This window comes from Letharia columbiana (assembly GCF_014066305.1).
Source record: "Letharia columbiana isolate WasteWater2 chromosome Unknown Sc0000015_s1, whole genome shotgun sequence".
Lineage (NCBI taxonomy): Eukaryota > Fungi > Ascomycota > Lecanoromycetes > Lecanorales > Parmeliaceae > Letharia > Letharia columbiana.
In genome coordinates this window covers 331,479-387,179 of record NW_023501055.1, presented here as the reverse complement: position 1 = coordinate 387,179, position 55,701 = coordinate 331,479, and the positions used below count along the sequence as shown (strand labels likewise).

At 38.7% G+C, this 55,701-nt stretch overlaps 15 protein-coding genes across 15 annotated transcripts; 5 read left to right on the top strand and 10 right to left on the bottom strand.

The window, feature by feature from the left end:
• Window positions 1-725: 725 nt before the first annotated feature.
• On the bottom strand, window positions 726-2,158 carry HO173_005576 (uncharacterized protein; the record flags this gene model as incomplete). Its single annotated transcript, XM_037307491.1, has 3 exons — window positions 726-1,321; window positions 1,379-1,772; window positions 1,853-2,158. 3 exons carry the CDS (start codon window positions 2,156-2,158, stop codon window positions 726-728), a joined length of 1,296 nt encoding a protein of 431 aa, XP_037165673.1.
• Window positions 2,159-4,636: 2,478 nt separating this feature from the next.
• On the bottom strand, window positions 4,637-5,950 carry HO173_005575 (uncharacterized protein; the record flags this gene model as incomplete). The annotated part of the gene is made up of 2 exons (XM_037307490.1): window positions 4,637-5,392; window positions 5,453-5,950. 2 exons carry the CDS (start codon window positions 5,948-5,950, stop codon window positions 4,637-4,639), a joined length of 1,254 nt encoding a protein of 417 aa, XP_037165672.1.
• Window positions 5,951-13,586: 7,636 nt separating this feature from the next.
• Window positions 13,587-13,745, bottom strand: HO173_005574 (uncharacterized protein; the record flags this gene model as incomplete). The annotated part of the gene is made up of 1 exon (XM_037307489.1): window positions 13,587-13,745. One exon carries the CDS (start codon window positions 13,743-13,745, stop codon window positions 13,587-13,589), a length of 159 nt encoding a protein of 52 aa, XP_037165671.1.
• A 23-nt stretch (window positions 13,746-13,768) lies between these two features.
• On the bottom strand, window positions 13,769-14,101 carry HO173_005573 (uncharacterized protein; the record flags this gene model as incomplete). The annotated part of the gene is made up of 1 exon (XM_037307488.1): window positions 13,769-14,101. The coding sequence occupies one exon, from the start codon at window positions 14,099-14,101 to the stop codon at window positions 13,769-13,771; it is 333 nt and encodes a 110-aa protein (XP_037165670.1).
• A 53-nt stretch (window positions 14,102-14,154) lies between these two features.
• On the bottom strand, window positions 14,155-15,840 carry HO173_005572 (uncharacterized protein; the record flags this gene model as incomplete). Its single annotated transcript, XM_037307487.1, has 4 exons — window positions 14,155-14,560; window positions 14,650-15,083; window positions 15,223-15,506; window positions 15,660-15,840. The coding sequence occupies 4 exons, from the start codon at window positions 15,838-15,840 to the stop codon at window positions 14,155-14,157; spliced, it is 1,305 nt and encodes a 434-aa protein (XP_037165669.1).
• Window positions 15,841-16,077: 237 nt separating this feature from the next.
• Window positions 16,078-17,121, bottom strand: HO173_005571 (uncharacterized protein; the record flags this gene model as incomplete). The annotated part of the gene is made up of 3 exons (XM_037307486.1): window positions 16,078-16,433; window positions 16,487-16,520; window positions 16,882-17,121. 3 exons carry the CDS (start codon window positions 17,119-17,121, stop codon window positions 16,078-16,080), a joined length of 630 nt encoding a protein of 209 aa, XP_037165668.1.
• A 1,649-nt stretch (window positions 17,122-18,770) lies between these two features.
• Window positions 18,771-20,729, bottom strand: HO173_005570 (uncharacterized protein; the record flags this gene model as incomplete). Its single annotated transcript, XM_037307485.1, has 4 exons — window positions 18,771-18,897; window positions 18,974-19,531; window positions 19,626-20,147; window positions 20,278-20,729. The coding sequence occupies 4 exons, from the start codon at window positions 20,727-20,729 to the stop codon at window positions 18,771-18,773; spliced, it is 1,659 nt and encodes a 552-aa protein (XP_037165667.1).
• Window positions 20,730-23,622: 2,893 nt separating this feature from the next.
• Window positions 23,623-23,847, top strand: HO173_005569 (uncharacterized protein; the record flags this gene model as incomplete). The annotated part of the gene is made up of 1 exon (XM_037307484.1): window positions 23,623-23,847. The coding sequence occupies one exon, from the start codon at window positions 23,623-23,625 to the stop codon at window positions 23,845-23,847; it is 225 nt and encodes a 74-aa protein (XP_037165666.1).
• Window positions 23,848-23,894: 47 nt separating this feature from the next.
• On the top strand, window positions 23,895-24,374 carry HO173_005568 (uncharacterized protein; the record flags this gene model as incomplete). Its single annotated transcript, XM_037307483.1, has 1 exon — window positions 23,895-24,374. The coding sequence occupies one exon, from the start codon at window positions 23,895-23,897 to the stop codon at window positions 24,372-24,374; it is 480 nt and encodes a 159-aa protein (XP_037165665.1).
• Window positions 24,375-25,128: 754 nt separating this feature from the next.
• HO173_005567 (uncharacterized protein) lies at window positions 25,129-27,923 on the bottom strand (the record flags this gene model as incomplete). Its single annotated transcript, XM_037307482.1, has 3 exons — window positions 25,129-26,703; window positions 26,754-27,743; window positions 27,915-27,923. The coding sequence occupies 3 exons, from the start codon at window positions 27,921-27,923 to the stop codon at window positions 25,129-25,131; spliced, it is 2,574 nt and encodes an 857-aa protein (XP_037165664.1).
• Window positions 27,924-28,732: 809 nt separating this feature from the next.
• Window positions 28,733-29,740, top strand: HO173_005566 (uncharacterized protein; the record flags this gene model as incomplete). Its single annotated transcript, XM_037307481.1, has 2 exons — window positions 28,733-29,293; window positions 29,375-29,740. 2 exons carry the CDS (start codon window positions 28,733-28,735, stop codon window positions 29,738-29,740), a joined length of 927 nt encoding a protein of 308 aa, XP_037165663.1.
• A 277-nt stretch (window positions 29,741-30,017) lies between these two features.
• HO173_005565 (uncharacterized protein) lies at window positions 30,018-30,793 on the top strand (the record flags this gene model as incomplete). The annotated part of the gene is made up of 2 exons (XM_037307480.1): window positions 30,018-30,034; window positions 30,319-30,793. The coding sequence occupies 2 exons, from the start codon at window positions 30,018-30,020 to the stop codon at window positions 30,791-30,793; spliced, it is 492 nt and encodes a 163-aa protein (XP_037165662.1).
• A 2,378-nt stretch (window positions 30,794-33,171) lies between these two features.
• Window positions 33,172-34,770, top strand: HO173_005564 (uncharacterized protein; the record flags this gene model as incomplete). The annotated part of the gene is made up of 1 exon (XM_037307479.1): window positions 33,172-34,770. One exon carries the CDS (start codon window positions 33,172-33,174, stop codon window positions 34,768-34,770), a length of 1,599 nt encoding a protein of 532 aa, XP_037165661.1.
• Window positions 34,771-35,576: 806 nt separating this feature from the next.
• On the bottom strand, window positions 35,577-35,750 carry HO173_005563 (uncharacterized protein; the record flags this gene model as incomplete). The annotated part of the gene is made up of 1 exon (XM_037307478.1): window positions 35,577-35,750. The coding sequence occupies one exon, from the start codon at window positions 35,748-35,750 to the stop codon at window positions 35,577-35,579; it is 174 nt and encodes a 57-aa protein (XP_037165660.1).
• A 530-nt stretch (window positions 35,751-36,280) lies between these two features.
• Window positions 36,281-38,086, bottom strand: HO173_005562 (uncharacterized protein; the record flags this gene model as incomplete). The annotated part of the gene is made up of 10 exons (XM_037307477.1): window positions 36,281-36,329; window positions 36,393-36,454; window positions 36,569-36,689; window positions 36,815-36,860; window positions 36,916-36,958; window positions 37,088-37,225; window positions 37,337-37,424; window positions 37,500-37,701; window positions 37,821-37,954; window positions 38,031-38,086. 10 exons carry the CDS (start codon window positions 38,084-38,086, stop codon window positions 36,281-36,283), a joined length of 939 nt encoding a protein of 312 aa, XP_037165659.1.
• Window positions 38,087-55,701: the final 17,615 nt, after the last annotated feature.

Genomic DNA, 55,701 nt, shown 5'->3' with positions numbered 1-55,701 from the left:
AATGCAAGCCAGAGCGTCCACCCTTTTGCATACGTGCGTGGCCGGCCAAAGTCAACAATACATCCGCCCATGCCCCTGCACAATGAGATTTGGAATTGAATCTCCTTACGCCAACTTATCTGTTTCCTTTTCCTCCTCCACTCGCTCCTCTTCAACATCGGACGTACGTACGCAATTTCGGCCCCACGCATGCCACGCGAGCGCCAATTGCAGAAAATAGGAAATCGAGTCCCGCTGCTTGGCGCCCTCGTGCATCGCTACGTACCAGAGAGCTCTTTTTCGATGAGGATGATGATGATGATGATGATACGGAGCAGGGCTATCTAGTTCCTCTGCAGCTGGGCCAACTAAGGTAGTCTTCGGTCGGCTTCCTGCAGATCTTCGGGCTTGAGTCTGGGTTGGATATGCAAGAACTGGTGGATCAACGACTGTAGGGTGACTGTCATAACGAGCTGAAAAGGGGAGCAGCGAGGAAGTTGGAGGGGACTTCGACCAATTACCATTGTCGAACATATGAACCTCGAAATTAGCAGTGTAAGATTGGAGTCGCAGGGTTGGCGTCGAGTGGTAGGGTCTAGAGCCGGAAACCTTTCACAGAGCAGGTTGGATAACGAAGAGAGTGCGTAGGACTGAGCTTGGCTCCATGGACTGACACAACATCAACGAGGTCTATACCAAACATTGTTTCCCCTGCTACACCGTCAACCCGATAGACGTCAAGAAATTCACAAACTCTCCTCGAACAGCGCAATCGCCTCTCCGTTCTGCTTTTCCAGATCCCGATTCCAGATCCAGTGCATCCTCGTGTCCGCCTGCTCTGCGATCTTCTTCAGATCACTCCCCACCCCCTTCGCCATCATGCCGAACAGTTCCCCCGCCTCCCGTGACGTCTTCACGACCCTCTGGCTCCTCGGTCTCCGGACCTGATCATACGCCGCGAAAGCGTTGGGGATGTGCTTCGGATCGTGTACGCGTCCGAGAAGGGTCTCGAGCACGAGAGCGTCTTCGATCGCCTGTCCGGCGCCTTGGCCCTGGAAGGGAGTCGAGGCGTGAGCGGCATCGCCCATCATCGCTACGGGGCCGATGGCGTACGTGGAGGCGGGGAGGTCGTCACGCATGGCCCAAGCGGTCAGACTCGGACTATCGAGGAGCTCGATGAGACCGTGCGCCTTTTTGCCCCAGCCGCTCAAGAGGCGGTTAAGCTGTTCGGAGGTGGCTGGCATGATCCACTTGTCGCTGTCCCAGTCTGGTCGCTCAAAGTCTATCACTACCGCGTTCATAATCTTGCCGAGGTCGGTGGGGTAGCTGAGAATCGCTTTGCCTGCAAGGCCGTCAGTGCTATCGCGAGCGGATCAAGGGGATCGAAAAGTCGACGTACCGGGACCGCAAAGCATCATCGAGTTCTGCGCGTACTCAGCACCCAGTTTCTCCACCGCCTTGTCCATTGGAATAAGTCCTCTATAGGCGACCGAGCCCGCAAAGACGGAGTGAGCAGCCATGTCGCGCTCTCCGAGGAGATACTCGCGTATGGTGCTGTGGATGCCGTCCGCTCCAACGACGGCATCCGCCGTTGCAGTCGTGCCGTCCTTGAAGTGGAGAAACACGCCGCCGCCTTCTTTTTCCTCGGTGGATTGGAGGCGCTTGTTGAAGTGTGCACGTTCAGCAGGCACTCCTTTGACAAGCTCGTCGAGGAACTGAGCGCGGTGTACGCTTCGCATGCCGCCTTGGGTCTTCTGGGAAGCGAATGCTTCGCCTTCATGCTCGCCTGCGCCCTGATGGAGAAGGACCGCGTCAGTATCTTTCAGATGATACACAAAGCTCTGTTCCACGGGCTGCAAAACATTCCACTTACGACAATGTGTTCTGTGAAGACATCGGCGTAAGCTTCCCACATGTTCGATGTCGCATGCTTGTCGAAAGCGTCCCGTGCATGGGGTCCTATGAGTTTGAGAGCGCGCTGGCTGTTGGGTCCAATAGCGACACCAGCGCCTATTTCACCAAAAGCGGGTGCGGCTTCATAGATCTGGACGTCGATGTGCTCATACTTGAGGAGGCCAAGTGCCAGAGTCAGGCCACTGATGCCTCCGCCAGCAATGGCGATGCTGAAGGCCTTTGGCTTGGACGATTCAGTCGTAGGAGCGTTGGTGGTTGACGCCATTGTATAGAATCGGTGTCGTTAGTCTCGGAGGTCGAAGCTGTTGTAGTATCTGCTTTAGTGGTCCTGGAGGTGGAAGTCCTTTGCGTTTGCGTCAATGTGGAATGCTAAAAACGAGTTCGGCTGATCCGTGGTGTGTTGCTTGTGTTACTGTTCTCGAAGCTGTCTATCTGCACAAGAAAAGACAAGAAGCAGTTCCGTCTGTGTGTATATATACACGGATGCTGGCCCGGATACCCGCGGGCGGAGCCTTGCAGCAACTCCAAGCAAAAGAAAAACAAAGGCTAGCCTGTTTCTTCTTTCTTTTTTTATGTCTCACATCGTCGCCGTGCGCCATTTCCCCATCATCTCGGTCGGCGGCGAGAGTGCTTGAATGTCACAAACGGCTTCGGAACACTTGAGAGCACAGCATGCAAGAGACGATGAGTGAGTGAATTCTGAATAGATACTGCATCTTGACCGTTGACATTCTCCACAATCTCGAAAATACCTCACCTCGGTGCTTAGATAAACCGCGAAATCAATTACACGTGCGTAGTGCGGGGAAGAGGACTTACAGCTCGGCGGGGGTAGTAGGATTCTTGCATATTCCCGAGCGGATCCGAGTCCCCAATGAGGTCATTACATACTCTACGCTGGAGCGTTTTACTGAGCATGCAAATAGGAGGTTTCCGGGAATGGTTTCCTCAATGAGGTCATTACATACTCTACGCTGGAGCGTAGCCGTGTGTCGATCAAATCTGTTGTTTTTACTGAGCATCTGCTGAAATTTAGGGAGGTTAGAAGCAGCTTGGCGCAGTCGCCCCCCAGGAGGCCGCCGGACGGATGAGAGATTAGGCGCAGAGGGTTGGTGCCGTTAGTCTCCGGACACAACCGCAACACATCAACAAGAGCTTCTAACAAAATTCAGTTGGGATATGAAATCTTTATATTGAAGGTTGACTATAAGTTCATAGTATTAAGTTTCTTGATAAGTCTTTTCATTCGTGAGATATTGTCCTGCGTATCGAAGTGATATTTCGAGGTGTCCGGAGACTGATGGAACCAACGAGTACATCTATGTGAAGCAGCGTGGCAGGTCTCAGAGTACTCTAAATTCCAGTATTTACTTGATCTTAGTTCCAACCCTTGATGAGGTCGGTGCATAGGCGGAGCGTGTCCGTCTACTTCCGATAGACCGCATGTACTCAGGATATACCCACCCACTTCCACGAACCCTTTTCTACCCCTGCCGAGCTGTAAGCCGCGCGGGGAATTGGGCCAACAAGGCAGCTAGTCAAAGGAATCGAACCCTACCACAAAGGTTCCGACTTATCGAATTTAAGGAATTGCATGCAAGAAAATGCCTTTGTGTCGGCTTCGCCGACACGTTATTTTTGGGCCATTTGCGTGCCGAGAGGACGCTATACTTGATTAAGTACGGCCTCGGATAAAGCACATCGGTGCGTGATAACCACCGTCTCGGCTTCGCGACCATCGCCTGGCGGACGGGACGTTGATCTCATTCAGCGCATTACGTTGCAAATGGCGACAGTCGAAATAGAATATCTGTTCACCATTCCGACACCAGCAGCATCGACGAAGAAGATTACTCCGCCCTTCATCCCTGTTGAGTGTTGGTTCGAATTATGGACTGGTGCCTATGAGTGACGAATTGGATGATAAGAGACATCTTGTACTGGGCTGATGCTCGAGATCGACGTGAGAGTGTACATTGATTCAGCGTCTCAGACTGTTGTTGTTTCTGATAGCTGGCCTGAACGGCCGGAAAGTCCTAATGAGTCGTCAAGCGAAAAGTTCAGGAGCCGGCTAGTCCTGGCGAAGCAGGCGAAAGATCAAGGCATTGAGCCGAAAGTACTTGTCCTGCATGACAGATACTGTCTCAGAAAGGACCCCCAAAAACGTAGAAACGTCCTAGTTATTACTGCTGTGGTCAAAAGTTTAACAAAGACTGCCGTCACGTCTGTAACCTTGTATTGGCATGATGCCTTGGCACGTGTTGCGAACATTGGGAATACAGAAAGTCCCAAGGCTCCCGTCTTCATACGGGTTGCATCGATCGAATGTTGAAGTGTACCTTGAGAATGGAAGCATAGATGAGAAGAGAAGAGCCGGGCGCAGAAAGGAAGATCTTGGGACTTGGCATTGCAATACTGGTATAAAGATTCTAGCACTGGGAGGACACATATAGCTGCGATCGCACCTGCCCTAAACACTGCCCCTTGCACTGTGAGGTTGGTATTTCCCCCATGTTAATGAGCAGTCTTATCACTCGACGCGGAGCCGGTAAAGTGGAGAAAGTCGAGTGCTACTTCCCGTGTGCCGGGACTTTGTCCAATTTCTTCCCCAGTGAGTCGTGACCGTCGCCACAAAGCCTTTGCTGTCGTGTAAGGCCAGAGCCGAACATTTCCACCAACCAGACCCATATATTCTTCTATCTCGCTCATCCATCTCCTTGTGGCTCCTCTCTCTGAGATGACTTCACTCAGGCTGGTACTGCTCAAAAGCCTTGTACCATTTTGGAAATTCGTCGTCTCGATATGTCCAACTAGCCGGTTGATCGAAATCACCAAGGGCGCCATCGATGTTGCCAGGATATTCCAGCATCTGTTTGTAATTGGTGGGCCTCTGTGCAGGATCAAGTTTGTAGATTTCTGAGATAATGAAGGAATGGAGTCGAGGAAAGAAGAAGTCTATCATGTCGACGCCACCGTAAACATAAGTGTGCTTTAGGACCTTAGATTCTAGTACGTTGGCTTCGATAACATAATACCGGACACTCTGGTTACGATATTGAAATTCCTCGTTATCATAGTTCATGGACAGGTCCATCTCGAAGCAAGCATGCTCAAGGACGTAGTCGGGCGTTTTTGACCACTCTACTTTCCTCGTGTCAAAAGGAATCGTCCACGTATAACGGTCGCCAACGCGTCTTCGCTCCCGGATGGGATGATTACGGCGTTTCTCCTCGGGCCACATCACTCCCTGAACATCCCATCCTCTTTGGGAGTATTTTCGTGCCGATTGTCTAGCGGACTTGTCCAAGTCATGCAGCAAATAGGACTTGTGCTGAATGAATGTCGGCAGCGGGAATACAGAGTAGGCTTTGTTCCAGCTTAGAATATTGACAACTGCAGTAGAACTGCTGATTTCAAGTATGTACTGAGCAGGTAGGCATGTTGTTGAATGCAAACGGATCTCAAACTTTCTGTCGGCATCTTTCTTGAAGGTACGGGTCTGCGATCGTAAATCTTTTAGCAAAGAGCCCAATATAATGGTCATCGCAGAAATTCCTACCTCCATTGCAGGACGGTCCGGGCCATATTCTTTGAGCTTCTCTTCCGAATAACCTGCTATGGTTGAGAGGTATTTGCTGAACAGCTGAGATCCACGGCCTTGCAAAATATACACGACTAGACGCTTACAGCTCCAAATGTTTCTCTCAAAGTACTGAACTGCGAAGTTTCCAGATATAAGCGCGTCGTATCTAGCCATCTGAGATCTGAAGCCTTGGGGATCTTCAACATAGCGGCGAAGTGCTTGATCCACATCCCACTGAGATGAAAGGAGATACTGATACAAGCCAGAGAACTTCTTGCATGTCTGAGTCAACGCGACGATCTCAGCGATTGTGAGGCAATCACAGAGATTGTGGAAGATTGGGTAGCGCGATGCGCGATCAAAAGTGCTGAGGAAAGTTGGTTGCGAGGCGGAGGATGGGGACACAGTACTGAGGAGATCGCCTCTCGTGGTGTGGAAGCCTCCACTGGTTCGGCGTCTCTTGTTTCCCGCCATTTTCCTAAGCCTTACTCTCAGCAACTCAAGACCTTAGAGAGTCGCTGTTGCTTGTTTCGACAAAGAGGCTTTATATCGCTGGACTGTTTTTTTTGGTTTTTTTTTTTTTTTTTTTTTTTTTTTTTTTTTTTTTTTTTTTTTAATTTTTTTTTTTTGGCTGGTTTTTGTTTTTTTTTTTTTTTTTTTTTTTTTTTTTTTTATTTTTTTTTTTTTTTTAAATTAATTTATTTTATTTTATTTTTTTTTTTTATTTTTTATTTTTTTTTTTTTTATTAAAAAATTTATTTTTTTTTTATTTTTTAACTTTTTTTTTTTTTTTTTTTTTTTTTTTTTTTTTTTTTTTTTTAATTTTTTTTTTTTTTTTTTTTTTAAATTTTTTTTTTTTTTTAAAAATTTTTTTTTTTTTTAAAAAGTTCCCTTTTATAGGGGCGTAACGTGGTTTTATTAGTATATCCTTATAAGTAATAACTCTCTCTCTTTACCTTCCTTCTTTCTTCGATTTATTATATTCCTCGCTTTTTACTAAATAGTCTATATTCGTAAAGAATATACCGAGCCGTCTACTTCGCTCTATACTCGTATTCTTTATCCTCTATATTCGATATTTATCGATTATAAAGAAAAACCTTAAGACCTATTTTCTTAATTCTTATTTATATTATTAGCGATATCTTAGCGCGCTTAACTCTTAAATATAAAAGTTATATTTATTTCGATAGTATTAATTAAATTCTTTTAAGAATACCGCCTCGCTTCTTATTAGCCTATTTAATAGTCTATTATTTTATCGCGTAGTCTCTAATAGCTATCTTAATCGTCGATATTATTCTTATTTATATAATTAATAATTAGACTATTTTATTAGTATTTATCTTTACTCTTTTATTATAAATTACTCGCTCTCGCTAGCTAGTAATCTTCTTCGCCTCTCTATCTATCTATTTATTATCGTTAATATTAATATATATCGAAATCTAATATAATTCTATTATTATTTCGAGATATCTTAGCGAATTAATAATCTATACTATTTATATTATATAAATCTATTTTAAATATTTACTTAAGTCTTCGATAATTTAAATCGATATTTAATTATCTATATTTACTATAACTCTACTAAATTATAATTTTATTTAATATATAACTACTATAGTTAGAGCTTAAAGAATATTATATAACTTCGCTAAGTATATTATATATTAATCGCTTAAGCTTAAATAGATATTAAAAGTAGAATTAATATCTAACGATATAGCTAAAGCTCTTATCTTTTTATTAATTCTATTATCGTCTATATATATTATTATATAACTTTTATTAATCGATCTTTTAGCTAGTTCTTTAACAGCTTTTTTAATCTTATAAATTATTATTTTAAAAGACTCTTAGTCGAAGGCGACGCTAAAAAAGCGTAGTTTCTTAATCTTATTAATATCGTTATATTATTCTTTAAATCTATTAATATATCGCTTTAATAGACTTAGTTTCCTATTCTTCTTAAGTTTTCTTTTAAACTTCTATCGCTCGAATTATAACTTAATAATCTCGCTATATATTAGACTAATAGTAATTTATAAGATAACTTTTAAGATAATCTTATTTAGCTATTATTTAATTAATAGAAGATATACTTCTATATTAAGTACTAAAATAGATATAATCTTAAATACTCTAGTTATCTTTCTTTTTATCTAAGATTAAATTCTTTATAGTAATAAGAGATAAGTTTTATTATAGCTGATAGTATCTTTAAACTAGTATTATGTCAAGACCAGCATAGGTGCGATACCAGTATGGGTGAGGTAGAACGAGGATAATAAGGCTACCGAACTATGTATGTGGGAAGGAGGCATGATATGGTAGGGGATGCCTCCGCCAAGGCCCGCTAGCCATAGGGCTGAGTGGTGTGTCAAGGGTACGCTCGTAACACTACCCCCCCTCTCAATAGCCATGGCCCCCATGGCTGGTAGACCGGAGATGCACGCCCATCGATTGCCCTGTGTCTCCAAACATCCATAGTCCGTGTAGGCCTCGACCGGAGACGATTTGCAGAGGTGTAGTGGTATTGTCCTGCAGAGATCCTGGAGATATTGGCCATATCTTGCCTGCGTGCCAGCAAGATTCCCCAAGTTCTTCTCCAGTCCAGCCTTGTTGCCATAGTCCTTCGGTAGAATTGAAGAAAATGAGCCTTATTATAATGTCAGGACCAGCATAGGTGCGATACCAGTATGGGTGAGGTAGATCAAGGATAATAAGGCTACCGAACTATGTAGGTGGGAAGGAGGCATGATATAGTAGGAGATGCCTCCGCCAAGCCACTAGGCCATAGGGCTGAGTGGTGTGTCAAGGGTACGCTCGTAACATATTATACTAAGTAATAATATATTATTTATAAGATAATTACCGTCTAATAGAGCTATCTTATATTTTTATAATTATTACTCTATATTAATTCGATAATTCTCGCTAATATATTAATACTTTTAGTAGTCTTAGATTAAATTTTCTTATTATAATAGCTTTATAGAAGTTTAAAGTTAATTTCGACTTCTAGATAGCGGATAAAGCGTCTCGTCTTAATATATTATCTCTTATTAAATTATAGAGAATAGTCTAAGTTAAATCTCTATTTTCTATTAAGATATAGTAGTTAATATTTATTAAAATCAAACTTCGATTTATATCGTAACGCCTACTTTATATAAACTTCGTTATAGATTTTATAAAGAGCGTTATAGTTTTTCTTAATAAAGTCTTCTACTATTAAAAGGTTTATATTATCTATAAAGTCGATAGCTATTATTTCTAAATCGACGTAATTATTATATTTATCGATAAGATCTAAATTATAGAAGAGATAAAGTATAGGCGATAGCGATAATTCTTAAGAAATTTCGGTTATTATAGAAGTCTTTAGTATAGAGTATTCGCTTATTTTTAATACTATTATTCTATTAAATAAGAATAATTCTATTTAATTAACTACTCTTATATCGATTTTTTATTTTTAAAGATTATAGAGTAGTCGAGGATAAGAGATTTTATTATATATATCTGAAACGTCTAGTAGTAATATTATAACTATTTTATTAGAGTTCTAAGCTTAATATATTCTTTCTAGAAGATAATAAATATCGTATTTATATAATTGTAATCTATGGCTTTTTATATATATAGCCGATAGAAGTTTATATATCTTTATAAGATATACTATTCTTCTAATAAGAATAAACTTTATTATCTTTTCTATAATATTAAGTAGAGCTATTAGTTAGTATTCTTTAGAAATTAAATAATCCTTACCCGACTTCGAAAGGATAATTATTATTAATATTCTAAAGTGCTTTAGATAGTAGTTATTCGTTATATATATATTAAATATTCTATATAGATAAGAGAGTAATAACTTTAGAATCTTTTTAAGAATTAGATTAAGAATCGTATCTTCTCTTAAGGCTCTCTTTAACGATACTTATATTATAGTCTTTTTTATCTTATTTACGATAATTATATCTATTAGATAGACTTATAAATATATCGTATTAACGTTAATATTATCTAACTTCGTCTATATTAATAATAGAAAGAACGTTCTTATAAGAAGATCTACCTTTAAGCCTAATTTATTATATTCTTATTTATCTTTATTAAATAGCGAAGGGAGATATATCTATATTATAAGTTATTTTCTAATCTACTTAATCTTTTTTTATATTATTTATAACGACTTATACGCTTTTACTATAAACTCTCTAAATATCTTTTTAATAATTCTCTTAATTAGATTATTTTTAAAGTTCTTAGCGACTTTATACTTATTCTATACTTTCTTTAAGAGCGTTATTCTTTAACTTCTTTTTAGCGATTTATAACGCCTTTATACTTTCTTATATTTTAGTATAAATCTCGATTTAGATCGTAATAATAATTTAATAATTAAAGTAAACTCCTCTATAGCCGCTTAAATAGAGTTAATAATAGTCGCTACTTAATAATCGATATTATTATTAATAAGATTTTTATTATTTCTCGAGGAATTAACTAGATACTCTTTCGATACTATAACTCTAGCGAGTATTTCTCTTAGAACCTCGACGTTTAGTTTATTAAAGTTTCGATATATTATTAATACTAACTCTATTACGGCTAGCTTAAACTTTATAAAAATTAGAAGATAGTTAAATTCGCTTTTAAAATTATTTTCGATATTATAATTAATAATATTTATTATTAATACTAAAGTAACGAATAGTAGATCTATTATTATTTAATAGTTTTTTTTATATATTATTATTTCTACTAATAATACTTATTTTATAGTAAATTCTTTCGCTATAAGTATTAGTTCTTTTACTCTCTTATCGATACGAGTATTTAATTTTCTTTATATTATATAGTAAAGGTTAAAGTCGCCTAATATAATCTATTCGTTATTCTTAGACTTTATAAGCGTCTTATATAGTTCGTTAAGTTTATCTATTTATTAATCGCCGAGATTATAAATATTATATATACGTATAATTCTATTATTTTCGAACTTGATATTAAGAGTATAGAGGTTTAATAAATAATATAATAGATATTATTACTTTAATAATATTCTCTTATTAATATAGAAATATATTTATATATTATTATAATAGGAGTAGATTAAGTTAAATCTATTCTTTAGAAGATAATATAATATATTTATATTAATATTTCTTTAAGGCTCTTAAATTACTACTATATTAATATTATAAATCTTTTTATTATCGAAGAGTTCTATTATAACTATTCTAGATTTTCTTATATTATATTATAGTATTAATAGCTAATTAGAGTATACTATTATTTCTTAATATTATTATTAATATTATTTACTCGCTTTACCTAGTTTATAAAGTCTATATTCTCTTTCTAAGTATTCTTCTTTTCTTAATTATCGATAAATCGAATATATCTCTTTTTATTTCTATTAATAAGGATTGTAATTCTCTTATTATTACTCTTTTAACTTAGAGGCTATTTATCGTTCTCGGAATTATTAATTTCCCTTATCGCTATATTATTCTTATATCGTTTAACTTCGTCTACTACTTTAAAGAGCGATCTATTTCTAGATAAGGCCATTATTAGTAATATAGAAATATATCTTCTTTTACTCGATTAGAGATTTAATATAATAATTCTTTCGAGGTCTAGCTCTCTAATTTCTCCTCTACTAATTATTCTATCTTTATCTACTAGTCTATCGCGCGTAGATATTAGTCTTAAAAAAAATTTCTTATTTCGCTTATAATTAGATATATTCTAAAAGTAGTTATTTAATTAATCGCTTATTTAATAGCTAGTCGATATCTTCTTCGTTATTATAAATCGTAAAAAAGTCTATTATCTCGTTATTCTCATTCTCGCTATCTCCCTCTTCTTTATTATATATATCTTATTTTAAATCTTATATAGTTCCTCGCAAATCGAGTATTTACGAGTATCGACCGTATATTCTTTATAATAATACTTCTCTAAGTATTTCTCATGATATATTAAGTAATTCTTTTTAGGATATATAGTCGATAGGTAATTGTATTTCTAGTATACGAAGTATTACTTTAATTTATACTGCTTATTATAGACGTAATAACTATATAATTTTAAATCGATAACTAGACCTTCTTTTAGTACTCTATTTTCTTTCTCTAGAGATATTAATTCGATAATTAATAAACTCTTATTATAATCCTCTTTATTCGCGTTAAATTAGCTTAGTTATACTATATCGAGACTTAGCGTATTAATATTCTCGTTCTAAACCCTTTTAATTATTATAACTATATCTTTAATATTAAATATATTAATTCTTACTCTATAAAGTAGAAGGCTATACATTTTAGTAATTACTCTTACACTATTATTTATCTTTAAAATCTAATCCTTACTTTTTCTCAGTCTATTCGCCTTCTCCTTATTTGCAATTATAATATATATATCGTTACTCGCTAGCCTCCTAGTCGTTTTAATAGATTTTCTTATAATATCTATACTCTTTATATATTTATTAACTATCGTAATTATCTCGCTCGATATCTTTTCCTTTAATACTTTACTTACTATCTTATTTTATAACTTTATAATAATCTCGTTTAGCTTATTATATAATACTTAATCTTATTTCGATATTATTAATAATATAATAGAGATTTCTTTAATAGTAGAGAAGAATATTAAGAATCGACTTAGTACGCTAATATAGCTAGTTATTAATATATTACTTTTTAAACTAGCTATCTAATACTTAATATATATAATCTTTTTCTTTATATTACTATCTTAGTTACTTAAATTAATAACTAGTTTATATACTTCGTCTAAGACTATCTAAATTTTAGATTTATTATTTATTCTTTCTATAAATACTATCGCCGCTCTAAGAGTAATAATTACTTTATCTATTAGTAGTTTCTAATTTTCGTCTATTATTTTTAATATAATATTTATCGATAACTTTAATATAAATGCGTACTTCTTAAAATTATAGCTATTATAATCTTATTAAGACTAGCTAGCCTTATTCGATATAGTTATAAAAATATAAATATTCTCTAAAGCTAATTAAAGAGGTACTAGCCTTACTAAGTACTTTAAATATATATATCTACTTTCTATAGCTCAATAATATAGCATGAGCGTTGTGCGAAAGTTTTTGAATGTGTTGAGTCGTTGACGAAGTCGCGACGACTTTCTGCAGCTAGTCTAAACTTGGACTAACGTCTACACGTGACGCGTCAATTCCCTTGGCATTGAAGTTGACTGTAGATTGTGAGGGAAACGAAAGCTGAGAAACCATAACATACAAGAAGTATCTGATGAAATCCTAGATCGCGCCAGGAGCTTTGTTGCTCCTCCTTTAATGTGGTCGCTGCAGTCACAGGCAGCTTATCACTCGCTGTGCTCACCTTCGACGAGTTCCACCCCGCGACATCGGCCCAATCTCGTGCTGCCAAGGGTTTCATGGTCAGCTCGGCCTTAACAAGCGTCGTCTCGATCATCCTGGCGACGATGTTTCTTTTCCGGTTCGAAGGACACGAGGAAGCCACTCGAATAGATCTTACGTTGGCGTAGGTACCGTTGGTCTTGCTTGATTGGTCACTTATCGCCTTTTCAATCGGCCTGCTGCTCTGGTATGGGGAGAAGAATGATACGTGGAGAGCCGTGGTCGTGGGCTCGCAGATCGGCGTCTCGTTGTTATTCACTTGCTGGGCTGCTGTTTGGATGTGGAGCACAATGAGGAAGAGGGGTGGACTGGGACGAGAAGAGATAGCTGAGAACACAAAGACCTTAGATGGAGAGAAGTGTTAGATGGAGAGAAAAACCAAAACGCCGTAGAAATCGTTAGGCCTTTGAAGTTTGAGATGCCGCGGTTATGGCTTTATTTACTCCGCTACCCATAAAGAGGATCCTAGGGAATGCAAAATTTTGAGCTTAGAGAAGCATATAGAAAATAGGGAAAGACTCAATGACTATGGGTGGCCTGCCATGCTGGTCTCCACTCATAATGATGCGCTCCTTTACTCTTCTTTCCCGGGTCTTCGCCCTCTACGACCCATCGATCGAATGAGTGCGCGCCGAAGAAGTCCATCTGAACTTCCATGAACTACGTCGCTAGCTTCGTCCCACCGCAATACTTGAGATACTCCAGGCTAGCTGACACGGAAGGAATATACGCATCCCATTTCATCCCCTTGAGCACTACTTCCTTCAGCGGCTGGAAATTCTTCTGCAAATCGGCGGATACTTCGTCAATGAGCTGCATGTCATAATCGTGGCGTCAGTGGATCAGATCGGTTCGAGAAAATCGGCAAGGTAATCTGAGCGTATGATGCAACCGGCACGCCAGATCTTGATGCACGTCCCCAAGCTGATGTTCCAACTTTCATCCGTTGATGCGCGAGCGATGAGTTCGAGGCCTCGGCAAAAAGCACAGAGAACAGAAGCATAGACTGCTTTCCGGAGGGTCTCTTTGAAAGCGTCCTTGTCATGAACAGTGCCTTTGCTGGGGCTTGGGACTTTGAGCTTTTCAGCGACTCGGACTCGCTGGTCACGGTCACAGACTCCAGAAGCAGGTGCCTTCGCTGTTGTTGGCGTCTTAAAAAACTTCATCGAGGACATTGACAATCGCGCCGTACGAGATGTATCTCTGCATCATTCCAAGCAGACCAAATCTAGCTGCAACGTGAAGCGGGTCCAAAGGGTTGGCTCCGCCACAAGGATAACCTCCTCGACCAATCTCTGTAAACACGTGATCCAGGGGACAGAATTATCTCGATGATGGTGTAAAGCTTTTCCCAACGTTCTTGCAGGTCGGTATCGCGTTCAGCTGGAGGCCAGGCTTCCTCTGCAGCTCGCAAGTGCCTTGGCCATTGTGCAAGCTCATATCTGGGCGGTTCTTCCTCGTCAGAATCGAAGTCCGGCAGGTCCGATGTAGGATTGTCCTTTTCGGCTTCCGCCGCAATGTGTGTGGCTAGCTCTGTCGTTTCTGTGCCCAGGCTCACAGTTCCTTTTGGGGCTAGATTTTCAATGCCAATGTCAGGTCCGTGTTGCAATGCAACACTTTCACTTGTCAAACTACTACAGAGGAGTGTGTCAGATCGTTGACAGATGAGGGTGCGGATGCGGCGTCAGGCCTGTCTATCTCGAAGCCTTTGATCGTGACAAACTTGTCTTGGAACGATCGGGACATGAGCTTTCGAAAAAAGTTTTTCGCCACGATGAGATGCCCATGTTTTGGGGAAGCCTGGTAGGTTGAGACTTGATTCATACGCTCTGCGCAATCTGGGCAAATCCTGGGATCCTGAGCCAGCGATTTCTCCTCACTGCTGATGAAGTCTCGGACAGATCTGTGTTGGATGTCGACGACTGCCGAAGAAAACTTCAAAAAATCTCGGCATACCGTTTTGAGCCTTTTTACCGATTCTCGATCCTTGTAGTCGATATCCTCTTCCTGGGGCTCCATACCTGTTGATACTCCGATGACTGCTGAGCTGTTGTCAGATTTTTCCTTCTCCTCAATTTTATCGTCGTCTTCATCGGTGCCCAAGTCCTCATAGCAACGCTCTATGTCGTCTGCCACCAGAGCAACTTCCAATGTTGCCTTCGCTGCACATCAGCCATCGCAGTGCTGTAAGCAGCATTTCACGGTCGTCTTCCTGTAGCCTTTCCAAGTTCTGCTTGTAGAAATCGCTCATCCCATCTGGAAGGCGTTTCATTAATAGTTGCACGTTAGTCCTCACAGCCTTTGACTGCTTTAGATTTTCGATGACCATGTTCGCATCTACCGAGTGATGAGTGAGAGGGCTTGAAGACGCAATTGGAGATGGCTTGCATTTGATCATCCCATCGGACTTCCTAGCGATCCTGGGACCTGCGTTCAGCTGTCGGAAGCGTGGCATGCTCTTCAGAGAGTCCTCAATATACGCAAGGATATCGGGATGGTTTTTTTTCTTGCTGACCTCAATTTTCTTACATGGCAACTCCCTTAAGTCGTTTACAATGTGGTCCTCGGGACGGCTTGAGACTAGAACTCGTATGTCAATGCCCGACTCGGGTAGCGCATCCAAAGTGTCCAAAATCCGGCAGTCCAATCAGAGCACTCATCAAGTGCATCCACAACATCGAAAGTCCATGTGCTGATGACCTCTGCGATATCAAGAAACATTGGCTGAAGTACAGAGTTGATTTGCAGAAGAGACGAGTCCCTCTTTCCTTCTGGACTCTTCATCTTTGTCTCTTGCGTTCTTGAGGAGGTCGAGGAGAGTTTGATACTTCACGCCCTCTCCTGGCAAACTGTCATTTCCATTATTAGCTTCGTCCCCGCAGGCGGTGAACAACTGCGCCACTGGGTGTAACATTATTGTTAGGCAACACTGGGTAGCGTTGTCCCTACTCTTGCAAAGGAGATAGGCCAATTGAGATTTAGACCTAATCTGTTGGGAAATATGACGCTTCAAATCTTTGACGATACTTGATACCAGGTACGATTTCCTGTAGCCGCCTTCCCCAAACAGATGTCGAAGGCTCGGATGTTTTTGGTCACGCCAAGTCTCATATTCGCGTGCCCCAACTATCCATCTGCATGTTCCGAGATGTCAATGTTTGAGATGCGCGAGGTACTGCGCCTCAGGCGCCTGGGTTTTAGCGGAAGTGCCGGCCAGTAGCCAGTCTTTTAGCTCTCGAAAAGCTTTCTCCAAGTCCTTCTTCTCTTTGTGCTCTCTCTTTTTGGAAAGCTCAGCTTGGATGACCTTGAGATCTGGAATCGTGATGGCATTGATGACTTCATGGACATCCTCGAGAACTTCGGAGTCACCTTCCAATATACCAATAGCGGCTGTTTTCAAAGCAACATATGCCGTCCCTTTCAATGCATCTCGCTTTCCTCTAGCATCGTCCACGATCTTCTTGAACTCCTCAAACTCGCCACCAAATACTCCGATCAATGTCCGACCTAATTGTCAGGTACGGTGAGTCATCCTCAAGAAGTGAGCAACACTGACTTACCGAATTCTCCGTGATCAAATACAAGCTTCCGAGTCTGATAGGAAATTTAGTACGATGGCGTACAGTGGCGGTATCTGCTTCAAAACCCGGTCTCCAGCAACTTTGGAGTCATCCATTGCTACTCTCTCCTTGGAATACTGTTTGACATACACCTGACGTACAAAGTTTATGTCTGAAAAGGGGCCCACGGAATCGAACAAAGAAGCGCAAACTTTGGAATCTTTGAGAAACCCCCCAAAAATGAATCTGGTTTGCCAATATGCGGTGGGTGCGCCACGAGGATAAACAGACAGTGAAAATCACTCGAAATGCTGACCACATCAAGGACACCGTCTGAGGTCCGAATTGCATAGAGCGTCCCCGACCTAGTGCATAAGCTCTAGCCTTCTCATAACACCGCCAACTTTGATATCGATATCTTTGCTTGCAACACGCAAAGTGTGGGTCCCATCCTCGTTTGAAACCTTGCTCTGAGTAAGCTGCAAACTTTTAATAGTATCTTCAAGGTGAATGGTATCATCGAGTTTTGCCCTTTTGGCTTTACCAAGGCCTTGGTAGAAGATGTCACTGGCCTCTTCCCAGAAACGATCTGGCGCTGTACCTCCATCCTTTCTGCCTACGACGATAGAGTCCATCGAAGTTTGAGATGAAATTGCCTGAATGCGGCAACAGGAGCGCTGAGACGTGCTGACAGATCCGGCAGATACCCCGCGCATCAGACCTCTCGAGATCGATAGTCGTGGTAGTTGCAACCGCCACTTATTCTATCCGGCTTTCCTGGTAGCTGCAGATGGTTTGGTGGTGAAAGACTTTGTAGAAATGATAGGTATGAGAACCGTGAATTTAATCAGGACTCGTCGTGGGCTAGGAATTCTGCACTCGTCAGAAGAGGCTGAGAAAACCCCTCCAGGCGCATAGGGTGGTCAATCCTGCAAAACAAGCTCATCGTGCAGCTGTGCCGCAGCATACCGGTATGTACGAGGCTCTGTCCGACAGATCTTCTCCTAACACGGCAGCTGGCTGAGTAGGCGACAGCGTGCTCAAACGTGATTGGTCAAGGAGAGAACAATTATTGCAGCTCCTTTGTGCATGCCAATGCTTCGGGGGTCCCAATTGTTTGTCGGTGGCCTGCTTTGCTTCTCCCATCACCGGCGTTTAGAAGGCAGTTTTTCGAACACGCTCCACCGAAACTCCCCACAACCAGTGCGGCAATACCTCCGCATCCCCCTCCCCCCCAAAAAATAACCCCTTTCGAACACCATCCACCAAAATCCAGTTTCGCACATCCTCCCCCCCTCCCTCTCCCTCGCACAACACTCACAGTAACAATCCGATCAAAACTCTCCAAGCCTATGCCCAATGCCTAGCAGATACCTTCACCGACACGGAAGCGTTGTACGTACTCTACCCGAGTCCCATCATCAGACAACGTGAGTAAGCGCCTCAGTGACAAAGTGGGAGGCGCAGCATCTGCACTTTTATAATAGAAGGGGCCAGCTGAATAAGCAGTTGAAAAAGGCACCGAGTGTTGAGGGTCTGGATGGGGGGGGAAGGGATTGAAGGACGGATGCAGTGAATTGGATTGGATGAGACTTAGGATTGAGCATCAGGGACGAAGGACGATGGGCGAATGATGGAATAGGGTAGATGATGAGTAAAGCGATCAAGGACATGAGACAAGGGTAGTTCAGGGCATCGCTAGATGCTGATCATGAGGTTCACGAGCGTGTGATTCGTCCTCGAGTGTCACGATAGTAGTACAGTAGAGAGCGCGAAGCCTCTGTTCGACAGGCAGCGTTCAGTGACAAGCATGGTATCATAGTAGGCGTTGCTACAAGTTTCTACAAACCGTTTTAAAAAAAATTCCTTTTTTTTTTTTTTTTTTTTTTTTTAAAAAATCTTTCCCCCGGCAAAACTAAAGCTTTCCGATCAGGCTTGCGACGATGCACTGGAGGGCAGATGCTGCGGCATTATTCGAAGATTGGCAGGTGTGTGCACTTGTGCTAAGAGAGACTGCATGCGAACTAATCAATATAATTTTAAGCTAAGCTGAATAGATCTATTTGATGCTGCAACAGTGAGGCTGGTAGAGCAATACGCACGCTAAATCGCTAGAGCTGATGATATGATTGGAGGAAAACATCAAGGCTAAAGCAGATGGACGCGTGCAAGCTCGCTGGCTAAAGTTTGATACTGTTATGACATGCAACGTTGAGGTCAAAGCAAAGACATGACCAAGATCTACCAGAGCGAAAAGGAAACTCGTAAGATTGACCATGTTGGCCTACTCGCCCCAAGCCGCAGCGATGCCTTTGGCATCTCCTCGTTTCTTCTCGCGGCCCATATGATCGACAGGCGGATAGCGTGCACGGAGCTCTAGTTCGTCGAGATGAATATTGGAGCGGATATATCTACGATCGTATGTGTTAGCAGAGCCATCTTATTTCCCCAGGTTTACCCCGGATTTCGATTTTGCGATGCACTTACTGTGACCCTGCATTTTCATGCGGCTGGTAGTCCCAACTATGGAAGCGACCTTGCTTGAGTGCATCCCAGCACAGACGCCTCATACGTTGACTTTTGAGCACCTCTGCGTGGATGCGATCAAAATCCCAACGCGCGTGAGCCTCTTTAGCGAAAGCGTGGAACACTTCCTGCACCCCTGGATCAATGCTAGTTGCGAGATTATGAAGCTCCTTGGGGTCTTCGAGGAGATTGAACAACTGGGGTGGATCCACCGGGCAGGTGATAAATTTCCAGGGCCCACGGCGGATCATCATGAGCGGGGCGATCGTGCCCTCACCCGCATACTCTCCATAGACGGTATCATTGCCATCCTTCCCATTGAAACCGTGAAGGTATGGGACAAGGGAACTGCCGTCAATAGGGAGACGCTTGTCCAAAGACCCGTTGACCAGATCCACGAGTGTGGGAAGGATGTCCAAAGCGGAAACATTACGTGTGATGGTCTGTGGCTCAAAGTGCTTTGGGTACGAGATCAGAAGAGGTACGCGAGCAGAGGCTTCGAACCAAGACATCTTGTACCTAGACGATCGTTAGCTTTCACGTCGTCGACCTCGTGAATGGGAACATGGCACGAATAGACCCTGCTGTTGTCGATCAGTAGATCACCACGTACCATAGTCCTCGTTCGCCCAACATATCCCCGTGATCAGAAGAGAAGACCACAATCGTGTCTTCATCCATGCCACATTCTTTCAACACCTCCAGAAGCTTTCCCACATTGTCATCCACGTAGCTCACCGCGCCGAAGTAGGCTCGTCGAGCACGAGCGATAGCTTCATCTGGGAGCTTTGCATCCTTCAACCCACATACATTCAACAAGCGCTGGCTGTGAGGGTCCTGCTCTTCCTCAGGTATTGTCACGGAAGGAGGCGGAATGTCCTCACCCTCGTACCGATCCCAATATTCCCTGTGAATGGTATAAGGATCATGTGGGTGTGTGAGCGAGACAGTCAGGCAGAATGGACGCGAGTCAGATGGACGGCGAGCGGTGGAGTACAGGTACCTCGTGGCCTTGAACATGACTTCTTCATCGAAATCGAGCTGGTTAGAGCGGATACAGGAGCCAGCTTGGAGTATAGAGGATTCATTGTGATACCACTCAAGACGACGATCGGGGTCATCCCAATTGACGGCCCTACAACGGTTAGCAAATGTCATGAAGGGAAAGCTGAACATTTGTACTGGTGTCGATGCTCAAATCTCGAGCTCGATTAAACCACCAGCCTGCCTCCATCCTTTCCCCCGTCTATGTGCATTGAACGTACCATCCGAAGTCTCCCGGGTATATATCGCTTGTCAGACGCTCTTCGTAGCCGTGTAGTTGTTCACCGATGAAGTGCATCTTTCCAGCCAGGACCGTCTCGTACCCCTCCCTTCGCAGGTAGTGGGCGTATGTTGGAGCGTCGCAGCCCAGTGGGGATGCATTGTCCCAGGCACCGATCTGAGAAGGCAGTTGCCCGGTGACTAGAGAGGAGCGCGAGGGAGCACATAGTGGCGAGGCGCAGTAGGCGGAAGAAAAGACGGCTGATTTGGCTGCTAAGGCGTCAATGTTTGGAGTCTTTATGGGAGACTTGTCATTGTGGATACGGAGGAGCGGAGCGGAGACCTGATCGGCGAGAATGAAAAGAATGTTGGGCTTCCTCCGCTCAGCGCATTCTGGTGGTGGTGAGGAAGTGGAAGAAGCAGCGGATAAGGGTGGACTATGAAGGTTGTACATGAGGATTAGTCCAGAGTAGAGAAATGGCTTCAAGGTACCTTGTCAGAGTAACTGAGGAGGGAGGTAAATGAGAATATTATTGAGGTCGAAGACAGCTCATGAAGAAAGGTGAGATTATTGGAGGGCAAAGTAAGGGAGGATGAGGAAATATATACAGAGAATCACGCAAGAGTGGGAAATGCGCGAAAAGAAGAAGTGGACGACCGTAGAGTACGGGTAGCGTATGTGGGGCAATAGAACTTACGTCTAGCTCAGTCATGCGACAAGCAAAAATCAGCCTTACTCAACGCCTCCTAAACGTTCGCTCTTGCTTTCCTATCATGGACAATGAGTCCTGCTGATTGATGAAGGATAGAAAATAGAAAAAAACTACAAATTTCCTGCCCATCCATCACCATAAGCTTCATGAACCAGTTGCTTCGAGGCATCTCCCCTACCCAACTTGAGTCATCCGTGGGCATGCAGTACTTCTACCTTATCACGTGGCTGCACCATTAGCTATATTTTCTATTATGGCGCATTCATGTTCCGCACACGTCCGCCTCACCAAAATTGGCACTCTTGCCCTTCCAGAATGCTTGCACCAAAATGTTGATCCTGCTTTAGCTTCATGCTCCCCGGAACAATTTATTCTCAGGGATCCCATCAAGCGGTTTTCGAACATTCGATACGCCTCTTGCCAACCGTCAGAGATAGTACCCGAGATGTTTTCAACTTCCATGAGCCTTCTTGTTCACACATAGAATGGACAAGACCCAAAATTGGCAGTCTGCCACGATTCCTTGCAGCAAAGACCTTCTTACTTAAGGTTCATCCTGTTCAGAAGAATCGAGTCTCTTGGATTATATTAAGTGGTCTCCGAACAGTCTATACGCCTCTGACCAACAATCAGAAACATTTTCAGCCTCAGAAATAATACTCTTCACCCATAGAACCCACAAGACTCAAATTTGGGAGTCTGCCACGGTTTATTGCAGCCTTGATAAGCGGTGCGCATCTTTCCCGAGTCACACGACCCTTCCCTTGCATGTATGAGATCGGGTGCTTTCATGCATGCCTCGTCAGCAGCGTTAATCATTCACCCAATTGGTCTTATAGTATACCGTAATGCTTTCCGCATCCTCAGGGAGGCCCTGCTTGCCCGATGTTGGAACCATGACCCTGATAGATTGTCGTCCATGATGACTAGCGCAGCGCAACGCCATGCCAACGTTACATTTTCATGTCTATCAGCCGTTAGCTCCGAGTCGCGGACATGCTCGTGATTCAATACGCGATGCAGGGGCCCTTTCTGTCTTCCCATCTTCAATCCCATACCTTCCAGCGGTCCTTTTCTTGTGTTTGACGAGTGTCCCCATTCCCTTCGCCGGTCTTCGGACCTGGTCTACGCTTCCTCCATGCACTTACTCTGATTTAAGACAGCTAGGATTCAACACGCTGAGGATTCCCCTGCCAAAGTACGAAACGGTAGAACCTCCTATGCCATTGCCAGCGCCAGCAGCAGACAAACAGAATATGATGCAATGGAGACCGCCGTTGTCTTCGTGGCGGGTTGTCACAGCGCCAACGAGCATCGGCCAAGTCAGTTTCGGTGGGCATGTAAAGCCATCGCGCAATTGCATGCAGTCCAAAAGTTCTTTGCTGTGATCACACGATCATGCCTGAAGCACCTGTAACCGTTTCCTCATCATGTTATCTTACATAATCCTCCTGCATCCCACGAAAAGCTGGACTTCCGCTGGGATAGCGATTTGCCAGATCTTAGAATGAACGATGATAACGTATTCGTTCCTAGATTTGTCAGCTTAACCTCCGATTCAGGAGCTCTGGAGCAGACCTAAACGGGGAATATAAGTAATCCACAGTGTACGAGCTATTCATGCCTAAACGCCAAGGCGATAAGGGGTTTATCGCTTCCTCGTTAATATGTAAGGCTTTCAATTGGGCAGTGGTGGACCAGATGCTCGACACACGTTGCCGAATAGCGTTGGGTCGTCCTTGAAACGCCCTTATCGAATTTGCAGCGGAGACTTTGCAGGGCTTGAAGCTGAAAAGCTGAGACCATGGGGTGAAGGCCACGACGCATCATGAGCATGGCGAGCGTTGCGCTGCTCTTCGAATGACGACGGTCAACCCCAGACATTAAAAGCTCAGGTAGGGACCATTGCTCCGCTCTAGAAAACCAATGTCCCGCATTCCGGTGAGGACTACAAGTCCTCTGCGAACTGAGTCGCCAGGAAAGGGACACACTCGCCATCCAACATCGGCGTCCGGTCAGATAAAACAGCGCAAACATTTCCAAGACCCTCTCTTCTATATTGTAGATCGCTCGTGGATTAACTCAATAGCTCCAACGTCAAATTGATAAGTGGTTCGGGCATCAACGCAGACAGAGCCTAGAGCTGAGATTCCAGCTCCTGCCATACCACCTTTACATACGCCTCCCGTGCCTGACATTCCTCAAATGCTCTCCCCCGCGGCAAACTCCCACGGTCAAAGCTCGGTCGTGTTATCGCAAGCAATCTCGTGCTGGAAGTGTCACAAGGGGCGCTAACCGCAGCCTTTCCATCTATGGATATTGGCCCGACAGTTGTGACTGCGTAAGAGCAATCCGCCGTCTTGCATCAGGCTGGGATACAGTACCATACCCGGTCGATCGGGGCACTGACTGGTCGGCACGGCTTACCATTGCAGCTTCGGTCAGGTTGGTATCCTCGGTCCGGTCTCAGACTAATTGTTGACCCAATCTATCGCGGAAAGATGCATGATTCAGGTCGAGATGGGCGGCCTGAGCTAGGCTCGAAAGATTGATATCGCTTGCAATGAGGTCCGCATTATGAAAGAAAGGCGGTAGAACGTCTTTACTCTTAAACAATTCTACGCTGGACGGGTCATGCTTAGGAAATGGGAAACAGAGCAACATGGAGTCCTTGAGGAAGGCCCAGACTACTGGTCATCACAAGCCAACAAACACTGGCAAGGGAAGATGTGGATACTTGTGAAAGAATTGGGCAAAAGGAAGAAGCAGGAGTTGGAGGGAGAAGCAGAGGAAGGTAAATGCCCTAGCAATGCTTTCGAGCCCACTGCAATCGCTGTCTCCACCACCCTCGAACGGTAGCGTTCCGGGCGTCGCACAAAATCCGAAGACAAACACTGCCATTAGTGATGAGTCGCCTGAGATCAGTACACGTCCGTCGGATGTCCAGGCAGGACCATCGCAAAGGCCGTTACAACCCACACCTGAACACGAATCCGACTACCTTTCCACCCTTACAAAGGGCCAGAAGCGTACACGTACCGAAGTTGAAGGCCACGAGGAGGAGGGTTTGGATCAAACCAGCCGTACAACAAGGCAGCGGAGATGAATTTAGCAACACTCCAACCGAAGCAGGAGCCTGCACCTACCACCAAGAGCACAAAAGCCCCAGAAAGGAAATTGTCAAAGATTTCCAGAACCAAGGCAATGGAGGGACCGAAACGAAATGTCCTGTCACCAAAGGCTCCGTTGGCTCAGCACACGTTGCCGTGGAAGTTACGATCAAGAAGTTTAACATCATATCGCGAGACCGACACGACGGTAACTACCGAGAACAGACGTTGCCAAGACAAGAAGAAACCCTTCCAAAGAAAGTCCCGACTTCGTAGAAAATGAGCGCACGGCCGAAGTGTATGATCCATGACAATGAACTCTAATGGACATCTACGAAAACATGATGGTATAGCATAGCGACGGATTTATGGCATGTAGAGAGCTTCATATATGTAAGTGGTCCGAGCAAATTCGGGACTGGCGAATACTGGCTGCATGGCAAGGACAAAGGATGATACCCAAGGGCACGGCTGTTACTCCTCCGTCATCTTCACTAGCTATGTAAGCATCATCAAGCACTGACAAAGTAGGTAAGTAGATCAACAGCACTACGAGCATCTTGATTGCGTCGTGTCATGGGAATAAATCCGCCAGCAAGGCGTGTCCATAACAAGCGCAAATAACAGGTGTGAATGTTTTCGCTCGCTGTTCCATCGCAACGGAATGTCTCGTTTCTCTGTTGCCTATCTCAGAATGCCATTCACCTCGCTGCCATGCATCTCCCTTTCATTCTCCATGTCCTTTTTTTGCCATCGTCAGCGCACTTGCGTACGTAAATCCATACACACCAAACTCAGCTAATACACCTGCCACAGTATTGGCTAGGAAGTTGTATAGGAAGAAGGAGGTTGCGTAGGTTGATGGTGGGGGAAACAGGATGGCGGCGGGGTTACAATGATGGCTTCACGGTGTAGGAGATGGAGCACTGATGGGCTAGACGCCATTGATATCTACCTAATCCTGCTCAAATTGCTATCCACTTCTCCTATCTGCAGCCCTTTACTCTACTACAAAGACACTCGCTGGCTCTCAACGCCTGCCATTTCCGCGCCACCTCAGGTTCCTCTCCAGCGGAGGGACGACTGCATCCCTGCGCGGCTTCTTTGTAACCCGCCCACGGCGCTCATCCGTCGCTGTTTCCTCGCCACTATCCTCTTCGATCACGGCCTCTCCCTGACCCTCTACTCGTCCAAATGTGCCCGTTGCCCAGTCACTCAGTGGGGATTTCCCCCGACCACTGCGAGGTTGGGAGCGCAAGGGGCCCGGCCCACCATGTTTGTTATGTTCGGCCGGGGATCTACGTCCACTATTGCGAGGCTGCGAGCGCAAGGAGCCTGGCATGCCTGACTCGTCTTCAGAGTCATATGGTATACGCGTGAGATGGGGCTCTCGAGCAAGCGGATTGGCAGTGAAGCGGCTGCTTTGTGATGCTGTTGATGCGTGTTCGCTTTGGATGGCTGGAGATCTGCCTCCGTTGCTGCGAGATTGCGAGCGCAAGGAGCGTTGTCCCACTGGCGCACTCTTATTGTCGTCAGATTCGGATGGTGTGGGCGCACGGGCCAATCGAGCGAGCGAGTTGGCAGTAAAGCGGCTGTTTCGTGATGTTGTGCTTCGATTCTCGCTTTCGAAGTCGTTGTAATCGTCTCCTGGGTAGGGACGCGACTCCAGTAAAGCTCGAATGGTCGGGTCGGTTGAACTCTGCCTGCTGAGATTGGTGGACGGTCCTTTGCCGGAAGGTCCCACGCTTGTATGGCGGGATCCTGGGACGTATTCCTCACAGTCGATAGGCTTCGAAGGATTGACGGAGCCTTGCCTATCAACGTTGTAGGATGGGCCCACGCTCCTGTAGTGGGATCCTGGTGCATATTCCCCGACAATTGAATGATTCGAAGGGCCGGCAGCGCTTTGTCTATTGAAAGAATTAGACGGTCCCGCACTTGTGTGACGCAATCCTTGGGGAGTGGCGAGCCGCGTTACTCGTGATTGAAGGGCTTGGTAGTGCCTTGTCTTCTGGATCCATGGATCTTTGAGCAGGTCTTTTGCTGTTGGCCGGTCCTTGATTCTAGCCTTCATTACCGTCTTGAGGAAGCGTAGCCCATCATTAAGGAGCTGTTGCCGGCTCCGAGCTGTGATGTAGATCACCAACTGCTGAACATATTGTGCACGGCTAGACAAAGTGTAGGTGGCGCGCTCTGGGAGTCTGCCGTGGACAAGGTGTAGTCCCACAACGCCAGCGGACCAGATATCACTGGGATATTGGTCGAACTCTGCTGAAATTCTTTGAGAAGCATAGAGGTCATGGTACCCTTCCGGTTTTCCAAGGTTCGCCATTGCGGAGAGGGCAGTATCTGCCAGCTTGATGAGCAGGGGATATCTCGTCACTACCAATATACTGCGTGGATCGACGTTTCCGTGGACCCACCCCTGCTCATGCAAATAGTTCAGGCCATCAAGCATTTGCCCTATGATAAATCCAGACTCTTCCAAGCTCAGCGTAGCGGCATCTCGTAGTATTGAATCCAACGTGATATGAAGGAAATATTCGTTGACGACCAAGAATGCTGTCCCCTCTAAGATGATATCGAAGACTCTTAGGATGTTCAACTATGCATGTAAGTGTCGAGGAATTTTACTTGACGTGGATGGGAGCTTACGTGTTGTAGCCGATTCCATCTCTGTGCCTTCAACGGGGTTACGCTGCAGACGCCTTGCTTGTCTCGAAAGTGTTTCACTATACAAACTTGGCTCTTCGCGTTGTCGAGAAACGGTTCTATCGCAGTGTTGGACCCCTCAACATTGTTTTGTGACCGGGTCGTATTTGGTCGTATAGGGCGTCTTTCTGCTTGCTTCCCACTTGCTTGTGAGATGGGCTCCGGCTCTGGGCCGGAAATTCTCCCAATCTCGTCAGCCGCTGGCCTGATCTTGGCATGGTAAAGGAAGACCTTCTCGTCGTACTCAGCATCACCTGTTATCATTCTCTGGGTTGTGTAGTACTCTCCTCCGTTCAAGCCTATGCAACGGTGCAAGATGAATGGTGTCATGTCCGGTCGATCGAGAAACATATTGCTCACGTCAGGCACGGCATCTTTGTATTTTCGATAATAGTCCTGGAGGTTCTCATTATACACAGGTTGTAGTCTTCCTCTTTCTGGACAACATATGGTCAACTCGAAACGGTCGATGACTTCGACAAGGAGAGTGGCGCCCGACGGAACGGTCTCCCCGTCATCTCGGAACAGAGTGCGCACATATTTTCCAGTGCTCTCTTCCTTGAGCCTAATACCCCTCTCTGACAGACAGGAAAGCATTGGGCTGCCGGAATCCCAATCGATTTGAATCGAGAAATGATTACCGCTAATACCGCTGGCCCTTGATCTTTGTAAGAGAACATCGCAGGTATTTTCATCGGTGCCAAATATGAATCCCTTCAGCAAGTTCTTGGGTCTGAGGGTGAGATGCAAGTGTAGGTGGACAGCGGGTGTAGGCCATGCTGCTGCTGCTTTGCTAGCTCGTCTGGTGATCAGTAGTTCAGTATCTCTGTGGTCGGTGAGGACATGATCTGTCCAGCGGCGACTGGCGTTCTCTGGATAGCCGAAGGCTTCTTCGGCGCGTCTATCCTTGGGTGTGACGATAGCGATGAGTGACTCCAGGTTAGTGAGCGTCATTGTACAATGCTGATGGAGGAGAATGTCAAGATGTAGAAAATGGAGAAGTTAGAAGGGAGGAAGAAGGAAGAAGGGAGAAGGGAGAAGGGAGAAGGAGTAAGGGTGATATAACAACTTGTGACACAAGACAACACCAATAGGGTAACCGACCCTGCGCATATTTATACACTAGCCCCGAAGCGAAACTAATAAGATAGAATAAACGGGAAGAACGAGAACACATATTTGAACAAATGGGATCCGGGCATGATTGTTAGGTTGAGGATCATCGGGTAGGATAGAACCAATTACCATTGCGTCTGGGTACAGGCAAATGCCAGGCTCTCCTGTGATACCATTTCTTTGAGTGAATACTTGGTGGTCACCCAGTGGTCATTTGCGGTTCAATGTAGGCTCAATGGTATTTATATCGCTCTTCGCTTTCATTAAGGTACTCTGACATTACAGATCCAGGTCTTTGTTGGAAGTAGAAAGCGTTAAGGCGAATCGTCCTAGTAGCCAGACGTCGCCGACTCGTACTTTATTCACTAAAGTAGATTTGCAATCTTCAAAGTCTAATCCTTATAATTTATCACTCCACAACTATATTATTAAAAAGTAGAAAAAGGAATTAAGAGAGCGTAAAATATAATTTCTCAAAATTTATGAGTTATTACAATTAGGCTTAAGTCGATAAAGTTATATAATAGTGTATTAGAATACAGCCGTCGAGATTTATTACACTATCATGTAAATATTAACAGTGTTACCCCGATTATAAACAAAATCGCATTTTATGCTCTCTAAGGGTTTTTTTCGGGTTTTTAATTACAATGTTGTGGAACGATAAATTGTAAAGAACAAATCTCAAATCTTAGTGAATACGAGTAGTCATTACTCATATCCGAAGCCGAAGCAAACCGAGACTCAGCCCTATCTTGCAAGCATCTTCTAATCAATCAGCAACACATCGATCACCATGCTCCCAGATGTCCGACTCTGATTACGAACCTATATCTCAGCCCAACAGTACTATCAATGGTTTTCCTTCGTTCTGTCAGGTTCAACTGGTCACCAAGGGTCTTGAGAAGAACCCTTTTCCTCGGGAAGACTTCTATCGACAGTTCTCTGTGACCCCGGAAAGGCAAACACCAGAGAGTCAGCGAACCCCTCATTGGTCGATCCCTGATCCTGACGACTACAGAGAAGCAGCCGAGGGCGCTGAGGAGGCTGCAGAATCTTTGAAGCGTTTCTACGGCGGGCGCGTGCTTCTGAGGGAAGATCCAGATGGGTCCATGATCTGTGGACACGATTCCGCGCATTGGCGTTCCAAAGCAACAAGCTGGTTGGATGAGATACAAAAGTTACAGGAACTGTACGAGAAGCGGATTGAGCAGGAGCAAAGGGGAGAGGCAGAGAAAGGACACGCACAGGCTCTATTCTTAAGCCCAATCCAGTCGCCATCACCTCCGCAATCAGATGGTGTCTTGCTAGCTACTGCTGCCGGAATCAAGAAACGCAAGCCTACTGCCGCTAGATCCTTTCAACAGGTCGTCACAAAGAGTCCGTCGCACCACCCTAAGAAGCGATCTCAAGCTACCGCAGCTTGCCCCCGATGACAATCCCAATAGCATTTCCAAAGCTCCCAACAGGCGAAAGCATACATTAGCGGCGAAGGAACAAGAGGTGGAAGAGACAAGTTCGACTCAAGCGTCCTTTGGCACAAGACCACCAAGGCAAATGACCGATCCAATACCAAAGGACAGGCCGCATCTTGTCACCGAAAGCGCACTAGGGCCGCGAATCAATACTTCGAGGGTCTCGAAGACCACCACAAAGAAGACGAGAAGGCAAAAGAATATACACTTGAGAGGCCCTCAGGCTCCGCATGTCCTGCCTTGGACGCTACGATCAAGAGATGCAATATCATACCGCGAGACTGGTACAAGAGCAGCTTCGAAGAAGAAGCGTCGCCCAGGTTGAGGGAAAGCCTTTGAGGGGATGCATACTCTCCCAAGAGACTAGGCGTACGACGAAATACGACATCATGACCATGCATTACGGAACCTAAGGGCATTATTGTGGATTCAATGATATAGCATAGCGACGGAAAGGTAAGGATGGAATCTACATCGACTTGCGTAGTTTGGGACATCATTGCATGGCGAAGTGCATGGCTTCAGCATAGTACGATACCCCAAAGCGTTGATGAAATCTAACTATTGTATTCACTAGCCAAGGAGGAATAATCCAACTTAGGTCACAGCAACAACCATGGCGGATCCGGGTTCGTGAGCCTGACTTCGCTTGTATCGCATCGTGAATCAAATCCACTGCAATGCCAAAGGCCGCGTCTATACGAAATGCGTATGCTGTCCCACAGCAGAGGAATGTTGCATCTTCTTTTGCCCAAGATCTCAAAATGCCATCCACATCGCTGACATGCATTTCCGCATCCCTTTTCACTTCACTCTTATTTTCGCTATCGTCAGTGCATTTGCTTGTGCGAGCCCATACCCACCAAACCCAACCAACACACCCGCTACATTCAGACCCTCCCAATCTAACTCCGTAGTCATCCTCGTCCTCCCACAGCCCGCGCCCTCCTTCCGTCAGCCGCCAACACCTCCCGCTCCCCCACTGGTCAATACTCTTCACAAGCTACGGCGCCCTCTTCGCCATCCTACCCCCTCGCCCCAGCCTGCCGACTCTACTCCCAAGTCCGGGACAACGCCCTCAACACCTGGGCATCCCGGCCCGAGCTCGATCAAGTAGCCGTCGGAGCCGGGGACGTCAGGCTCGCGTTCGGCTGCAGCAAGGAGCCGATACCGTGGGACTTTGTCGCAGAGTTCGCCGCGAGGGAGACGGATGCGGTGGAGAGAGGGTTCGCGAGGAGGTGGGCGTGGCAGGGTTGGGAGAGGACGGGCGATCATGGTAGGATCTGTGATGTTGGGTTCAGGTTGGCGGGAGGCGAGTCGGTGATGCCTCCTAAGGGTGTGGTAGTGGGGAGGAAGATTGAGTCTAGAGAACCGCGATTGGTTCCTGGATAGGTAAAGGCCGATACGGCATGCGTTTGGTCGTTCCCAACTTGCTACATCTTACCCAAATCGTAGCATCTAGAGCCCATCCCTTTGATTCTAACACTCCGCCTTTTCCCACGAATCAGATCAACAGCGGCCTGACTGTCGCCTCACTTGCAAGCCAGTAAGAGTTGCATGCTGCGCTGCCCGATACATGGGCGACTATAACAGCGTTGGTGACGCATTGGCGGCGAAGTTTAAGATCAATGAAATATCGGGGCCATTTTAGATTGGCGTTGGTGTATTGGGACACTGTCGGTCGTAGGACTCGTCTACCACGGCTCAAAACCAGTCAAGTCGTTGAAGTCACAGCTCCTCATCTCGCTGCTCCAATGAGACCGCAAAGATCGCCTCGCTGCTGCTAAAGAGACCACTAATATTGATGCCGCGAAGGAGATGGCAAGATGGCCCTGGCACCTGCTCTAGAAAGGGGATACGAGAGGTCGGTCGAGATCCTGGTAGCCAGCGTTGCCTGTTTTGACCTGCGCCATGGACATGGCAGAGAGTTGATTGTCTGGTCACCGAACGAGACTGGAATGCTGCTGGCGAAAGCATTGCCGCGAAAGCTCGCATCACGGCGGCCGAATAGCGATCGCTAACACTGAGAACTCAAGTACCATTGCTGCTGAATACTGACGGTGGTGACGTAGATAAGGTTCGATTCATTGCAGGCAATCAAGGAGATGACATAAAATCCAGAAACCACAACTGCCTCTTGACCGTAAAGAAAAAGGATAACTTCTCCGCATGACAAAACATAGCACAGCGTCTCCTGAACCTCCCCATGAATTTCGATGCACGAGGCAATGCAGGGCAATGACCTCTCCCTCGAGTCACTCGGCGCAGGAGTGAGCTAATTGTCAGGTTTCTGCTCAGCTCAGAAGATGAAGAGGGAAACTGTAAGAATGGCGGCGTACGCACGCTCTGGAGTACCAACCTAAACTCAAAAGACAGTCAGACCTCGGCGATCTTGGGTGAAGCTGGTGCCAACCTCAGCAAACTGTTGAAATTGAAGGTGTGAGTGAGTTGTGTTCGGCGGCGAAAAGTGGTGAGTCGGGAATGGTCACGTTTATACTCAAAAGGGGCACAAATCCCACTATTGCTGAAACCCATTGAACGGAGCGGCCACGTACGAGTATATCGAATATATGGGACTTCTTGTAAAGACTGATGCGGATGTATTAGTGGTCGCTGACTAGAGTGTGACACTCCTCGATAGGGGACAAATGATATTTCTGTAAGCAAGAATACCAGCAAGTCAGACACCAGCCACCAAAGGGGAAGAGCATGTACAAGCAGGGAATAGGGTACCAGTCTAGATCACGATGGCAACAGCGACCACGCAACGAGTAGACCCTATAGTCTAAGGTCTTGAGCCTACTACGGACGATCGAAATCGTTGAGACTAGCCTATGACAGGGCTCTTCGTCGGTGATAATGAAACGTGAAATGGCGGTTGGCAAACAAGTCAAACCTGTCAACATTTCCCAATTTTCAGAGAACATCTATGCAGTATTCCATATCCTTGAAAACCCTACAAGGTCGATGAGTGTTAGTCACCATCCATCGCGCGCTACGACTGCGCTTTCTCAACAGAGAAGCACGTCCTCCACGAGATCTGCGGGTGAGGCCCGAAAACAATAGTCCGAGCTTCCGAGACGCCACCAGAATGCTCTACCTGGTTTGATGAGGGTGCGTCGAGACTGGACAGGTGGTTGGAAAGCCTGGCATGACCATGAAAATGCGAAAGTGTCTGTCATCCGCACAAGACCACTGGTCTAAGCATAATGATGAGAAATGTCGCTGGATAGCAGAGAGGGTCGCTGTGTTGTGGAGAAGCAAGATGGGATGATGCGACAACAAACCTGTCCTGTTATGAGGTGATGGAATTACAAATGCAAGAAACCTTCTGAAGAGTTTATATGGCGAAATTCAAGGTACTCGTACTCTAGTCGGAGACGGCCGCACTTCCGAGGCATGATGGATAAGTTGCGTTTTCATGGTGTATATATTGCAGACACACAAACTTGAGCTCGCTGTCCAGGATGACATTCCATCGTCACTCAGTTGAAATACATGTACATTACCTATTGTGGGGTAAATGTCAATAAGTGGAATTCTGTCGCATCTACAGAATAGGGCTGAGCTAGCGCGTCTGAGATCTGGGTACTCTAGCAGACGTCTGGTGATGTCATCATTCCTAGATCTGCATCATTTTCCATGCCAAACGCGCCCCTGCTTCGCGTTGCATCTTCGCTCATTCTACGCTCTCACCGATTTCCTTCCTACTTTATATAACCGACGAAGGATATACGATCAAATTGCTAGCATCCATCGATTGATCAAACATGGTCAAGCACGAAGCCGAAGAGCACCCAGAGCTGCAGCATCCCTCTACGAAACGCGCCAAGCAGATCGATGCGGATACACCCTTCAACGAGCTTCTCCGACATCTTGACTCCCAGGATTCAATTGACCATGTGGAGAATGTCATCCACTGGTTTAGGAGCAAAGATTTACGCATCCACGACAACAAAGCTCTCCACAATGCTTCCTTGCTGGCCAAGCAGAAATCGAAGCCCCTCGTCTGCGTTTACGTTTATTGCGCCGAGGAGTTCCAATGGCATGGAACAAGTCCTGCAAGGAGCGACCTCATCCTCCAGACACTTGGACTGATGCAAGCAGAGCTGAAAGAACTCCACATACCCCTCGTCTTCGCGACCGCCGAAGGGCGCAAAGAGATCGTACCTACCATTGTCAACTTCCTCAAAAAGAATGATGCCTCACATGTCTTTGCGAATTTTGAATACGAGGTGGATGAGCTTCGAAGAGACATCAAGGCGTTCAAGGACATAGGGAACAGTGTCCAGTTCTCGCTATATCACGACCAAACCGTTGTGGTACCGGGAGAAGTGAAGACGGGCAGTGGAGGGCCCATGAAGGTCTTCTCGCCCTATCATCGCATCTGGCTTGGATTGGTCAAAGAGTCTCCAGAGCTACTCGACACTGTACCCGGTCCCGAAAGGAACGCTTCGATGCCAGACGTCAAAGGTGCCTCGCATGATGTTCCACCAGTACCCGAGAATAAGCAATTCGACTCGGATGAGACAAAGAAAAGAATTCGAAAACTTTGGCCAGCCGGCCACGCCGCAGGCATTGACCGTCTAAACCACTTCATCCACAAGCAAATCGAAAATTATGCGAAAACTCGCAGCGACCCCTCCAAAGACTCCTCCTCTCGCATGTCCGCTTACTTCTCCTCTGGTACCGTCAGCGTCCGGGAAGCCCTTTCCGCCCTCCGCTCCTACAACAGCAATAGCGCCGACTTCAGCGAAAAGGGAGCCAGCCCAGGTGTCTATTCTTGGGTTCGCGAGATCGTCTTCCGAGAGCTATACAGACAGATGATGGTTGTGATACCGCACAATAGTATGAATCTGCCGCAGAATCTCAAATTCGACTTCGTACAATGGGAAGACGATGAAGATGGGTGGAAGAAATGGTATGAGGGCAAGACAGGCGTCCCCTTCATCGATGCTGGAATGCGCCAGCTCAACCACGAAGCCTACATGCACAACCGTCTCCGCATGAATGTCTCGTCCTACCTATACTGCAACCTCCTGATCAACTACCGCCGCGGTGAGCGCTACTTTGCCGAAACACTCGTGGATTGGGATCTGTGCAACAACACGCAAGGCTGGGAACCGAGCTATACGGTTTTCAACCCTGTCAGTCAGGCAGAGAAGAACGATCCCCATGGTGATTACATCAGAAGGTGGGTTCCCGAGTTGAGAGGCGTGGAGGGAAAGGCTGTCTTCTCTCCTCACGATAGACTACCTAAAGCAGAATTTGAGAAGTTAGGCTATCCCAGGCCGCATGTGGACTGGAAGGAGACGAAGCAGAGATGTATGGAGAGGTTCAAGAGCGATATGAGAGATGCTGAGCCATAGCCGGCGTGCTTTGTATATACTATGCAACCTATCAACACATCAAGTTCTTTGGCATTCTCTCGTCACATATCCATTACATAATCCTCCAGAGGCACAATTCACGCTCGACATTTCCCGAGTTTAGCGAGGAACGGGCGCTGCTCGTGGTCGAAGTTCAGCCAGCCGGTCGGAACCTCTGCGTAGCAGACCAATGTACCCAACGAGGACTTTCCCCACTATCCTACCTACATGCTCAGTCCTCAGTTCAGACTAGCCTATGCATGTGCACGATTAGTATACATCAGAGCTCCAATGGCGTCTCTGCACAATTTATATGCATTGGATGGCCATCTCTCAACCGATTAGGGCTCACATAAAGCAATCGAAAGAGCGTGCAGGCAGAGGAAAGTGATATACAGATACTTGTTACCTCCCACATTTCCGCGCATCCTTCTCAACACTCCGCCTCGTACAGCGCGACGATCAAAAATGCGGCGATCTACAAAAGCAGCGTCGGCCCCATTTCTTCGCTTCGTCGATGTTCTTCACTCTCGTGCAAACAAATTGGTGAGAAAAGAAAAGCGGTTATCTAACTTTGAACCAAGAGGATGCAGGCGAGCAACATTGTTCTTGTAGCCGCCGAGTCGTATTCGTGCGGTATCGTCTGCGAATGAGAAACCATGGACCGAGCATTAGCTCCACCTCGCAAGGAACGTCGTCATTGGCCGAAGAAGTCTTCTGAACACAAACACAAAGGACCTTCCCGTGGCGACACCGCGGTCGGTAGAAGCCCCAGTCCCGAAGCTCGTCTGCCGACCCAGTAACTTTTACCCATAGCCACAAGGCAAGCAGTCCCAGAACAACACGCCCATGATTCTCCCACCAACGTTGTCCCCATGCGACGCCGCGCTCACTTCCTCAGGAACTGGTGGCTCGAAATTGGCGCCCGTTTCGTTTTTGTCTTGGCCTGAATTGCAATCGTTGTCACCTTGCGACCGCATCAGGGCGGGCCACTGCCGCAATGGTCTTACAATATCTCGGTCAACTCTTTGAGGTCCATTTACGTGGTCGTCCTGAAAGCAACGGTCCTGCTTGCGACTGCGGAGAGTCTTGGTAAAGCCCGAAAAGGATTCGAAACGAAGTCTTTTGGGAATGCTGTGGTGTTAGATATGTTGGAGTCGTTGCGGAACGAGAAAGGCATTGCTTCCAACATGGAATTTTGTTCCACCCCTTATCGAATGCAATGCCCCAAAATCACATCAGGCTTTCTCTCAGGTTCGTGTTGGGGATTGATGCGGACTCCAAGATCTATATCGGTCAGCTCAAATGGCGGGGTTTCGAAACGACCGGTCTCTTCGTAAAACTATTACTATATTCTCCTTGCTACTGCCCGCTCTATAATTCTAAGAAGAACCGTAACAATAAGAAGTCCATTCTGTTACCCTCTAGCTCTTCTCTCCTACTCATTTGAAAGATCTCTTCATTTGATAGGCGCCTCCTGACTCCCAAGTACCTTGAGGATTGCCATAAGTCAATCCCCCAACGCTTCCATAGCCTGTTCAAGGGTTTGGCTGGTAAGCCTACGGTGCGGGATAGTAATTAGCATCGCGGGTAGATAGACCCAGATGAAATCCGTAACCTACCTTCTAAAAACCTCCCTATATGCATTTGTCGTCTCAGTAACAATGTGCTCGGGTAGCTCTACCTAGAGAAAAAAAATTGTCAGTATGTCTTGAGAGGAGCGGAGTGTACTGAACTTGATGGAGGTTCAAGATAGCCTTGTCCTGGGAGCTGCAGTAAACCCATGAGGGTGACTTACGCCGGGCTTTCCCACCAGGCCGTGGGCTTTTAAGTAATCACGAATGTGCTGCTTATCAAAGCTTGGTTGCTCTTCGCCCACACGGACCGGCGCTGGCCAAAAACGCGAGCTGTCAGGAGTCCTATCGCATTCAGACGTCAGCACTTCTCGTAGACGACCGGTCGGAATCATTTTCAGGAGCAGTTCGTCGGTCGCAGACTATATTCTATGCGCAGAGGAGAGGAGATATTGAGATGTGAGACCTACAACAGCTCGTCTACTACAACTATCTCGTCTTTCTTCTCGTCGAGGGCTATGTCATCTCATTAGCAAAATAACAATGCATATTGGGAAAGAGAAGAAGCCACCGATTTCCATCTTGGTATCGGCGATGATGATGCCCCTCTCCATCTGGACAACGGGAGTTAGGTCCGCCTATGAAGGAGAGCTCAAGAGCATGAATTCGAGTTCTGGGGAATGTGTTCTTTTGTCGATGCCCTAAGACATGGCCGGGAAGTTATGGCGCTCAAAGTTACTTACAGCGAATGAATGAGCGGTCTTGTAGATACTGAGGGCAAGATTTTCAATCTCCCCAGCCCACTTTTCGCCCACAATCCTTCTTGCCTCCTCGGGCGAAATATTCTCGTCGTGAAAACCTTGGGGCGCTTTCGTGGACGGCTGTTAAATGTTCGTCTCAGTCTTCCCGCATAGGAGTGCTCGAAAGTAAGATACGAAGGACCTGCTCTTGAGATACTCGCGGGAGTAAATGCGATCCAGAAGTAGACTTACTGTGTAGATCGGCCCCCCCGGGAACGCCTGACAGCGTTGCAGCCCCGCCGGCTGCGGAATACCGTGAACTGTTGAAGACTTTTTGTATCTATACAAACAATAACTAGGTTAGAAAATGGGAAGCTGCGACAGAAGCTTAATTAGAAGACGTGGCTAGACTGACTCATCCCATGCAGACCCTGTAAGGTAGCCCCGAACGATGACCTCGATAGGAAACACCTTTAGGGCCTGGATCTGCATACATCGACCTCGTAAGGTTGCTCTCTCCGAAAGAGACACGATTTGGCAGCCGGACGGTGGCTGAAGGCTCAGAACATGGTGTCTGAAATTCGGCATTTGGGCGCCGAGAAGAGTGAACCAATACGCTACAGGCATTTGGATTAGCGACTTCTGAAAGGTATTAATTAACAGTCCGACGGTGGCGGGGGACGCGGGGGGTAAATGGAGGGTGAAAAGGCATGGCTAGGAAGATTCTTGGGAGTACCTGACATCTGACACAAGATAGCTCCTTTATCGGGGATTCCACTAGAGAGGATCTCGTCATATGCAGATACTCTATCCGTGACGACCATGAGGAGAGTAGACTTGTCGATCTGGTATATCTCTCTTACTTTACCACTGTGTCCGGATATTAGACTTCTGAGAAACATCAAAGGGATACGCAATAATAATTTTGAAGCGCAGGGAAAGGTACCTCGCGACCAGCTTTAGGGACTTCAGGTCAATCGACATCACCGCTTGAGACGACATTTTGGCGGTCCTCTAACTACCTGGATCTTCTTTAGATGCCTCTGAGTACGATGAACCGCCGGAGAGTTTATTTTTTTTTTTTTTTTTATTATTTTTTTTTTTTTTATATTTTTTTTTTTTTTTTTTTTTTTTTTTTTTTTTTTTTTTTTTTTTTTTTTTTTTTTTGTTTTTTTTTTTTTTTTTTTTTTTTTTTTTTTTTTTTTTTTTTTTTTTTTTTTTTTTTTTTTTTTTTTTTTTTTTTTTTTTTTTTTTTTTTTTTTTTTTTTTTTTTTTTTTTTTTTTTTTTTTTTTTTTTTTTTTTTTTTTTTTTTTTTTTTTTTTTTTTTTTTTTTTTTTTTTTTTTTTTTTTTTTTTTTTTTTTTTTTTTTTTTTTTTTTTTTTTTTTTTTTTTTTTTTTTTTTTTTTTTTTTTTTTTTTTTTTTTTTTTTTTTTTTTTTTTTTTTTTTTTTTTTTTTTTTTTTTTTTTTTTTTTTTTATTTTTTTTTTTTTTTTTTTTTTTTTTTTTTTTTTTTTTTTTTTTTTTTTTTTTTTTTTTTTTTTTTTTTTTTTTTTTTTTTTTTTTTTTTTTTTTTTTTTTTTTTTTTTTTTTTTTTTTTTTTTTTTTTTTTTTTTTTTTTTTTTTTTTTTTTTTTTTTTTTTTTTTTTAAAAAAATTTTTTATTAAATAAAAAAATTTTTTTTTTTTTTTTTTTTTTTTTTTTTTTAAATATATTTTTTTTTTTATTTTTTTCTATCCTCTTATATAAATAATATTATTAATAGAATAATTAAGTGCCTTAGATAGTTAGCGGCTTATTAAGCTTATTATATATTTAAAAATTATTAATTAAAGGCTAATACGCGTTAAATTATTTAAATATTTATTTAATAATTATTTTTAACGTAAAAATAATCTTATAAGTCGTCGGAGTATTTATAAGTAACTTTAATATTATTAACGCGACCTTCGAGGGTATCATAGGCGCGAGTTTACTACGTTTAATCCCCTTTCGCGACTCTTTCTACTTATTAAGGCTAATAGAGGCTTTTTATTTAATAGAAGAATAATAGAAGATAGAAAGGGTATTAAATAGTAATAACTATTACGAGCGTATTCTTAATATATCTCTTAGCCCTATAACTAGCGGGTCTTAGCGAAGGTATTCTCTACTATATTATATCTTCTTCTTATCTATATAGTTCGATACCTTAATTATCTTATTTAATATATCTATATTAATATTATATTTATATTAATTCTAATACTATAACTAAGATTAACTTACTTATTCTATTCGTATTAATAGACGAATTTAAAGAAACGCGCTAATAGAGGCTTTGATAAGAAATTAAGTTAAGTTATCGTATTTTTAAATAAGTCTATTAGATAGATAAATCGATTTTAAAGAGCCTAAAAGAAATAGCGAAACGGTCTTGGCAAATAGTAGTCGAGGGATAAAGAAGGTATTGAATTATTCGTACGGCTAGCGAATCGAAAGAAATAGTTAATATTATTCTATATTTTTATATTTAAAATATATACTAGTAGTATTACTTATAACTTTATATATTATAATATCTAGAGTTTTAACGGGGCTCTAATTAGATAAGAAACGGCCGAGTTATAGCTAATTAAAGATACTATTCTTCGAAACTTCCTCGTATATAACTTCTCTACGAGATAAGAGACCCTCTAAGCGGAGTAAGTATACTCGAAAAACTATTATTTAAAGCACTTATAATTTTCTTAACGCTTTAAATAATTAAGAAATAAATATATTAAATCTTTATAAAGAAATAATCTTATCTTAAACTTTATAGTAAAATTCTTTATTTTTAATATCGAATAATTTCGACGCGTTTTTAAGAAATTTTATTACTCTTTAATATATCTGATGACTCTAATATCTATTCTTTCGAAGTATTTAAACTTCTTTTTACTTTCTTTTATAATAAAGTTTAATATTAAAAGAATAGATTAAATTAAGACTCTATTTAAGTAAATTAAGTTTTAACGAGTATTAGTTCTATTAGATAATATAGTTAACGAGTTCGACTTAGTAGAAATATCTTAAAATATTACTAATATTCTATAATTATAATATTAAATTAAGTACTAATCTAACGAATTTATAGTTATATTAAATGAGATTTATTAGAAGCGAGATAATTTTCGAAAGATTATTATTCGATATTATATCGTCGTAATAGAAAAGAATCTAACTATAAATGATTTATTTTAGATTTATAGAATAATCGAGAAGGTAAATGTTAGGCCTAATGCGTTATGGGCCTTAACGCTACTTACGTTAAGGCGTCGATATCGTATATACTACGTTAGAGTCCCTTTTAGAGTTTAGTTTTAATAATATATCTCATATATCTAGAGACTTAACGGATATAGGTTTACTTTATATATTTTAAAGTTTTAATATTTTTTAGAGATTAATTCTATTATTAAATATACTATTAAACTCTATAACGATATTACGTCTTTTATAGTCTATATTCGCTAATTAATCGCTAGTAAGTTACGCTTTTATAGTTTTAATCTCTCTATCTTTTAAAGAAAAAGGCCTATTATTATTATAATATCGAGTTTACTTCTAAATCGTATAATAAAAAATGAAGATAATATCGAGAGCCGCTATAGCGTCGATAATAAGTTCGAGAATTTCTTATTAATAAAAGATCTTACTATAAAATAATATCTTATAATTATTAGAATTAAAAATCGTCGCCTAGAATAAGAATAAGAATTAACTATATTAAAGATTTATAATCGCGAGCTTTATAACGCTAGCTTATCGTTTATAGCTAGCGGGGATTTATCTACGTCGGTTATTATCGCGTCTCTAGCGAATATATTAATTAAGACGAAAATATTTCGCTCTAAAAAAATATATTTTTATAAGAGTATTAGTAAGGGAGAGTATTTACGCTAGTTCCGCGAAATCGAAATTAAGTTTCTTATAAGTTTTAAGTATTTTATTATTAATTAATTAAGAATTATTTATTATATATAATTCTTAAAAGGCGATCTTAATACTTAATAATATAAATACTATTAAATCTATAGTCTAAAGAATATAACTTTCGAATTCTTTAAGTAGTTTTTACTTAATTTAGTGGCGGATTTAGTAAATCGCTATTTTTTTATTTATGAAAAGTAAGAGAAGGCTAAATAACGCTTTAATTAAAAGATATCTATTTTTAAGATCTATTTAAAGAAGCTAGAGGTCTATATAACTCTATTTTCTAAGAAGTATCGAGTTAATTTCTTTTTAGCTAAGCTTAAATTAGAGCTTAAGAATAAGATTCTAAGTATTAATAATATATCGAAATAACGAAAAGAAATTCTTATCTAGACTATTATATAGAAAAAGATTTTAAAACGCGTACGCTTTAACGGCGGTTTCTATTCGAAGTCTTTAAAGGGGTTCGCTAAGGATAAGTCTTTAGAGGATTAAATTTTGAAGTCTAAATTAACTTTAAACGGCGGCGCTTATATAGCGCGTATTTAAGACGATAATATAAAGCGTAAAGCTAAATTCTTTAACTCTAATTATAAGAAGAATAGTTATTTTTATTATAGAAAATAGGGTTATTAAATATCTAAGTATTTAAATCTCGATAAATCGTCTATAGCCTATATCGGCGTAGTATTAATAAAAAAAGATTTAATCTTATAATCGTCTTAGAAGCGAGGTAAGAATAATAATTAATAGAGATAATTCTTTCTATTCTTATAAAGAGGTGAATAAAGCTTTAAAGTAAATAGAGGTAACTCGTTACTCTACTCGATATTAGAATATATATTAATTTAATTTTATAAAAGTTTATAGTTTAATAAGATTTAAAATCTTATAACGTTATTTTATTATAATCGAAAGCGTTAAATAGTTAAAGTATATATTATTATAGCGTATATTAACTAAATTATTAATTAGTAAATAGTTAAGATTAGAGTAGAAAGTATAATATACTCTTCTATATCATTAATTAAAAAGGCTTTAATATCGTATTAAATATATTTAGACTAAGTTAATTATAAGTATTATTAGATTTAGCGACGAAGTAATAGTAATTTAAGATTAACGCTAATAAATTATAAATTAAAGAATTAATTAAGTTTACTTAAATTATTAAATAAGAGCTAAATATATTTATAATTGTATACGTCGCGGTAATATAAAGCGAATCGAAAAATGAATATAGCTTAAAACTTTTTTAGAAGTTACTAGAGTTTAATAACGTTTTTTTTAATAAAAAAGTAGAGATCTTACTTACGCTTAAATAGAGAAATTATATTATTAAGATCGAGAGCGATAAAAAGCCGCTATATAGCTCTTTATATAATCTATCTTAAATAAAATTAGCGAAGCTACGGCGCTATCTAAAGAACTTTTTTTAGAAAAACTAGATTCGTTATTCGACTTCTTTAGTTAAAGTATTAATTCTTTTTATTTCTAAAAAGAATAAGGAGCTTTATCTTTACGTTAATTATCGAGGCCTAAATACGATAACTATTAAAAATCGATATTCGCTATCTCTAATTACTAAGACTTTAAATCGCTTATATAACGTTAAAGTCTTTATAAAGCTGAATCTTAAGGATATCTATTATCGAATTCGAATTAAAGAAAGTAATAAGTGGAAAATAGCGTTTCGTAGTTATTATAACTACTTCGAATATTTAATTATATCTTTTAGACTCGCTAATATATCGATAATTTTTTAAGCGTATATTAATAAAGCTCTTATAAGTTTAATAGATATAATATATATAGTATATTTAAATAATATTCTAATTTATAATATTAATTTAGTAAAGTATTAACGATATATTAAGTAAGTATTTAAGCGTTTACGCTAGTTCTAACTATACGCTAGTCTAAAGAAGTATTAATTCTATATCGAGCGGATTAAGTTTCTAGAATTTATCGTATTTATCGAAGGTATCGCGATAGATTAGAAATGTATCGCTATTATTAAGAAGTGGCTAAAATTAAAAAATTATCGAAATATATAAGTCTTTTTAGACTTTATTAATTTCTATTAGCGATTTATTTATAACTATTTTAATATAGTAATACTACTTATTAACTTACTTAAAGAGAGTAAGAATAATAAGAAATCTAGGTCGTTAGAGTGAATAGATAACGCTGAGCAGGCGTTCTAGTAGCTTTAAAACACTTTTATAATCGCGCTATTTCTACGCTACTATAACTTAAATTTAAAGCTATATCTTAAAATCGACGCTTTTAACTTCGATATAAGAGCTATACTTTTATAATTAAATAAAAATAACTACTAGCGATTAATAGTATTTTAATCTAGAAAAATAATTTCTATAAAGTAAAACTATAAGATCTATAATTAAGAGTTACTCGCTATTATAGCGTCTATAAAGTAATAATATTACTATCTAGAAGATAGTATATTTTATATTAAGATTCTAACGAATTATAATAATCTTAAAGACTTTATAAAATAGAAGAAATTAAATTTTAGATAAGCCCGTTAAGCGCTAAAGTTAGCTATTTATAACTTTAAGATTTTTTATCGAGTAGATAAATTAAACTCTATCGACTCGCTATCGCGGCGCTTTAATTATAAGAGAATTTCGTTATTAAATATTAAACTTTTATTAATACTATAGAATAAACTTATATTTTAAATTAATAATAAGTAGTTATAAAGAAATAAAGAGCTTATAGCGGTTATAGCGCTTATATTTCGTATTATTAATATCTAGATAATTATTTCTAGAAGAAAGCCTAAAGCCGTATAAGAGATTACTTATAACGCACTTTAAAGGCTAATAAAAATATTAATTTAAGATTTATAAGCCTATAATAATTAAATAAGCTCTTTTCGAATTAATATTAATAAGTTAATAATTAAGCGTCGCGTACGTAGCTAAGTATAAATCTTAGACTTTAAGAAACTATTAAGATATAATAGTCGCCTTTATATCTCTAAAAATAAAATCTTAAGAAAAGAGCTTATTAGTAAATACTATAATAATTTATTATTAGAATACTTTAACGCTATAAAGATATATAAGCTACTTATTCGTAAATATTATTAAAATAAAAGTTTAAAGTAAGTTATTAATTATATTAAGATATATAATATTTACTAGCGAATTAAAGCTTCGCGATATCGTCTATATAGCGAATTAAGCTCGCTTTCTATCGCTATTAAATTATAAAAGAAAATTTCTATAAACTTTATTATCGACTTATTAGCGAGTAAATATAAGAATATTATCTACGATACTATTCTAATTATAGTAAATCGATTTATAAAAATAATAAGATATATTCTTATATCTACTATAATCGATATCGCTTAGCTAGCGAAAGTATTTTATTTCGAAATAGTATATCGCTATAGTATACTAAACGGTATTATTAATAATAGAGGCTCTATATTTACTAATAGCTTCTAATTCGTTATTTACTTTTATTTTAAAATTAAGCGATATTTAAGTATCGCCTTTTATTCGTAAATCGACGAGTAGACTAAGCGGTAAAATTAGGTATTAAAATATTTTTTATATATATTTATTAATAATAAGTAAAACGTTTAAGTAAAATAACTGCTAATAATAAAGTTCGCTTATATAAATAATTAATATTTCTCTATCGAAACGATATCGTTCTTTCTAATATATAAATATTATTCTAAAATCCGTTAAAAGATCGAGAATAACTTTATTAAGAGAAAGATATTCGCTATAAATAATAGAGTAAAGAAGTTATAAGTATTAAGGGATAAGATAGTAGAGCGTCTTTATAGCGCTATTACAATTTAGTTTAAATATTATAATAAAACGTATTAGTCTTAAAGCTATAAGATAAGCGATTTAATAATATTAGCGATTAAAAATTTAAAGTAGAAACGTCTAAATAAGAAGTTATCTTATAAATTTATAGAATTATTTTGAATTATAGATAAGATAGAAATATAGATATATCGCTTACTTCTATTCTCGACGTATAGAATCTATAATATCTTTTATATATCGTTATTTAAGTCTTATTATCTTCGCGATTACGATAATATAGCGAAAGCCTTTATATAAACTCTCGATCTTATTAATAACGATAAACTTTAGAAGATTAAAGAAATTATTAATAAGATTAAGTATAAGAAAGATATTTAGTATAAAGTTAAATAGATTAATTAAGGCGAAGAGTATAATTAATAATTATTAGATAATAAACTTATTAATATTAATAAGCTAATTTAAGTCTATAAATAAACGAATAATAAGTAAAAGTATTAAATAATAAATAATAAGTCTCTTATTATTAAAGAGCTCGATTAATTATATAAATTAATAATAAATAAGCGAAGGCGATAAAATAAGATATAATTATTAATTAGATTAAATATATTTCTAGATAATATTTATACTACGCGCGTACTCCTCTATATTTACTATTATTAAGATATAAATTAATAAAATAATTATATTATTTAGCTATCTATTAAACTCTATTATAAAGAAAGTTTATTATATTAAGATATATACTATTAATATAAACGTATTTTTATCTAAAATAGTTATTAAAGAATTATCTAGAAATCCTATATTAGCGCTACTATTAAAAAAAGATCGCTATTTAAGTATTCTCCGCTATCTTAGTATTAAAAATCGAGTTAAGTTTATTAATTTAATTTTTTAATAAGAAGATAATTAAAGTATAGTCTTCATATTAATACTCGTCGACGTTCGCTATATATCGATAAAGGCTCTCGAGCTCCTCCTTTAATAACTTATTTATTTTCTTTAATTTCTCTATACGCTTATATATCGCTATAAGCTAGTCTTAAAAATCTATAATTATAATAAAGGCGACCGAAGTTATTACTATCGTATACCTCTATAACTTATATTATTAAATGATTTTCTTATCGAATTTAGTCTATCGACGAGATAGCTTTCAAGATTATCTAGCGCGATGATAGCGTTATATTAATTTTCTTATCTACGCTTAAAGGTGTAGAGGGATTTTAATATAGCGATTAATATCGCGCCTTTCGACTTTATAGTTATCGTAGAAGAAAGACTCATCTTAAATATATAAATCGTCGTCTTAATAAAAGTAAGTTTTATATAATAAATTAGATATTAGAATTTATTAGTAGTTATATATATAGAGCGATAATAATAGAAATAGTTAAGGGTTAGTAGTCGCGTCTATAAGACGACTATATACTTACTATTAAAGTTATTATTATTATTAAAAAAGAGTATTATAAAATTATTAATTTATATATCGACGCGATTAATAATAGTAAGATATTTATAATAAAGAGAAGTAAATTATTAGTATATATCTACAAATCTGAAAAGTTTTTATAAAATTTGAAATTGCTAATCGCGCGTTGGTCGTGGAAATTATAAAATTCGTCGAATTAGTAAATCTAATTTAAATCTATCTAAATTCCGCCCAATCAGTAACTATAGTCTGCTTTTCACACGCTATCCGCCGATTTAGTAATTACTATTTATTATTAAAATACTATTCGTCGATTTAGTAATTACTATATACTATTTAAATAATATTCGCCGATTTAATAATTACTATATATTATTTAAATAATATTTATTAATTTAGTAATTACTATATATTATTCGAATAATTTTTTTAGAAATAGTAATCGCCTTATATTAATATTTTATTATTTCTATAGTTCGCGATATCGACTTAACTCTATAAGCCGAGTTCGACTTAACTTAGTTATATTATAAGCCCAATTCGACTTAACTTAATAATATTATCGCTAGATATTAAATTTATATATATAAATTTATATTACTATATTAAATAATCTATCTTCTCTATTAAAGATAAGAGTATTATTATTTATAATATATCTTATAAGCGTTAATTATCTAAGAAGAAAAATCGTTATTAGCACGCTTCTCTATTACTATAATCGCGTTAAAGTTAATATAATATATATAAAGGTCGATAATATATATTTATATTTTTATTACCCGATCTTAGCTCTATTAATCTCTTCTCTTAATATCTAAATTCCTTCGAGATTTATATATATTAATACTCGTTAAAGTATTAAGTATCTTTTCTATAAAATCGAAATTAGCTTTCTTAAATTAAAAGTTTCGACTTTTAGATAATTATATATATAAGAATATAGCGAGTAGTAATATATATAAATCTTCTCTTATAATATCTTATATTAAGACTTTCTTCTAATTTATTATATTTTTAAGATAACGTATCTCGATTCTAATATTATTATATAGACTATTAATAACTCGAGGAAACTTTAAATAATAGCTCTCGTTATAGGCGATAATATTCTTTAAATTATAAGAAATTACGAATTAATTTAATAATAATCTTCGACGCCGAAATACTTAGCTAGATACTTTCTAAAGCGTATTAATATCTTTCTAATTAAAAAAGAGCTCGCTCTCTCTTCTCTTTCTAATTACGATATTTACGTATATATTTTATAATTATAGAATTTCTCTTCGCTCGACGAACTCTAAAGATAGTTCAAAAGTTATTCAAGTTAAGAAGGATCATCTGCAAATCTGAAAAGTTCCTTTTCGCATGATTTCCGCCGGGTCCGCATCATAAGCACGATTTAGCACGATTTAGTCTATTAAGCAGACTTTACCTATATTTAATTCTTTTTACCAGTTCTATTAGTTTAGCAACTTCAAAAAATTTTTAGTAACTTTAAAAATTTTGCGTAATGCACTCTAATACACTCTAAGTACTATTCTATATATATATAATATTAATATATATTATCATTAATATGCGTATTATTATATATACGCATCATTATACGCTATATTAGAGTATTATCTACGCGACTAATTTTATTAAATCGTCTAATTTCGTAATTAAATTTAAGTTAATATTAATACTCGTCGTCGTAGAATCTTACCGTCGCAACGTCGATTATTAGAACTTTTCTTTTTTTATACGTATTACTATTAAACTAGTAGAACTAACGAAAAAGATTAGAATAGTTACTAAACCGGCGGAATTTAGATAGATTCTAATTAGATTTACTAATTCGACGAATTTTATAATTTCCGCGACACACGCGCGATCAGCAATTTCAAATTTTGCAGAAACTTTTCAGATTTACAGATAATATCTAAGTTAAGAAAGATATTTAAATTAAGAAAGATATTTAAGTCGAGAAGAGTAACTAAAACCGATTTTACCCGTTATATATTTAATTCTATTTCTAATATTCTAAGATCTAAATCCTCGATATCTCTATTATCTTATAATATAATATATATTAATCTCCTTTATTACTCTATAGCTCTTATTTAAAAAGTTTAAATTATAGATATTATTATATTAATTAAAGTCGATAAAGCTATTAATATAATAAAATTTCTTATCTTTTATTAACGCGGATATAATATATATACTTCTCTTAATACTTACGAGGCTATAGAATCGTTATTTTTCGAGAATTTTTAGATTTCGCGCTATTAATAGCTGCGTTCTTTCTACTTTTATTATATTATAATATTTCTAAATTTATCTATTATATCGATATTTAAATATCTTTATAAAAATATTCTATAGATAAGTTAATCTTTATTTAAAATCTCTACGAGCTAGATTTATTACTTTTATTACGACTAATACTTTTTCTATTAGTTTTCTCGAAAGAATCTTATTAGTATTAAAGATTTATTAATTATATTTATAAACCTAAGCGTAGTTTTTATATTATCTTTTTCGAAAGAGTTAATTAATAACTTTATAGATAATAATATCTTTAAATAAGCGAGCTATATTTAGAGAATTCTTTTTAAGAGTCTTTTAATATTAAATATTAAAATAGATATAAATTGAATATCGACGTATTTATTTATAGTTCGCCTTACGTATATTAATATTATTATCTCTCTTAAATAGATAATATTTCCTTAATTTTATTCGATTTATTTAAATAAAGGCGATTAGAGTTTTAAAAAAAGTATTTAACTTTAATTATTTAGTAACAACCTCTACTAATCGCTAATAATAACTATTATAATAATAAATCTATCTTATAATATTACGCTTCTTATTATTTATCTATTAATTTTAGATATAAAGATCTAAAGAAGTTCTCGTTTTAGTCTTCTTCTCTTTCTTTTATAATCTCTTAATTATAGATAATAATACTTTTATATCTTAATACTTAACGAGATTACGTATTATAATTATCTTTTAATATACGATATTATAATATATAATTTATTTAATATAGTTATTATACTTATTCGTTAGTTTATAATACTTTTTAAAAAATTTAATATACGCCTTTTCTCTCGTTTAAATAATTAATCTATTAAATAAGTTAAATAATTATATTATTTTAAGTAAGTAATTAATACTATAAAACTTTAAGAAGTTAAAGTAACCTTTACCCGTCGTTTTATTTAGAGATTTATATACTCGAAAAATCTCTTTTAATAGATTAATTCGAGCTAAGGTCGCGAGTAGATATCGAATAGTATTATTATTATAAGAACGATATCTCGTTAATATAATAAGATTAAGAATAGCGCGATTTATATATAATATATTCGAATTTAATTTAACTAAGATCGATATAAAGATAGCTATTATCGTTCTCTATAGAATTCGACTATTCTCTTCTATTTACTATATCTTTTTACTTAGAGACTTAATATATCTTAGATTAATATAACTAGGGATCGCCTAAAAGCGGGTATTAAGAAGCTTATTTATCTTATTCTCTATCTTTATAGCCTTAATATATTTAATTTATTATTTAAGTAGATAGTCTATAAGTCTTTTAATTATTAAGAAGTATAGAATATCGAAGTATTATAATCGATATATATTAATAGCGAAGTAGTCGTCGATAAAAGAACGACGATCGTAGAATATTATATCTTATAAGTATTTCGATATCTTTTTAATATATCTCTTTTATAATCTTAGCTACTTAATTATATACTCGAATATTTATTTAGAATATAGAATTAAGAGATATAATCGCTTTCTCTTTATAAATAAGATTATATATATAGAATAATATCTATCACTTAAGATTAAAGTAATTATTATTTATTTTTTATAGTTTAATATTATAGTAACTAGTATTAAATAATATCTTCGAGTTAAATCGTTCGCGTATTATATATTAATATTATATTTAAAGTATTTTTTAATTACTAAATATACTTCGTTAATAAATAATATATCGCGAGAGTATAAGAAGTTATCTTCGATTATTAAATCTAAGATATAATAATAAATCTAGGCCTTAACTTCTTTTTTCGTAATAATTAATATTATTTCTAAAATTACTATACTCGATCTACTATACGCGTATTACGCGTTTTATTAAAGATTCTTAATCGTAATATAAATTAATTAAGTATATTAGTTCTTATATATTCGAGAGAGATAAGTTTTATTTAATATTAAAATAATAAAAACGATAATAAAGCTATTAAATAGCTTATTCTACGTTTTCTACTATTAATTCGTAATATATATCTCGCTATAGACTCTCGCTTTATTAGTATTTCTTTAATATATAAATCGATAATATAAGCTTATATTAAAAGATTTATATATTAAAAATATTTTAATAATATTTATAATATCGAAGTAAATAATATAATATATCTTCGATCTTAATTTAAATTTAAAGTTATAAATTTTAAAAGACTAGCTAGTTTAATCGTCGTCGATATTATCGCTATATATATTCTATATCTTATATCTTAATAATTTCGCGCCGTTAAAGCTATAGCCGTCTCGAAATCGCTATAAATAAACGTCGCGAAAGAACTTATTAATATTATTATCGAAGAATCTCGACTTAAGAAACTATAGCGCTAGCGTATAATCTTCCCGGGATTTAAATAGATTTTAAAAATTATTTATATCGAATATCGATTTAACGTTCGATCTAATTCGATAATTAAATATTAATTTTATTTAATTAAGAGACTTTAATTTAAATTATAATTCTATTAATCTCTTAGCGCTTTACTCTCTTAAATATAATTCTATAGAATTAACTATTAAAGACGAAATTATAATATTATAACTTAAGTCTATTATAGAGATAAAGAGTACTATTATCTTATTATCTAGATTCATTATTTATATCACGTTTATCCTCTCTTTTCTTATCTCTTACTTATTTAATTACTATTATAATATCGAATTCGTAGTTATATTACCTTCGAGTAAATATATATCTTCTTCTCTTATAATAATTAGAGCTATTAGATTATTAATATTATTAATTATATCGCGATCTATAATATCGAAAAACGCGTATAAAAGAATCGATTTTCGCTTTCTGCAACCTCGTAGGTATTTAATAAATCCACTACTATTTTTATATTATTTTTTATAAAAGCGATATACTCGATATATATTCTTTTATCTATTATTAATTAATTATAAGATACGCGTTCTTTAGTAATCGATAACGTATTAACGTCTTAGCGAATATATATTATTACTTTAGCCTTACTTATCGCGAAGTCTAATTTTAACTTTATATTCTTTATAATTATATAAAAGATATTTATAAATTTATATATAAAAAATATCTTATATTAATAAGTATTTATAAAAAGAAAGAATCTATAACGAGCTGTCTAGAAGAGGAATACTTTTATTATTTTTAAATATTTCTTTATATTTAATATATATATAGTTAAAGCGCTTTTATATATATAAAACTACGTTTATATATTTACTTTAAAATAGTAAAATCGCTTATAGAGTATATAATTTAGAGATATATATTTTATATAAAAAAATTAATTTTACTTTAATTTAAACCGTTTGATTTAGATAGTAGTATCTCTAAAAATAATTTTAAATATTATAAAAGAAATATATTAAGTTTGTTAGGATTAGCATAGGTGCGATATTAGTATAAGTGAGGTAGAACGAGGATAATAAGGCTATCGAACTATATATGTGGAAAGGAGATATAATATGATAGGGGATGCCTCCGTCAAGGCCCGCTAGTCATAGGGCTGAGGGCTAAGTAGAGTACGCTCATAATAGTACTCCCCCCTCTTAAAGAGCCATGGCCCCCATGGCTGATAGACCGGAGATGCAGGCTTATTGCTTGCCTTATATCTCCAAACATCCATAGTCCCGGCAAGCCTTGACTGGAGATGATTGAGATCCTGGAGATGTAGCTATGTCTTGCCTGCGTACCAGCAAGATTCTCCAAATTCTTCTCCCGTCCAGCCTGCTTATAATAGGCCTTGAAAAGAATTGAATAATTCCATCGCATGTTTATGTGTTGTGCTCGCTGAAAATCCATAAAAATAAAGAACTTTTGATGCCCGGGACTTTCAATACGGCATTCTTCCCCAGCGGCGGTAGCAGCAGTAACAGGCTTTGTATAAATTCCCGTATTAGCCTTATTACTAGCTAAAGGTATAATAAGTATAGGGAACTTAATTAGAAGGAAATCGGTGGAAGAATAAGTAAGTAATAATCATAATTGTTGCGGTAATCTATGATGACTCTCGAATCGATATTCCAGCGTAAAGGATATTAATGAAATAATATAATATAATTAATCGAGGCCTTTCGAACCGAATCGAGCCGTAAGCGCTAAAACTCTAAATTAACATCAAATGATTCTGATATAAGTTTCTCCATGGGATGTCATTTAGCCGAGAATAATTGAGGCTACCAACGACGATAGTAAGGTCCATCGATACTACACCATGACTTGAAAAGACCTTCATGCATATGACAACAAGGGGGGCCTGATTGATGGGTCTGATATGAGGTATTATTGAGTAATATGGGCCTACGGAGTCGATTTGCGAATATGAAAAAATGAGGCCATTCTAAAGACATCGAATGGTTTTAATTCGTTTAAAAACGCGATGTCCGAGGATTTACCGGTACCTCTACTGGTTTCAAATGGCTGCTGCGTCTTTGATTATAGATAGCCCTAGTAACTGAGTTCGAATACTTCATCGATATCTATGTTAGGGCGGGAGTATTTACTATACTTCTATATATTAACTTAGTTTTCACACCTACGTTCGTATATCTAATCGACATTTAAACCCTCATTATCGCTCACGTTAGAACAGGTTATAATCGAGTATTTCCCCTTTTTAATATCGGCCTCGACCTTTACTTTTATATATTATTCTATAAACCTCTTTACTTTCTTTTTAGCGAGTTCCTCTATAAATTCTTAATAATTAAGCTATTTTCTTATAATATACTCCTTTAGCTAAGATATAATTTAATTTCTTTTACATATAGTAAATGCGTTATATAAACGAAGCTCTAATTTCTCTCGCAAATTACGTATAATATTATTAGTGTCTTTGAAATTGTTTTCGTATTCGGCGTATATTATAAAGTCTTTATAGAATTTAAGAAAGGGCTAACTCCCTTAACTTATTCTACTATAAATACGCTAATATATCTATCGAATAATAGATAATAATATTTCGTATATATCGCTTAGATAATTTAAAAGAATATTAATTATAGAATATAAGCGATATCGTCGTCTAATAGATATATACTAACTAGCTTCCCCTTTAAGTCTCATTATAACGTAGATAATTTTAAAAACATCGGTGAGGAAATGATTATTATTATAGATAAGCTTGTCTTAAATTCTCATTTTTTAATTATCGAATAATATTAAATTAGTGTCTATAAAGATAGATAAATCTAATAGCCTTAGGCTAAGTGGCTATCTAATTTACTATCGAACTGGCTGTGGCGAATTTAGTCGATATCGACTTGCTCTAAGTGCTTCGAAATCTCGTGAAGTGGGTGAAGGTGGGGATGGAGGTGGAATAGAGATTCTAGGCGAGTTTTGGCCCTACGTCTCCTATTATTATCCTAATATCTCCTCTTAATTAATATAGAATCGCTAATAAAGATCCTCAGCAGATAGAGAGCGCTGAACACGTGGTATATAGAGTCATAGCGAATTTAGAGGCGAATATCTTATATGTAGATCGTCGTATATAAGATAGAAATGACTCTAGTATATAGGTAATCGGCGATGCGGAGAGATGTATTTTAGTATTGATGTAGGTGGATTTAAGTAAGAATTTGAGAAACTTATAATGTATTGAATATAGGTAAAAACGAAGTAAAGCGGAGAGGTCTCTGAAATTCCGGTACTATAAAGGCGTGCGCGAGTCGAGAAAGGTGGTAGATCTCTATGTTAAGAGTCGAAATTTGACTATAACGCTCGAAATAGTGTTATTCCTTTCGTTTCTTAATCGATTAAGTTATCGTTAAGACTATGAGTACTTTAAATAGTATCCTTTCGAATGATAGGAAGTTCGCCGAGGGTCTCTTAGCCGGTAATAGACTTTATGTGAGGAACGGAGCGGAGAAGAATTTCTTGTATTCGATGTAGGGGACTCGTTTTTAGATGAATTAGACTACCGTTAATAATATAGGTTATTCGATATAGATTTTTTCGAATGATGTAGGTGTTTGATAATTTAAATGTATGATAGAGCTTCTATATGGTAGAAATACCTAGCGTTTTCTTTATCAAGCTCGGTCGCTTACTCTAAGCAGAAAGTGAAAAACCCGTCAATTCTCTTCGCCGGGGGTATACGAAGGAGCCTTATTATAATGTCAGGACTAGTATAGATACGATACTAGTATAAATAAGATAGAATAGAATAATAAGGCTATCGAACTATATATATAGAAAGGAGGTATAATATAATAGAGGATATCTCCGCTTAAGGCTCGCTAGTTATAGAGCTAAGAGCTAAGTAAGATACGCTCGTAATAAAGTTTATTTATCGTTACTTATAATATATAGTTATTTTATTATATTTAATTAGCTAATATATTTTTATATTAGAATAAAAGTCTTTTAGATATAAACGATCGAAGCTAAACGAATTATTAAGAGCTATATATATTCGAAGAGAAAATAATCTAATTAATCGATTTTTATAGATATAAAGAAAAAAGAAGATTAGTATATCTACTAAAAAAGGAACTTAATTATTTATTAATTGATTAAAGAGTAGATGAAAATTATATAAATATAGTATCTATTAATCGCTATATTTTATTATTATCTTTTATATTAAAAAGTTAAAATAAGTATTAATTTTTAAAATACTAATTATCGAAGTAATTATTATCGCTTAAATTCTATCGAAGATTATTAATCTCGAAATTATTAATAGAGAATAAATGTTAGAAAATCTATATTATTATTAAATAAATTTATATTCCCAGCAGATATAATAGCGAAATTCGTACTTTTATTATCGATATACGCGTTATTAATTTTAACGCTAGTTAAAGCTCTTATCGAAGTTTTTATTAGTAATTAATTAAAGTTAGTTAAAAATACGATATATTAATATTTAATTAAGGCTATTAAGATAGTTATTAATAAAGTTAGCGTTAATTAAAGTCTACTTATAATTAATTAAAGTTAATCGAAGATATAATATATATTTCGAGAAATAACATCGAATATTCGACTCGAACTCTATAATTTTATTTAAATTTCTTTTATCTTATATCTTACTTAATCTAACGCGTATTTTCTTATTATTGTATTATATATATTATTATATTA